The sequence below is a fragment of the Humulus lupulus genome, chromosome 7, assembly GCF_963169125.1.
Source record: "Humulus lupulus chromosome 7, drHumLupu1.1, whole genome shotgun sequence".
Lineage (NCBI taxonomy): Eukaryota > Viridiplantae > Streptophyta > Magnoliopsida > Rosales > Cannabaceae > Humulus > Humulus lupulus.
This window is the reverse complement of record NC_084799.1, coordinates 88,182,199-88,254,287: the sequence shown is the minus strand read 5'-3', so window position 1 is coordinate 88,254,287 and position 72,089 is coordinate 88,182,199. Positions and strand designations below refer to the sequence as shown.

Below are 72,089 nucleotides of genomic sequence, written 5' to 3'. Positions count from 1 at the left end.
CGTACTGGGCCCCGAGGGTCACAGATTCCTCTGTCCTCACGAAGATAGCTGCAGGATTAACCTAAATCAGAAAGGGATACAGGAGGAGCTAAACAATACTTAACTTACGAGCTAAGGTTGAAAAGCACTTACGAGGACGATTGAAGTAGTGGAGCTCGCAGTTTCGGAACCCCGTCGACATAAAGAATTGATCTTTGAAGTCGTTGGGGTGGCTGGGCAGCTCGATGACCGCAGCCGTGTTGGGGAACCGGGTTAAGTAATAAAACCCGTCGCCTCGCCCCCGCTGCTCCGGGCTGGCCTTGAGGCAGAAAAAGTACAAAATATATGCAGGAGTGGGGACCTCCCACTCATGTTTCAAGAATAAATATCTTAACCCCGCCAACAGCCGATAAGAGTTGGGGGGAGCTGGAATGGGGCCAACTTCACGTAATTGAGGAAGTCAGCAAAATACTAATCCAACGGGAGGAAGGCCCCCGCCTTAAAATGCTCGTCGCTCCAGGCCGAGAATGCCTCGTAAAGCGGCGCGTAGCTCCGCTCGCCCTCTGCGAGAGGTCGGGCAATCACGGATGCTCTCCCCAGCCCGATGTTGTGGGAGAGGAATATTTTGTTGACCTTCGCCTGGTCGGTAATCTTTGAGACGATCCTCTCCGCCTCAAAGAACGCATCAGGGGCCACCTCGAGCTCCTGTTCCACCGCTGGCCCGAAGTTGGGGATCAGGGATTCGGCCATCACCTCCTTCCCTTTGTCTTTACGGGAGGACGAGCTTCCTACAGGCTTCTTGGGAGCATTCTTCTTGGGTCCCATCTGATCGCCTAGCGAACAAAAAGAAGAAATTTTAGAAGAAGGCGACTTAAAAATGGAGAACAATCTGTTTCCTTAACACGAGCTAAGGTAAGCCCAGCTCGTGGAGAGTGAGACCACGCAGTTCTAAGAACACGCGCCTGTGCTCCCAACAAATCCCCGATTACTCGGAATTCGTGTGTCAAGAGGGTCAGGATAGAATTTTCCTTGGAAGGAAAGTTTCAGTGGACAAGAAAGGCAAGACCGACTGTGAAGCGTGTCCCCTAAGCTACCCAGTTTTGCACCCAAAAATACTGAATACTCTAAACCAGCATACCAAAAATCCTACCCATAAATTTTCCCCAGAAAATGCATCATGTAAACCATGCTCCTAAATGGTTTTCTACTGCAAAGATACCCTAACCTAAAAGGGTTTCACCCTTCATTCCCACAAAACCCAGCAAACCCTTGCATGTGGCTACAGTAAATATTTACCTAAGCTACAGTAAAAAATAATTTCGAAACATGTACAGTCAGGAGACTTACAGAGTGTTTGGCTGGGAAGTGGATGAGGATATCGCCTAGGTTGGGGCTTCGTCGGAGCAGTTGGTTCCAAGGCTTCGAAGGAGTCTTTGCGCCTGAACTTCTTGAACGTTAGAAATGGCGATCGGGAAGAAGAGGGTTTTTTCTCTTGAAGATGAAGAGAGAAGAAGAGGAAAATTTCTGAAAATTTTCAAATGAACGGGTGGCCCGTGCGTAAGGTGGCCACCCCATTTTATATGCGTGAACGGTCACGTGAAGAGGGTCGCTAGATTGCCCTGATGTGGGATCCAAGGCCCTCCACTCGAAATACGAAACGACGGCTGGGCATAGGCTAGGCCATTAAATGCGGTTCTCGGAAGACGTACCGTCACCAACCACGATGTTCCACTTATTTGGCGCCTGCGTAGAATGTGGAATATGAAGAGTTCATGGGGAAGCCTAAAAGCCCCTACTGTGGCCCTACACGACGTCGTGTACCACGAGCAGAGGCTTGGGGGGCAGATATACGCCCTGATTTTCCCATGGGCTGATTAGCGAGCTAAGATACGGCCTAATCATGACTACCACGTGGACATCCCCAAGACCGGAGCTGCCATCATAAGGTCCTGCCTCCTTAGCTCGGGTTAACCTAAAGGTTTGCCAAGATTGCTTAAGGACTGAGTCTGGGCTCTGAAGACCACAGGTCGAGGGAAGCATCCAGCTCGTGGTACGAGCTGGAGTTGAAGGCTGTGACCTTTTATAAAGTCAATCACGCAAGGTAAACGTGCATATATCAGACATCACGTGTCTGATATACCCCTGACTTCTCGGACACGCAGCAGGAACGTGCGTATTCAGACACCCACGACTGGTTTGGGCCGTGCGGCCCATTATCCCCTTACCTATTGATTTGACCACACTTATGTGTCAGGTTTAGGAATTAATCATGAATGTCACAGAGTTGACATGATAGGTAAAAAGGTCACGGGATGACCTTCTTACCAACTCCCAGGTGCCTTCTCCTATAAATATGGAGACCCTGGGAGTTATAAAGGGTTGGATGATATATTGTAAGAAATAACATGTAATCAAATATCCAGTATATAGCAATAATACTGACTAGTGGAGTAGAAGGATTTTAACCTTTGAACCACTTAAAAAACGTATTCTGAGTCACCATTTCATTTCTAAGATCATTTATCTATTTTGGTTCAACCTAAGCACTAATCTCTTTCTCTTCTTTTCTTAATTACCTGTTGGCGAAGAACCGCGTCAATAAACACTGATTCTCCCCCAATACAAATTATTCCCTCTCCTTTTAATAAATCTCTTGAGTTCTATTTATAGGCCCAAGAATCTACCAATGGGCCGATGGGCCTTGCATACATGTTGATTTAAACATGTTTAAGAAATAACAAAAAAATAATCTTTACATAAAAATAGGGTCAAATATTTTAGAAATATCTGACTTATAACTTTATTTGAAATATAGCTTCGCTATCACAACCAGACCTGGTCGCATATGTCAGCACATCTTCTGCCGTACGGTTAAGTATCTTTATTAAATCCATCGAGTCACTTCTCTTGTGGTCGTTGGTCGACCTAGATGTAATCACTAAATAGTCATGTGCAACCTACTTGCACACTAATCTTGTCACGTCAACAAATAGTATTTTTTTTAGGGTAAATAGATAGCTGCTTGAAACTAAAAATATAATAATAATAATAATAATAATATAGTATTATTCTTTTAATATAATAATACTTTTGTTGTTGGGAAATTTGGTTTAGTTATGGAATTAGTTTGGTTCGATATAGATATTATCTATATCACACACATAATATATATTTGGTTTATTTTAATCTTCCTTTTTAAAACTACCAAAAGTTTTTGGAAAATTCATTACACACATGGCTTACAAACTTTGAAGCATGCATGCATGCTTAACTTGCATGCACATGCATGATATTTTCTGCTTTTCTTTTTTTTATCGGTATATTCTATATTATTCTTCATATTATTATATATGTTTTTGATAGATGCGTGAATTCACATACATTATACATATATGTACATGCATGGTGTGTGTATATTAATATTTAGATATATGCATGAAATTAAAAAGGTTGTAATAATTAATCAAATATAGCTTCTATCAATTCCCAAAAACTATTCTATAAATATATATATATATATATTTATATCATGAGTGGATTAAATCATGAGGAGATGGTGCATAAAATCATGTCCTTCTACTTGCTAATTAGTCCATATCATGCTTATTCTTTGGGTTGCCCATCATCATCTTTGATGGAGATAAGATGCAGCTCCTCTCTCTGAATTTCTTTTCATATCTATTGCTTTTCTTTTTTCTCTCTTTTCTCTTTTAAATGCTTATATATAAATATATATATATATATATTTATGTAATATTGTATCATGATGAAGAAGAAACAACGAGCGTTCTTTGCGGAATACATCAGTCATTTCAATTATTTTGAGGAGAACAAAAAATTATATTTTTTTGTGGAATTAATAAAAGTAGTAATTGAGAAAAAAATATATATTATTGGAAAGTTCTTGAGAAAACGACATCTTCCTAAGACTCGCTTTTGGCCCCCAAATCGCTCTTTACATGCTTTCTCACAACCTTTTTGGTCAGCTTCATGATTATGACCACAAATCCAAATTAAGTATATGGTAACCAATTTTTAACAATCGATCTTATTGGTCACTTAAAAGCAATGAGAGCAATTATATATAAGCTAATCAAATGGAAGAATCTTTAATAGGTGAGTTAACTATTATTTTAAACAACTCAAATAGCATTATCATATACATGATCGCTATATATTAATTATATATTAGCAGCAGGTGTAATTAATACAAAATTACAATAGTGTATTATATTCAACCGTGGCAAAACCCTAGGGTTTAAGATACAGAAACCCACTTTTATGTAATTAATTAATTTATTGAGATTATTACTTTATAATGTATACATTATAATTTTAAAGAATTTTCTTGCACTACAAATATATATATATATATATATATATTAGTGACAGCTTTTAATCATAATATAGATGTTTTGCAACTAAATATTATTTATAGTCGTAACAAAAAATTAGTAAAAGTAATATTGAATTACAAATTATAACTAATGTAGTTTTAGATTTTTTTTAAGAAAAAAAACCTACACATTTTTTAGTGATGTATAATAATATTTTTTTAATTACAAACTTTATTGAGACTAAAATAAGATATTTTTTTGGTAATGTTGTACAATTCACTCAAAGGGCGTAAAATTTAAACTCAATAAATTAATATCTTTTCTCTCAAATTAAAGTATATGTTTAAATATGAATATTATGGTCCCATAAAACTCCTAATGATAAAATATTAACTTTGATCGAGTAAGTTTATAAAGTACTCGAAATAAAATTATCATTCACAATAATGATTAGATGTTTAGCCTTTATACATAAGCAAAGTAAAAATCTAAATTAATAATCAATTTTAGAGATAATGGTGGCAAAAATATCAAATATTTTCAAATACTTTCACTTATATATCAATTTTTTTTTCGGAGACAAAAATATCAAATATGTGTTAATAGTTTCACTTGCAATAATATCAAATATTTACTAATAGTTACAATTAAGTACCAATTCTTTTTTATTTTTGTCGCGACAATAATCCTAAATATTTGCTAATTTTAAAAGATAATTATTTCAAATATTCCTTTAATAATTTGTAAAATGTATCAAATCAATTTTAAATTATTAAAATCTAAAAAATTATATGGAAAAAAATAAAAATAATAAAAAAAATTGAATTTATATAAGGGTAAATATTAGTAGAGATTTAGTATTATTGTTGTACATATACCTTAAATTATTTTGAAAATAGTATATAAAATTAATTTTAATTTATAAAAGCATATAAAACAAACTAATAAAAATATTAAAGAAATATAAAAATTTAGAAAAAATTGAATTTATATTTAAGTGTCACTATTAGTAGAAATTTAGTATTATTACTACATATATATTCCTTAAATAGATTTTATAAGATATATAAAATTAGTTTTATTTACAACAAAAAGTTATTTAAAAAAGATTTAATACTTAAGTACAATTATTAATAAATATTTTGTATTATTATCGTCAGATTAAAAGAATTGATACTTAAGTAAAAGAATTAACAAAGATTTAATATTTTTACAGCAGAAGAAAAATTGTTATATAAACAATTTATATTTTTTCCACAATTATCACTCAATTTTATTATAAATAGTACATGTTTTGACTTCCATTGAAAATATGGCTTTGTATAAAATATTGGTGTAATTATTACTTGAACATGAGCTTTCATCCTCAATGGTATTATAGCATATAATACTTGACATCCACTAAGAAATCTGTACACTCACTGATGTTACATCATTTTAATCACCATGAATATATTGTGATTTTGTTTAATATGACTCGTATTAATATATATATATATATCAAACTTTTATGCGTAAATTTTATAGACAAATTTTGTGTTTCACAGAAATATATAGTCTTAAAAAAAAGGACATATAACTAGAATCATGCTAAGTCAACTAAAACTAACTAAGAATTAATATCAATATTTATATATATAGATAGATGTGATAGATCTGCATGTTTTATGGGATATCAATTTATACTTATTTTAGTACTCATTTATAATAACTAATTAACTAATTTTGCAGGTTACTAATCATAGCTACAAATCGCAGGTTAAGGCCACCACTTTATTGCTTCATCTTTTTACCTTTTTTATATTTCTCTCAATATATATTTCCCCTTTGACCACTTGAATTATATATTTTTTATTATAGTATAATTTTCCTATAAGAATAATGTTTTTTTATTGGGAGATAGTGTTATGTATCATGGAGTAATGGGTCATGTTTATTTCAATTAATTGTTTAGTTCTAAAGTTTCTTCTTTTTAGGTATTTAGGGCTAAAATTACCTTCAATTTATTTCTAATAACTTTTTGGGGCTTGAAACTATGAGCTGGATAAAGACCAATATGAATGGGAATTAATTAAAAATATATATTAGGCAGGGTTTAAAAGGAAAGATATATGAGAGGTTTTAGATAAATCATGAATTTAATCTTATTATATACAGACAAGGTTAAAGATGACAATAGAACATCATGACAAAGATCTCCTGTATTCACTTGGGACCAAACTTGACATATAAACTGTATCACACCCAAAAAAAAATCACAGAAAATATACTTAAAAAAAACCAAGTTTAGTATTCCATACGATATCGTTTGATGAGAACTTGCGATTTTTTTTCTTCTAAAGTATGATGTAGTTATTGTTTTAAATTGTAAAATATTTATTCTATAGTATTTTTTGGAATATTCATGTTTAATGTGGTAAATCAGTAAAATGTATTTCCATATATAATAAATGTGAGTTTAACTTGTTGGTTTTAGTAAGATTTAATATTTTTTTATTGTTTTTCTAATATATTTAGTTTTAAATTCATCTAAATAAAGTAAATATATTAAAAATATAAATAATAAATAATAAATAATAAATGAGCCATAATAATTTATTATCACATATTTTAATATTTCATATTAAAGTATTTAAATTACTCTATCAATTATGTTTTCAAAACTATACTTGAAATATAATTATGTGCTTAAATTTTTTTTATTATTTATTTATTTTGTCATTTAATATATTTGTTTATCCAAATATATATATAGTAGTTACGTAAGACATAAGACATAAATATATATTTCTTATTTTGTTGTGTAAATTTTTAAATGAGAAATTATTCATTTTAATTGTTTTAATCATTAATTAAATAATATATATTTATATATAACTTTTTGTTGCCTTTAAAAACTTGATCAAATAAATCTTTTAAATTTATAGTTTTAATTTAGAATTTTTGAATATTTCATTATGTTGAATATTTTTTCTAAAAGAAAATTAGAAAAAAATATTTAATTTTAAAATTAGAATCACCATATATAGTATATAAATCAAAATATAAAAAAATATTAAACTTTACATTATTATGAACACTAAATTTCAAACTAATAAACAACATCAAATAATCGACTTTAAAACTAGATAGCATCATATCTTTATATGTAAAAAATGTGTATCTAACTGATTCTTGGTTTAACAGTTTTTTTAAATGATGATATTTTTTTTTAAACTGTAGACAATGTTTAGGCTTAATTTTTTTTTAATATGGTTATGCCATTCTTTTGATAATATATGACATTGTTTATTTATTTAAAATTTAAATGAAAATTATTAATGATGATAAAGATAAATTAATACATTTTCTAAATAAAATTAAGCAAGCGTGCATTGCACGTTGGTTTTACCTAGTATATATTATAAATGTGAGTTTATGGAAAGTATTGTTTTTTGTTAAATTTAACGCTTTTTTTTTTTTTTCTAACACCATGTTACACCTAGATTTCGAGCATAAGGTTGTGATCCCGAAATCTAGGCTCGTTAGGTGTAAGCTTGAAATACGCACGATCGTCATATGATCCTTCATTCGAACCTCTTTGTAGTAAATAACAACCTCGAAAGCTCGAGGATATGAAGCCTCGAACATGCTCTGAGCTCGCATATAACCATGGTTTGACGCATGTATTCCCCTGATACATGTCTTACCTTCGGGCGAAATGATTCGAGCTCTGGAAGTGTAGGCTCGAATGAGATGGCTTCGCCAGGGGTTACTTATTCCGAGCATAGGCAAAGCTAGGTGACGAGCTCGTGATCGACTGATAGTCTCGGCGAGTTCATGATCAACTGATAGTCTCGAAGATTTGATGAATCCCGTATCTGAGTTAATTAGTTATAAGTGAACATATTTATAGTTGTATAATCCCGATGTTTAAGGGATATCATTTAATCTGTTATCTGATCCCACATTTTATGGGACGTTTTCGTGTACATAGGGAATAATGCATTAAATAGCATTATGTTAATTGATTCCTATAATATCTTCTCGAAATATGTGGGAAAGAATTCTGTAACCTCCTCTATAAATAGATAAGGATGCTCCATTTGTAAAGGATCGATTTCTGATTTCTGGAGAGAAAATTTTTGGGCAACTATTCTCTTAAAAGTTTCCAGAAAACTCCCAAGTTCTAATAACATAGACTCGTGGACTAGGCAAATTTAACTGCTAAACCACGTAAAAAAACCTCTTGTGTTCATATTTGCTCATTTCCTCCAAAATTCTCTTGTTTAATTGCTCTCCTATTTAAGTTGACGAAAAATGGCGTCAACAGTTTGGTGCTTTCATTGAGAGTCATTAAACAGTACGTGCGTGACTCTGTTTAGTCAGAAAGCCTCTCGGATTAGCAATGGTTGAAAATGATCCCAATATTCCTGAGGAGGAAATGTGAGATGAAGTTGAGTACCCCCGACGCCCTGGAAAACAGCCTATGGTGAATTTTGATCCCGATGAGAGAAGTGGTTCATCCGACTCTCGGGGACCACCTACCTCTAGGGACGACGAGGACATGCACTACAAACCTGAAAGATATGTCCCAATAGTGGAACTCGAAAATCGTCAACTGCGTAAGCAATTGGCAGAAGCTAAGAAACGCAACAAAGAGCTAGCCAGACTACCTGCTGAGGCGCAGGCGGCTCAGGCCCCACCTCTGCCTCCGCAGGACGTTCACGTCCCACCACGTAGGCCTTGGGGACGGCCGCGTAAAAATGCAGCCACCAAGAGAGCGGAGCAACCTTTGCCACCAGCGGGACAGCCTGTCCCACTGAAACCCCAGAGGGGTAACCGGGCTGAAGGTCCTGTCAACCCAACTGCAGAGGCACCAGCCGGAGTAGGGAATAACCGAGCCCCCTCGGAGGCTCGGACCCGAAATCCTAGTACCGCGCAGAATGTTGCGGAGCCTGATCGAGCAAATTTAGGGCCTTCTAGGCCTGTAATGGATGGAAGCCACCATCACCAATAAGGCACCCCTTGCCAATTCGGAGGGCTGCACAACCGACCCATGGTGATAAGGAAAGGCGAGCTAGGCGAAGGCATGGGAATGGGGAAACTGCTAGGGAGCATAGGGGTCCCCATCCCATGAGAAGCCAAATGTCTCGATCTCAATCTATTGAGACAAGGCGACCAGCAAGAAACTCATCTCGTAATAATCGTGCAACGAGCCATGTCAGCGGAGGCTCGGGTGACACCAGGTTTATGAGTATATACGACCAGGAACCTAGGAACACTGAAAATCTAGGAGATCACCCAGATTTACGGGAGCATCTAAACCATAATCGGGGGCGTGATAATCCATTAAATCCAGATCTGAGAGATCATCTCAACGGGCGTAAGTACCCTGCGTCGAGGCATGGAACTGGAGTTGCAATCAACGATAACCAGTTCCTGCTGATTCAAGCCAGACCTCCCATAGATCCAGTCCAAGAAAGGATTGAGCAGTTGGAAAGAGCATTCAGGCTCTTACAGAATGAACGTGGCCGAGAACGGGACGAAGAGTTCGATGAGGAACTCAAGCCCTTTGCCCCGCATATCTCTAGCACCCCGTTTCCTCAAGGATTCAGAATTCCTCATGTCCTGCCATTTGATGGAAATTCGGATCCATACAGTCATTTAAGTACATTCAACACATTCATGCAAGCCAGTAACGTGGGCTATGAGCTCAGATGCATGTTGTTTCCAGCCTCTCTCACGGGACCAGCAAAAAAATGGTTTGAAAAATGCAAAAGACATTCGATTGCTTCTTGGGATCAACTATCAAGAGATTTCAAGAAGTAATTCAAGGCCATGGTTGGCATTAGGCCTGAGGCATCTGCCTTCACCAATGTCCGACAGCAGCCAAATGAGTCACTAAAAGGTTATCTCACGAGGTTTAACTTGGAGGTCGCTCGAGCTCATGACGTCGACGACAGTGGCCATTTAATGGTTGTTCAAGCCAGAGTAATGCCCGGAAGCCCTCTCTGAGAAGATTTACAAAGGAAGCCAATAAGGTCCTTAACTGAGTTCAACCGACGAGCTCAGAGGTTTGTTAATGTAGAATAGGCGAGATCAGCATTGAATATGACCTCTCAGCCCATAACTACAACAACAAACAGAAACTCTGCCTCGACCTCGGCGGATCCTACGATCTCAAAACCCCCTGGGGACAACCCTTCTAAAAGAAAAAAGAGTGAAGGGAATAATCCCGAGGCGGATGGGGGAAAGAAGAAGAAAGAGGAAAGATACTTCTCCGTATACAAAGTGTATATTGAGCTCAATGAGTCTCGGGAGAATATCTACCTGGCTAATGAAAACCAGGTCCCTTTCAGACGACCTGGCCCCATGAAAAAACCAAAAGGCAAAAAGAGACTCCAACAATTACTGCAGATTCCACAGAGATATCGGACATTCAACCAATGAATGCAGGCAATTGAAAGATGAGATCGAAGGCCTGATCTCGAGAGGATATTTTAGGCAATATGTAAGAAATCAGAACCCCCATCAGGCTTCCACTAGCCATTGGGCAGCAGCTGCACCACCTGCCCAACATAGCAACTCTCGAACACGGGAAGATGAACGACCCCCTCCAATTGATGGAGAAGATGTCATAACCATCTCGGGGGGACCCCATATTGCAGGATCGGGCAGGAATGCCAAGAAAAGATATGTGAATAAGCTGAAAACTGGTGACGGGTCTCCCTACGAACCCGAACCCTGAGCTCCGAAACAACAAGGGGTTGAATCTCAACCCATAACTTTTACTGAGGACGGCGCATCTCATGTACAGTTCCCTCATAATGACCAATTGGTTATCACCCTTCAACTCGTGAACAAGAGGGTGCACCGAGTCCCAATTGATAATGGGAGCTCGGTGAATATCCTCTACAAAGCCACCTTAGAAAAGATGGGACTCGCGCTTCGCAACCTAAAGGCCTGTGCAACGACGTTGTACGGGTTTTCAGGAGAAGGGATTGCCTGTATGGGATCCATCGAACTCCCTGTAACCTTGGGAGACTACCCAGTCTCGGTAACCAAGATGATGGAGTTCGTGGTGGTGGATCTCCCATCGGCCTATAACGTACTGCTCGGGAGACCCACCCTAGTAAGGCTGAGGGAAGTTTTGTCCGTTAGGCATCTGGCCATCAAGTTCCCGACTTCTAGAGGCATCGGGACTCTGAAAGGGAACCAGCTTACAGGGAGGGAATGCTATAGCATTTCCATTAGAGGGAAAATGCAAACAAGTGCACAGGCACTTGTTGTAATTCATAATAAGGATGGGACGATCTTCGAAATAGACGAAGAAATCGACCCTAGAGTAGAAAAGAGGGCTGACCTCGAACCGCTAGAAGAGCTCGAAGAGGTCAAGTTCGAAGAATTTGATCCCCCGAAAACTGTGAAGGTGGGGAAAAACCTTTCAGAAGAAACAAAGTAGCAAATATTTGCTTCTTGAGGAAGAACCAAGATGTTTTCACATGGTCACATTCGGACACGGGATAAGTCTGAATGTGATAAGCCATGCACTTAACATTGACAAAAGCTTCCCCCCGAAGCAACAAAAATGAAGACTCTTGGACGGCGATAGGAAGAAAGCCATGAAGGAAGAAGTCGACAGGTTAAAGGCGAACCGATTTATACGAGATGCCTTCTACCCTGATTGGGTCGCCAATCCAGTGCTGGTTTCAAAACCTAACGGAACATGGCGAACTTGCATCAACTACTCCAACCTCAATAAGGCATGTCCTAAGGACTGCTTTCCCCTACCTCGGATCGATCAACTCGTAGATGCCACAGCCGGGCATGGACTTATGTCATTCATGGATGCTTATTCTGGATATAACCAGATTTCCATGCATGCCCCAGACCAAGAGCATACGAGTTTTGTGACAGATAAAGGGTTGTATTGTTACAATGTAATGCCTTTCAGGCTTAAAAATGATGGAGCCACATACCAGAGGCTTGTAAACAGGATGTTCTCCGAGCAGATAGGTAATAACATGGACGTGTGTGTTGATGATATGTTGGTCAAATCTAAACATAACAATAACCATGCGGATGACCTTGAAGAATGCTCCGTCATGTTACGAAAGTACAACATGAAATTCAACCCCCAAAAATGCTCCTTTGGAGTATCGTCGAGGAAGTTTCTGGGCTTCATATTGAACGCGCGAGGCATAGAGGTTAATCCTGACAAGATCCAGGCGTTAATCGACATGCCCTCACCTCAAAAGCATAAAGATTTCCAGAGCTTAACTGGACGGATAGCGTCATTAAGTAGATTTATCTCTAAATCTACAGACCGATGTCTCCCATTTTTCAATCTTTTGAGAGGAGGCAAAAAATTCGAGTGGACAGAGGAATGCGAGCTTGCATTTCAGGAGCTAAAGAAACACCTTGGAGAGGATACTCTAGGCCATTACTCCGATGTGTGACTCCACCCGAGGCCAAGAAAATCCTAGAAGAAATTCATGAAGGATTTTTTGGGGACCACATTGGGGGGCATAGCCTATCTAAGAAAATTATAAGACAAGGATACTTTTGGCCCACTATCAAAGCAGATGCATTTGAGTATGTCAAGAAATGCGATAAATGTCAGCGGTTTGGTACAATCCCGTGAGCTCCACCATCTGAGCTAACTATGATGACCTCCCCATGGCCATTTTCGGTCTGAGGAATTGATCTCATAGGCTCGTTGCCAACTGGCAAAGGTGGAGTTAAGTACGCAGTGGTTGCAGTCGATTATTTTACAAAGTGGACTGAGGCTGAACCTCTGGCAGTGATTACCTTGAAGAAATTCTTGGACTTTGTGGTAAAAAAACATCATCTGCCGATATGGAATGCCAAGGAAAATAGTATCAGATAACGGTACTAAATTTGACAGTGAATTATTCACCATTTATTGTGAAAAAAAATGGGATAATGAAGAGCTTCTCCTCTGTTGCCCATCCCCAAGAAAATGGCCAAGTCGAAGCTGTGAATAAGACTCTCAAGAGTTCTATGAAAAAGAAATTGGAAGAAGCCAAGGGAAAGTGGCCCGAGGAGTTGCCCCAAGTCTGGTGGGCATATCGAACTACAGCTCACACTTCAACAGGACATACCCTTTTTTCTCTGGCATATGGATGCGAGGCCATGTTACCAATTGAGGTCGAAATATCCACTATTCGTAGCCATGCTTATGATCAAGCCTCGAACCAATCCTAACTCGAAGTAAGTCTGGACCTGATTGAAGAAATATGGGATGAAGCTCAACTGAAAAATGCAGCATATCAACAACGAGCTACCCGAAACTTCAATAAAAAGGTTCGAGACAGGAAATTTGGATTGGGAGACTTGGTATTAAGGTGTGTGTTCCTAGCTACAAGGGATCCAGCCGCTGGCATGCTCGAGCCCAATTGGGAAGGACCCTATTAAATCGAGTGAGTTATTCGACCTGGCGTCTACAAATTGGCAAGATTAAACGGAGAGTTGGTACATCGAGCATGGAATGGCGAACATCTATGACCTTACTATCAATAGTGTAGGAATGATTTAACGCCCTGGACAACTAAGACTATTACAATGTGTGTTTAAAATAGTGCGAGACTTGCTAACCAAGTCATTTAAATAAAAATGTGAGTCTAAAGACATATACAGGTTAGGTTTAAAAGATTTTGGTTCTAAGCGAATAATTTTCATTAAAAAAAATGTTAGATACATGGGATCCAAATCAGGGTTTAAATGACACATTTACAGGGTTTCCAAATGTTATAAACAATCAAAGCCACTCTAATGGCAAAATACATATTTTAGGTCTCCATCCCTGTACAAACCCTCGACCGTGGTGGCTGAGTAGCTAACAATGTACACCTCGCCACCAGAGCTCTCCAACCCATGGTCGAACCATCTTACCCTTGCTTTTACCTGCACCATGTAGCACCCGTGAGCAGAGGCCCAGCAAGAAAACATAATATCATAGCACAATCAATATCAATAACCAGGTAGTTCACAGAGCATAACCAAATGTTTTACAAGACATTAATCAATTACCCAGCAAGCCATAACATTCGTTCAATCCAGGACACCAGTCAATAACCAATGATCTAGTTTCCAGATATTCAGCATATCATATACATCAATTTAACAATAGTATACATGTCAAGCAACAACTAGGGTCGACGCCCGTAAGCTGCACCCTCTATTTAATCCACTGTCTTTGGCTCGCTTAGGCCAAGCCCAGTGTTCACCCAACTCACTTCGGCCCGCTTAAACTGAGCTCAGTGATTATTAAGCTGTCCTCAGCTACCAGTGGCTGAGTCGCGCCCTGTGCACAAGTATTGATTCCGGCACTCTTAGGTCGTTTGTCACATGTCCACATGGCATAATACCACCAATGACATTCATACAGTTATAGGGAGCTCTTAGTCCCAACATATTCACATAGTTTATCACAATCATATAACAGTGCATACAAATATAGGGAACACTTAGTCCCATCCTATCCACTTAAACGGGTGTAGTTTTCTTACCTTTAATTCCCAATGCTTTGATTAGGAAAGACGACCCCCGAGCACGATCCTTCTCCTAGCCCAAGCATACACCTAGTCACAACCATGATAAAGGATTCCATTAATAATTGTATAAAGGTTTCCGGATAGAGTTCTAACCTCCAGGACATCGAATTCCACCAAACACGATAGTGGGATCGATCCCGAGCACCCTAGGTTAGGTTCCCGCGCTTAAAAAACTCCAAAAGGCCAAGAATGTCCTTAAGGGTCGCGGCCCAAGCTCCCTATGTCGCGGCTTGCCCCCAACCAGAGGCCCAACCTTGCCCAAAAACAGGCACGGGCCGCGACTCAGCACTCCCCATGCCGCGGCCCGCCCTTCTTTCCCAGCACCAATCAGCTTCGAAGAGCCACGGCACACCAAGAACTGAGTCGCGACCCGACCCCTTCGAACCCAGAAAATCCACCATTTTAACTCTCAAACCTCACTCAAATCCTCCCAAAACCATCATAATGATACAATCCAATTATCACAAACTTTCTAACATGCTTTCAGCAACATAACCCAACAGAAACCTAGTCTAGAAACTCATCAAAATAACATTTTATTCTCTGAAACCCACAAGCTCAAGAACACCAAAACCAGCCAGAAAAACCCAGAATTCAAACACTAAACCATAAATTGAACCTTACCTTTACCGAAGAACCAATCCTCCAAACAATTGCTGAGCTAACTCCCAAGTCTTCTGCCTTAATTCAACCTTTAAATTCATAACCCAAGAACTCTTAGAATCCAGCCCCAAAGCTACATAATCAAATGACCAAAAGTGTAATTCAATGCTTACCTCAGTTCATGGTTAGATTCCTTAGCTACTACTGGGTTAATCTTCCAAAACCTCAACTCAATCCACTGAGTTTCCAGCCAAGTTTCCTTAGTTTTCTGTAGTTTCCCTTGAGAGAGAGAGAGAAAAGAGAAAGAAAGGTCGGCTTGGGTAAGTTCCACTGCTTTCCTTAGTTCTGTTTAGTCTATCCTCAATTAGTTAAGTCAATCCCGAGGCTCGAGGTACCGAAAACGTCCCCGAGGGAAAAATGGTAAAATTCCCCAGTATTCCCACCTAGGCTTCCTAACCTCAAATATATCTCAAATTATTTATTTCCATAACCCAAATAATCGTTTGATACCCAAAATACCCCTTGACTCGGCCCGAGTCAAGTACCGGGTCCCGTTGTGACTTTCCTGCTACTTGCTTCTTAGGATCGCCTCGTGCCGAATGCTGCAAATATAAATATATCCACAAAATAATGTGGTCTCAACAGTTTATCACATTTATGCCCTAACGGGCCAAAATTACAATTATGCCCTTACAAGCTAAACACGGCTTGCATGCTTATCTAATACTCATAAATATGCATTCCACATATCCATATAATCATAGAATCATGCATATTACGTAATCATGCATTTTAACCATTAATTCACATAACTTCCAATTGTGCCCTCCTGGCACACTAATCAAGGCCCTTAAGCCTTATTAGTAATTTTGGGTCGTTACAACTATCCCCTCCTTATAATAATTGTGTCCTCGAAATTTACTCGAACACATCAGACAGTAAACCTTGTACCTCTGACTATAATTTCCAAGGTCCAATGCCTTTACTTTTACTCCTCGATAACACTCTTACGAGAGTAACTATCTTGTTCCACAAGATCTTGTCTAGTAGCTATACTTTCATTAACCTCCGCTTGCACCACAAACCTGCTAAAACTCCATGGTCTATTTAGTTCACAACGATCGCTTCATTGTCTCATCATCGATACCAGAAATACCTATGAGTCATCACCCCTACCAGGGTGAGATCATCTTATAGGTCCCCGGCCTAACCCTTGGTACAACTTCAGAATTCCTGCTGAATCGGGAGTCAGAACTCCCCTTTCTTTCCCTGAATATCATACTTTTCCTTGTCTGCACTTACTTGGAGAGATACAAATCTCTCATCCTGAACTTTGTATTCCAAAGTTAACAATTTACAAGCTCTTATGTCTTTTCAGATAGGCAGACACTCTTGCTTCAGAATTCCAACAACATTTTTGGTTTTCCCCCTGAACCAATACTAAACCGTAGTGTCTACTACCTTTCATTTCTTACTTAGCATAGTACTTCTTGCTTTTTATCTTACCATGTCTTATGCCGTGTCACCTTAGCTGTACTCCAGCATTCATCACTGTGACAATTCCATCAAAGGATTATACTTTCCTGGATATCTCAAATATATGCACATTCAATGCATAATCCCTTAAAATAACTAATAAGTCTTCAGGTTGCCATTCCATCTGCCATCAACCACTATCTTTAGATTCCCACTCTATTCTCTTTGTTCTCTAGTTTCTTTCCGCAGCTTGGAAGACTATAGGGTTTCAACTCAGCATTACCAATGCTCTGCCCCATTACTAGTTCACCTGAACCAAGTTACATTAACTCATTTAGCTGAGTTATAACTTTCCCTGTCCAATCACCTTACTTATAATCTATTGTGGTTCACTCCTATGATCCACCACTATATCACTTTACCTTTCAATATTCGAGCATACTAAATTCTATCACCCGCTCAAACCTCCTGGTACAACACACCCTAGGAGGTGGAACGATATCCATTTAGAATTCTCATCTCCACGTCAAATTCCCATCGGACCACTCATCCGATCCTTGTACCCTAACTCGTATTACCTTGACAGGGTTCTTTCCTGTCTCCACCAAAACCATCACTTTGGATTCCATTGCCCAAAGGAATACATATATGTTCATCACCACACACTAATATTATACTAATCTCAATCGTTACCTTGTCCGTTCCACTGTAGCCCGTGGCGTTCTGTTCAAGTGACATACACCTCTCAAGTAAGACATCTGCCTCCAATTAAATTTCCCTCCTCGTACAGTCGAGAATTTCTAACGTCAACCATCCATCTATTACGTTCACTAAGTCTTGGTCTCAAGGTTATCTTTCTTACAAATGACCAAACACTCAAATACCTTACGCTATGCATACATTACAACCTCAACGTTCCATGTATATCGACCATGTTCCCGTTCTTTTACCTCCCGCGAGGCTTGATCCATCCTCACGTCAGTCTATGTGTGGGCACGTCTCAACCTGTGATGTACCACTCATGGTTCACATCTTTATCAAAAGTTAGGTCCTTCATGATACCCTTCTGTATTCAACCATAACATGTGTATTCCTACATAACCAAGCGCTAATAAATTCTCACTCTGTCTTCTGAATTTTTAATCTGACACTATCCATTCAGTCTAACTTCAAGTTTTACTGTCCTTCTAATCTCTGGTGTAGCTGCATGCGAAGATACTTACATAGTAGATGACGCGTTTACCGGTCTCGTTGTGCTCCCTATCCTTCAGAAATTTTTCAGTAGCTTCTCTGTGGCTTCAGGTCAAATCTCTTCATACCTATCCCCTCTTCTACCTGTAGTATTATTCTGAATACCCCTGGCGAGACCAAACTGACACTTCATGGAGCTTTACCTGTGACCCTGCTTCCTTAGTACTAACATCATCATCATAGTAGTCATTCGCATTCCACTTCTAACTAGAGAGTAGCCCAACATACCGCCAATAAACCTGCTTGTAGAGCTTACCTGTGTTGCTGAAGCTTTAATCAATTAAGAACCTTTGTTACCAATTCATCACTCCCTGCTTGGTACAAGTAATAATTCCTAAAATGTCTCTTTCCTTGATCCTTAGCTGGTAATAACCAGATCGTAGATCAATTCTTGAAGACATTGTCCTATCTTGTAACTGGGCATTTAAACTCTTCATTCTTAACAGACGATGCCAACAATTCCCACAATATGATGCTCTGTTTGATCCATCCCGAGATCAAACTTATTGACTGCTTCAGTAATTCTTTCTGTCAAACCATTACCATCTTCCATGATGTCCCTGATACCAAACCTATCCATAGCCCAGTCTTGAAGCGTACCCAATCCTTCCTTGTACACCCATCTGAATCCCTACTGGTCAACTTAGTTTCCATTCAGTCCAATTAATATTCTCCAAGTGATATCCCCTACAATCCATGGTTGTCTCTTAACAATTTAACTCTCACTACGAACCCCTTTATTACTTGTATCCCAATTCCTCTTCCAAAAGTTTCTAATTCCTCCTCAACAATTACTAATATCTTCAGTCCCTCATATATTACCCTAGAGGCATATTCTCTATGTCTGAATCCTTCCTGGGACATTCTCAACACCGAACTCTTCTAGCTCGTTATATAACCAAAACGTGGACTATTCAGTCAACTGATCATCTCTGAGGAGCTAGCCTTGGGCTTCGAATGCAACAAGGCATTCCAGTCTTCCATTCCCTAATCATGGGAAATCCATCCTAACATATCAAATCATTTCATGTAGAAGTCGTGCCCTCACCTGACATCCTTCTAGGTGGCGTCTCCTGCCTCAGGTGCATACTAAATAACCTCACTGGTTCCCATCACTGTCCTGACGGCTATACTATACATCAGACCCCTTCTTGTCAAAACCAGGTGCCATAGCACTGTCTGGGGTTCCTCTGCTTTGATTACCGAGAATCTGTCCTTACTGAACTCCACCAATGGATTTACTGTCGTTTGCATCTCTTGCCCTACGACATTCATGCTCCATACCTCATTCCACAGATCTCAAATAGCATGGCCCTCCCTGATGTCAAAATACAGACGAAGATCTCATACATTGGAGCGGCCCTGACGCCCTGGACCATTCCAGAGTTTAATCCTTACATGGGTCATCATTCCCAGCTACACCCGCCTGTATCAATTTCCCAAAATGAATTACCCAACTCACAAAACTCATTGACATACACTATCATTACCTTATCATTCCAAATCAAGCTTATAAGCATATTAGTCTCCGTAGCTCAAACTATGTCTTTATAACCTCTTTCATCAAATCACCATCTGAGTTATTTCCAACCCATCATGCCAATATCTCAGTCTGAGTTCCATTTCCAGGCATCCTTCTGCCACAAATACTTAGCACAACTCCTTAGTCATGACCTCTCATCTTCATATAACCAAGGATGGAATTAGCTTTGCCTATCCACTGACCAATCCTTAGGCAACCCAAACTTTCCTCAAAACCAGAGGATAACGCCTTCTAAGCCTTCCATTTAGGGCTCTTATTTTTCTGTATCCTTATATTAAACCAACACTGTCAAAGTATAAAAAGCAGCTCCTTCTCCAGAAAAGTCTGTTGTTATGCCATCTAGTCTCAGCTATTAAACCCCACAGCTTACTCACATATTAGCGAACATCTGCTGCGACTTTCAGGGGCAGATGGAGGTTTCCAACCTCGACTATCATCTGCAAATCCCTGTAATACAATGCCAAGCCCACTTAACCATTCTGGGCGCAAACAATTTGAATTCATCCGCCACTGCTGACTAAACTCCTCAGCCTTGAGGTTCACACTCCGAACCAATCCACAACCAGATCCAAATAACCACAATAATCATGCACACATAAAGCATAATAAACACTAATCCACAATTCTACACATTTAGCTACCAAATTTTATTGCTACCATGTATATTCACACTTTACCATGCTTCCTACATACCAATAAATAGATACAACATATAAATTCAATCCAGGTAGTTAACCACATACAATCAATATGCAAACCATTATCCAAATCTTCATTCACATGAAATAGCAATGTTAATCAACACGTCTCAATCTCATCACACAATAGTCAAGGGCCAGGCCCTATCAGTTTCTCATGCTCCCTACAGTCATACCACATAATACATTCATATTTCAATCAAGAACTTAAGCATACAATCTCATATATTCAATTACAGAACCCTGAGTCAAGCTTGTCTTTAGCGGGGAGTGTACATGTCCAGCCAATCTTCAGAAACCCTTAAACCTAGACCGCTCTGATACCAAGTTGTAACATCCTGGATAACCAAGACCGTTACACTATGTGTTTAAAATAGTGCGAGAATTGTTAACTAAGTCATTTAAATAAAAATGTGAGTCTAAAGACATAAACAGGTTAGGTTTAAAATATTTTGGTTATCATCGAATAATTTTCATTAAAACAAATGTTTGATACATGGGATCCCAAATCAGGGTATAAATGACACATTTACAGGGTTTCCAAATGTTATAAACAATCAAAGCCACTCTAATGGCAAAATACATATTTTAGGTCTCCGTCCCTGTACAAACCCTCGACCGTGGCGGCCGAGTAGCTAACAATGTACACCTCGCCACCAGAGCTCTCCAACCCATGGTCGAACCATCTTACCCTTGCTTTTACCTGCACCACGTAGCACCCGTGAGCAGAGGCCCAGCAAGAAAACATAATATCATAACACAATCAATATCAATAACCAGGTAGTTCACAGAGCATAACCAAATGTTTTACAAGACATTAATCAATTACCCAGCAAGCCATAACATTCGTTCAATCCAGGACACCAGTCAATAACCAATGATCTAGTTTCCAGATATTCAGCATATCATATACATCAATTTAACAATAGTATACATGTCAAGCAACAACTAGGATCGACGCCCGTAAGACGCACCCTCTATTTAATCCACTGTCTTTGGCTCGCTTAGGCCAAGCCCAATGTTCACCCAACTCACTTCGGCCCGCTTAAACTGAGCTCAGTGATTATTAAGCTGTCCTCAACTACCAGTGGCTGAGTCGCGCCCTGTGCGCAAGTATTGATTCCGGCACTCTTAGGTCGTTTGTCACATGTCCCCATGTCATAATACTACCAATGACATTCATACAGTTATTGGGAGCTCTTAGTCCCAACATATTCACATAGTTTATCACAATCATATAACAGTGCATACAAATATAGGGAACACTTAGTCCCATCCTATCCACATAAACGGGTGCAGTTTTCTTACCTTTAATTCCAAGTGCTTTGATTAGGAAAGACAACCCCCGAGCACGATCCTGCCCCGAGCCCAAGCGTACACCTAGTCACAACCATGATGAAGGATTCCATCAATAATTGTATAAAGGTTTCCGGATAGAGTTCTAACCTTCGGGACATCGAATTCCACCAAACACGATAGTGGGATCGATCCCGAGCACCCTAGGTTAGGTTCTCGCGCTTAAAAAACTCCAAAAGGCCAAGAATGCCCTTAAGGACAGTGACCCAAGCTCCTTATGCTGTGGCTTGCCCCCAACCAAAGTCCCATCCTCGCCCAAAAATAGACATGGGCCGCAGCTCAGCATTCCCCATGTCGCGGCCCGCCCTTCTTTCCCAGCACCAATCAGCTTCGAAGGGCCGCAGCACACCAAGAACTGAGCCGCGGCCCGACCCCTTCGAACCCAAAAATTCCACCATTTTTAACTCTCAAACCTCACTCAAATCCTCCCAAAACCATCCTAATGATACAATCCAATTATCACAAACTTTCTAACATGCTTTCAGCAACATAACCCAACAGAAACCTAGTCTAGAAACTCATCAAAATAACATTTTAATCTCTGAAACCCACAAGCTCAAGAACACCAAAACCAATCAGAAAAACCCAGAATTCAAACACTAAACCATAAATTGAACCTTACTGTTATACCCAAAAATTGGAGAATGCATCCTAGGAGGCTAAGGATAATGCATTCTAGGAGAGTTAAGGGGAGTGGTCCTAGGAGACCCCAAGGGAGTGGTCTTAGGAGACCCCAAGGAGAAAGTGGTCTTAGGAGACCCCAAGGAGGATGTGGTCCTAAGAGACCCCAAGGGTATGTAGGAGGCAAGCCTCCCAAGATTTCCTAAGTGTTGGCTCGAACGTGTCCAAGGTAAGTAGCTAAGGAGGAGGAGTCTCATGCAAGAGGAATGAGACTTAGATTTTGATAAGGAGAGCCTATACAATGTTCGATCGGACATGTTTGGGGGATGCTAAAGGAAGTTGCCTCAATCTTGTCCAAGGTGAGATGTTATGGAGGAGGTTGCCTCAATCTTGTCCAAGGTGAGGTAAGGAGGTTGACTCAATGTTTTCCAAGGTGAGGTGCCAAGGAGGTTGCCTCGGACCACCTTGGTCCGAGGAGAAGCCAAGGAGATTGGTTCAGGGAGGAACATGGCATGCTAGAGGAGAGTGCCATGTTAGAGGAGAGAAGTGTATGTTCTAGCACCATGCACGTTCATCCCACCAAAAACATGTCCTACCACCATGCATGTCCTACCACCATGCATGTTCAACCAGCACTTGCATGGGTAGTGAGTAGGAGGTGGATCAACTAGCTAGAGGAGACTAAGTCAGACACAACTCCAACAACATATGCGGGAATCTCTCATTCTTCCCGCAAATGGGGGGTTTGTTACATTTCGAATTTTGAATGTTTAAATGTAATAAATATAATAAATATAATAAAATATCCCTATCATAAGGGGATATCAGTTGAGGATCCCAGGCCTATAAATAGAGAGCTTATGGGATGAGAGAGGGGCTTCTTCTGCTTCTTCTTTCTAGAGAGAGAAAGTTGGGACTGTCTATTCTAGAGAGAGAAAGTGCTGAAATTAGAGAGAATTCTTGTATTTTCACAATCTGTACTGAAGAAACTCAGTTGGCACATTCCATCTGATCTTGAGTATAGATTTATAAATCACAACTCTAAGTGGATTAGGCTATTACCGACAATCGGGGCTGAACCACTATAAAAATCTCCTGTGTTCTTTACTTTTCTTGTTTATACCGTCTGTGTCGTTTACATTCTCTTGAAGGCTTGTCGTTATTGACGTTCTCACGTCCTTGGCTAAAAACGCAGTCAACACTTACCTTTACTGAAGAACCAATCCTCCAAACAATTGCTGAGCTAACTCCCAAGTCTTCTGCCTTAATTCAACCTTTAAATTCAGAACCCAAGAACTCTTAGAATCTAGCCCCAAAGCTACATAATCAAATGACCAAAAGTGTAATTCAATGCTTACCTCAGTTCCTGGTTAGATTCCTTAGCTACTACTGGGTTAATCTTCCAAAACCTCAACTCAATCCACTGAGTTTCCAGCCAAGTTTCCTTAGTTTTTTGTAGTTTCCCTTGAGAGAGAGAGAAAAGAGAAAGAAAGGTCGGTTTGGGTAAGTTCCACTGATTTCCTTAGTTCTGTTTAGTCTATCCTCAATTAGTTAAGTCAATCCCGAGGCTCGGGGTACCGAAAACATCCTTGAGGGAAAAATGGTAAAATTCCCCAGTATTCCCACCTAGGCTTCCTAACCTCAAATATATCTCCAAATATTTATTTCCATTACCCAATAACCCAAATAATCGTCTGATACCCAAAATACCCCTTGACTCGGCCCGAGTCAAGTATCGGGTCCCGTTGTGACTTTCCCGCTACTTGCTCCCTAGGATCGCCTCGTGCCGAATGCTGCAAATATAAATGTATCCACATAATAATGTGGTCTCAACATTTTATCACATGTATACCCTAACGGGCCAAAATTACAATTAGGCCTCTACAAGCAAAACAGGGCCCGCATGCTTATCTAATATTCATAAACATGTATTCCACATATCCATATAATCATAGGATCATGCATATCACGTAATCATGCATTTTCACCATTAATTCACATAACTTTCAATTGTGTCCTCCCGGCACACTAATCAAGGCCCTTAAGCCTTATTAGTAATTTTGGGTCGTTACAAATGATGTCTCCTGTAACCATGCTTGTTTATCTTTACAAAGTTTCTGTTAATAAATGGTTCAATTTTGAATAAAGATCATTTTCGTTTCAATATGTTGTATTTTTTGCAAACTCTCTTAATTTAATAATCTATGGTCACACTCATAGGATATTAAGGGGGCATCAGTGGTATATATACCATAAGTTTGAAAAAATGAATAACTCAAATATAGCATACACGAAAACAAACAAATGTTTGGACCGTTAACCCGACATAAAAGTTAAAGGTGTATTTTAAAAATAAAGTGTTTGGATATAACTAAATGCGCGAGCTAAGATAATTTGGACATAACTAGATTATTAAAAATAAAGTGTTTGGATATAACCAAATGCGCGAGCTAAAATAGTTTGGACAAAACCATATTATTAAAATTAAAAGTGTATGGATTACAAACCAGATACGAGCTAAAAAAGTTTGGAACAAACCAGCTAAAACTAATCGACAGAAAGATGAAATATAAATAAACCCATTTCAAATTAAGTTGAGATTGAGGCTGGAATATTTGCAAAAAGATAGTTTCGACCTCACAACTTTGGGGAGCTACCCAAGGACAAGGAAAAGTAACTAGAAAAGCAGGATATAACTAAACTACTTATCTTGCACGCCATATAAGTACTTTCGAGTGCATGGTAAAAGTAAGTTCTGACCTTGACTAATAACAAGATCGGATATGGATATATCGAGCAAACTATTTGAGAATGCATGGAAACTCGAGCCTAAATCCAACACGTGTTTCTATGAATAAACAAACATAAACGCAAACTTTTAATATAAATTGCTTAAAAATATTTCGACCAGAGAGATGTAAGGAAAAAATATTAAAGTGAAGACGAACATGGTATTAAAAATATCGAAAGTAAATAGCTCTTTTACAAGATGTAAATTGTTTTTGCCCCAAGGGCATGAAAAACAAAAGCTAAAAACTATTACAAAAATTTCAGAGGGACGCAGCCCATGATCGAGATTTAGAAGGCAGGAGCACCCTCCTTAGCCTTCTCAGCATCCTCCTTAGCCTTCTCAGCATCCTCCCAAGCAGCTTCCTCTGCCTCTAGCCGAGGTTGCCATTTGGCCAGAAACTCATCCTCAAAAGAGCCTAAGAAACTTGTGTCGAGATCGGCGTTGCTGGCCCAAATACTGTACATGGCCAAGTCAATTGCCCGATCCTTCCTCTGCTTAAACTCTTCGAGAAGACGAACCTTTTCACCCTCTATTATCTCGAAGGTGGCCTTTTTCTCCTCCTCGAGCTTGTGATTCAACTTCTCAAGCTCCTCAACCCTGGAGTCTTCTCTTTGAGCTCGGCCTTCAGCTTCTTGATCTCAGCCTCCAGCTTTGACCTTGCGGCCTTAAACTCGTCAGCAAACTTGAGCTGGAGATCCTTCGACTCCTGAGCAGAGGACATGCTCGCATGAACCTTATTGTTCAGCTTATAATTCAACTGAGCAACTGCAGTAAGAGCCTAACACATAAACAAATCAAGTTAGAGCATGCTCCGAATAAAATCACAATAAATAGCGAGGTAAAAGAAATTACCGAGGAGATGAGCTCGGTACTCTTGTCATAAAGGACATTAGAGTCCCGAGCATTGACCGGGAACTGCCATTGAGGAGCCCCGAGATTGTTGATGCTTTGGCCTACTCGGGAAAGGATGTCCGATCCGAGGGTGGCCCCATGAGTCCCGACAGCATTGTCGACAACATACTCATCAACATGAGTAGAAATTGACAACAGGCACCCCTTAGTGATCGCTGGTTTCTTCGGAACTGAGCCGAGCGTTGGAAGGATCTTGATAGCTGGAGGCAAATGAGGAGCATCTGCTGTAGGGATGTCGACCTGGGGAGTGGGGTCCGCTACCGGGCTCGGAACAATAGGAGCTGGGGGAGGAACAGTCTTCTCGATCCTTTTAGGGACCTTAGCAGGCTGACCAGACTTATGTGAGGCTCTCGGGCACTTGCTTTGCTTGGCCCCCTCACCACTGGCGAGCATATTCTCGAGGTTGGAGTCCATAGTACCTGGATGATCAAATCACATTAGAAAATGATCTCAAAATACTAAAATTAGTGTAAAGCAGACAGTTAAAGGAATTAAAGACAAGTGACAAGGAACCTAACTGGAACTCTCCCCCGAGCTTGTGCTCGGCAACCACGTAATTCCCCTATCTTCGGAGGAGGCTGGGGGAGTCCCTTCCCTATACATGGAATTCAACCTCGAAAGGTCCCTATAGTCGTTTGTCCCATATTGGAGGGCTATTCCATCCCAGGCCTCATTCAGACTATACATTGTGTCATATTTCCTTAGCTAGCTATCAAACCTATGGACCCTATCATCTACCCAAGATTATACGTAAAAGTTGTCCCTATCATCTTCGCATAAGATCAGGGTGTCAGGTTCATGCTTAAGGAGGGAAGGAGACCACAAGGCCGAACTGAGAATGACCTTACCTCTGTCACTCGAGCTCGAGGCCTCATCATTGGCGTCGTTCCCTAAGCATGGACTTCTGCGACGGTGAGCTGGGGATCGTGCCTTTGAGCTTCGCCTCGAAGGAAGCCTATCGGTTGGGAGAGGCACAAACTCCAACTTGGTATACTTCTTGTAGGCAGTATCATCTGTTGATTGGTAATTCTCCAGGAGACCACAGGCTCAAAGCTTATCTTCATGAAGAAGATAAGATAGGGAGCACCTTCCATATGGAAGTTGGAGCAAAATTTCTTTGTGCTCCTTCATTGCGCCCGTAGGGATAGGACGATGATAGTTGGCTGAAGATGGAATACATTATGAGATAATTCGAGCTTAAGAAAAAGCCGAGCACGAAAAGATAAAGGATCATAAACTTACAGATTCGTCTGAATGAATAATATTTAGAGGGAGCCAGGTCGTCTGTCCAAAAGAATGCCTGGTTGAAGTTAGGAGGATGGTTGGGAATGTCCTCGAAGATCTTCTTCTCCCTGGGATAGCTCGAAATGTAGTAGAAGCCATCTCCTCCCCAAGCTCGGGAGGGGTTGCTTTTCAAGCAAAAGAGATACAGAATCTCTCTTAGCTAAGGTCATTCCCACTTTAGCTCGTGGTATAATGACCTAAGGGCTGACAAGACCCTGTACGAGTTGGTCTAGAGTTGGAAGGGTGCGAGCCTGACAAATTCCAGAAAGTCCTTAAAAAAGGAATTCAAGGGCAATAGAGCCCCTGCCTTCATATGCTCCCGACTCCAGGCCGCAAGCTTCAATTTACTGTCAGGGCGGCCGTCTCCCGAGGCGTAACAACTTCGTTCATTGGAGGTCGGAGCTCGACACCTCAGCGAGCCGGATAATCCTAGGCCATGGTGAGCTAGGATGTAGGAGATTTTTCCCAATGAAGAAACTGAGCTCCAATAATACTCGGACTCGAAAAACTCTCCCAGCGAGGTGGATGGACGATTTGTTGATTCTTCCATTAGTGAGAATTTGAGTTTGCCTGGCTTGAAAGTGACCGTTTGTAACGACCCAAAATTACTAATAAGGCTTAAGGGCCTTGATTAGTGTGTCGGGAGGGCATAATTGGAGGTTATGTGAAATATTGGTGAGAGAATGCATGTTTATGAGTTTTGGATACGCATGCGGGCCCTGCTTGGCTGGTAAGGGCATAAACGTGATTATTTGTGATAAATTGTTGAGACTACATTATTATGTGGATATATATATGTGTGTTTGCAGCTTCCGGCACGAGGCGATCCTAGGGAGCAGGTAGCGGGAAAGCCACGATGGGACCCGATACTTGACTCGGGGTGAGTCAAGGGGTAGTTAGGATATTAGATGGTTAATTGGGTTATCAGGTTATGGAAATAAATAATTTGAGACATATTTGAGGTTAGGAAGCTCAGGTGGGAATACCAGGGAATTTTACCATTTTTCCCTTGGGGACGTTTTTGGTACCCCGAGCTTTGGGATTAACTTAAGTGAAGTAAATAAGGTAAAACAAAACAAAGGAAGGCAGCAGAAACATCAAGAACCGACCTTCCCCTCTCCCTTTTCTTCTCTCTCAAGGAAAGTACTGAAAATTAAGGGGATTAGTTTAAAACAAAGGGATTTGAATGGAAGATTTGGAGGATTAATTCAGTGGAGGCTAAGGAATCTAACTAGAAACTAAGGTAAGCATTGAATTTCAGTTCTTGACCAATTGATTATGTGGTTTAAGGCTGAGTTATAAGAGTTCTTAGGTTCTTAATTTCAAGGTTGAGTTAAGACTGAAGGCTTGGGTGCTAGCTTAATAATTGCTTAGAGGATTGGATCTTCAGTGAAGGTAAGCTTGAATTTATGATCTAATGTTTGAATTCTAGTGTTTCCTTAAATGGTTTTGGAGTTCTTGGGTGTGTGGGTTTCAGAAATTGAAATGATGTTTTGATGGGTTTCTAGATTAGGTTTCTGTTGGCTTAAGCTTCTGAGATCATGTAGTAATGTTTGTGATAGTTGGAGTGTGTTATTGGGATGATTATGAGGGGTTTTGAGTGAGGTTTGAGAGTTGAAAATGGTGGTATTTCTGGGTTCAAAGAGGTCGGGCCGCGGCATAGTTCTTGGTGAGCCGCGACCCTTTGAAGCTGAGGGGTGCTGGAGAAGGAGGGCGGGCCGCGACATGGGGCATGTAGGGCCGCGGCCCGTGTCTATTTCTGGGTGAGGTTGGCCTCTGTTTGGGGCCATGCCGCGGCATGGGAAGGATTGAGTCGCGGCCCTTAAGGAAATTTGTGTCCTTGGGATTTTAAGCATGAAAATTTAACCTAGGGTGCTCGGGATCGATTCCACTACCGTGTTTGGTGGAATTCGATGTTCTGGAGATTAGAACCTTATCTGGAAGCCTTTTACAACTATTCATGGAATCTTTTATTATGGTTGTGACTAGGTGTACGCTTGGGCTCGAGGCAGGATCGTGCTCGGGGGTCGTCTTTCCTAATTAAAGCACTTGGAATTAAAGGTAAGAAAACTGCACCTGTATATGTGGATAGGATGGGGCTAAGTGTTCCCTATATTTGTATGCATTGTTATATGACTGTGATAAACCATGTGAATATGTTGGGACTAGGGGCTCCCTATAATTATATGAATGTCACGAGGTGGTATTATGCCATGGGGACATGTGATGATCGTCCTAAGGGTGCCAAAATCAATACTTGCGCACAGGGCGCGACTCGGCCACTGGTAGCTAAGGATAGCTTAATAATCACTGAGCTCGGTTAAGCTAGCCAGAGTCAGTGGGTATAACACTAGGCTTGGCCTAAGCGAGCCAAAGACAGTGTATTAAATAGAGGGTGCGGCCTACGGGCGTTAACCCTAGTTGATGCTTGACTTGTATTTCATTGTTGAATGTTGTGTATGATATGTTGAATATCTGGAATTAGACCACTGATTATTGACTGAAGTCCTGGATTGAATGAATGCTATGTCTTGCTGGGTAATTGATTTATGTCTTGTAAATCATTTGATTATGCTCTGTAAACATTTAGTTGTTGATATTGATTATGCCATAGTACTATGTTTTCTTGCTGGGCCTCGGCTCACGGGTGCTACGTGGTGCAGGTAAAGGCAAGGGTAAAACGAGTTGACCATGGGTTGGAGAGCTCTGGGGGCGAGGTGTACATTGTCAGCTACTTGACCGCCACGGTCGAGGGATTGTACAAGAACGAGAACCTAAAGCGTGTATTTTGCCATTAGAGTGGCTCGATTGTTTACAAAGTTTGGAAATTCTATAGTTACATTATTTAAACCCTAATTTGGGATCCCATGTACCAAACACTTATTTTAATGAAAATTATTTGTTTACAACCAAAATCTTTTAAACCTAACCTGTTTGTGTCGTTAGATTCACGTTTTTATCCAAATGACTTGATTAGCAAGTCTCGCACTATTTCAAACACACTGTGTAATGGTCTTGGTTATCTAGGGCGTTACACTATTACTTTAAGCATAGGGTCGAGAGGAATTGGTCTAGGCTCAGGTTTCGGGTCTGGATAGATCGCGACTCGAAGTTTTTTCCTCTTTCTCTCTTCGACCTCATCGATTTGGCGTCAAAAGTGAGCTCAAGTATCCTCTTGCTCACATCTCACTTCGTGCTCACGAATCATCCGCTGATTCCGAGTAAAGGGCGACTCTGGGCTCGGAATTTTTGGTGAATAAGGAATTGCGAGCACTGACCCCCATCGTTTTTCCAAATTCGGCGACATCTAGCAAGAAAGAAAAGGGTGAGGGCCAGGCACAAGAAATAAGAACAAAATTTTAAGTGATTCGAGCTCGAAGGCCTGAGATCACAGAGTAAGTTCGATCGAGATCGAAGATCTCGAAGGAACGGGTAAACTCGAGAGAACCCCCGAGCCATTGCAAGACTCGGGCTTCGAGTGTGTACTTAAAGCGGAAAAGGGAAGTGGATTTATTTTAAAGAATCCTGGATTTTTAGGGAAAAAATTGGCGGTTACTCAAAAAGGTTATAATTTTGGGAAACATGCAATTTAAAAACCCTAATTCCACACCCCATTTCTTGATCTACACGATATGATATCCGAAACTTAAATAACACAGTAAAAGAGCCATATTTGTATCTTTTACGCAAAAACTGGGTTTGGAACCCGTAATATCAGATGAACCTCAGAGCTACGTAGTATCGGCTTAAACATTCTTGTACTAAACTAGTAATTGTGCCTACAATGCAACAACAATACAAACGTGCACGCAGAAATGTAAAAATAAAATGTATATAAACATACAAGGTAAAGGACAGAAACTTACACAATGAAGCTGGAGGATGCAGAGAGATTGATGACCGGAGGAGTGGTTGCAAGAATAATCTCACAGAGTCGAACAAGCCAACGTTGTTATGTTTTCTTGGTTTGGAAAACATGCAAGAATAGAACAAATTTTGGGTTCTGGTTTTTTCTTCTCTTTTCTCTGAAAGTTCTAAATGCAAAATTAAGGGGAAGAAGATGACACATGCATATTTATAGGCCCTAAAGAATGTCAAACGTCGAATTGATCTGGACCGTTGGCCGAATTCAGTATCTGATCAAACGAACGGGTACAGACGTAGCGATGGCGGCATAAAGGTGGCAAACGAATAGACGTGGGCATGGTGCAAAAGTATTTGAGTACTCTGATTAAGCAGCCCATGATTGACGCGTGTCCACACTTAAGTATATTAAGTGGCTCAGTTTCTGAGGGAGGCAGTTCAAAAGTTTCCTTCTCATGGGATTCGAACTGATACTTTTGAGGGGGCAAAATGTTTCACCCAGATTTTGAGCATGAGGTTGTGATCCCGAAATCTAGGCTCGTTAGGTGTAAGCTTGAAATACGCACGGTCATCATATAATCCTTCAGTCAGACCTCTTTGTAGTAAATAACGAAATTGAAAGCTCGAGGATATGAAGCCTCGAATATGCTCTGAGCTCGCATATAACCATGGTTTGATGCATGTATTCCCCTGATACATGTCTTACCTTCGGGCGAAATGATTCGAGCTCGGGAAGTGTAGGCTCGAATGAGATGGCTTTGTCAGGGGTTACTGTTCCGAGCTCGTGATCGACTGATAGTCTCAGCGAGTTCATGATCAACTGCTAGTGTCGAAGATTTGATGAATCCCGTATCTGAGTTAATCAATTATATGTGAACATATTTATAGTTGTATAATCCCGATGTTTAAGAGATATCATTTAATCTGTTATCCGATCCCACATTTTATGGGACGTTTCCGTGTACATAGGGAATAATGCATTAAATAGCATTATGTTAACTGATTCCTGGAATATCTTCCCGAAATATGTGGGAACAAATTCTGTAACATCCTCTATAAATAGAGAAGGATGCTCCACTTGTAAAGGATGGATTTCTGATTTATGGAGAGAAAAATTCTAGGCAACTATTCTCTGAAAAGTTTCCAGAAAACTCCCAAGTTCTAATAACATAGACTCGTGGACTAGGCAGATTTAACTGCTGAACCACGTAAAAATCCTCTTGTGTTCATATTTGTTCATTTCCTTCAAAATTTTCTTGTTTAATTGCTCTCCTATTTAAGTTGACGAAAAACGGCGTCAACACACCGCTAATTTTAAAATCATTTAAAAAAAGGTAAATAAATTAAAAAAAAGTAATAAAGTCTTCTAAATCAGATAAATAAATTAAAAATTAAAAATTAATAAATAAATTATAATAATTTCTTATCACATATTTTAAAATTTCATATTAAATTATTTAAATTACTCTATCAATTATGTTTTCAAAACTATAACCGAAAAATATATATGTACTTAAAAATATATTTTTTTTCATTTATTAATTATTTATTTTGTCATTTAACAAATTTTGTTTATCTAAACATATATGTAATAGTAAAATAAGACATAAATGTATATATTTTTTTTTATTTTGCCATCCAGATTTATTTTAATGAGAAATTATTATTTTAATTGTTCTAGCTATTAATTAAATAATATATATTTATATATAATTTTTGTTGGCTTTAAAATTTTTTAAATTAAATAATTAATATTAATCAAATAATTTTTTTTAATTTATAATTTTAATTTAGAATATATCTTCTATATAAAAAGTGTGTAAATAACGAAAATTATTGGTTTTAACGGTTATTTTGTTAACTTTAACATAATATTCTAAATATTTAACGAAATATACCTATAAAACTAACTAAAAATAGATATTTATTAACTATATTAATATAAGTTTAAATATTAGAAAATATCATTATTATAATAATATTTAATATAAGACTACATATATAATAATTATATTAATATTAATATAAATTCAAATTAAAATGTTATAAAACTTCATTATTATAATAATATATAATACAAGATTAGATATTTAATAATTATATTAATATAAATTTAATTGTTAAAATATTATTATGATACTATTAAATAATCCTAATTTTTTACTAATTATATTAATATAAATTCAAATATTATAAAATATTATTATAATAATATTTAATACAAAATTAGACATTTAATATTTTTATTCATAAAAATTTAAATATTATAAAATATCATTATAATAATATATAATACTTAATCTTAATTTTTATTAAAAAAATTGTCATTTATGTTTAAAAAGGTTATCATATTATATATATATATTTAAAAAATTATAAATAATGTTTTGGTTTAATTTTTCATTTAATATGTTTATGCCATTCTTTTATATATAATATTATTTATTTATTTGAAATTTATACGACAATGATACAAATTTAATAAAAATAATTAATATGTATGTTATACCCAGATTTCGAGCCATAGTAAATATGACCTCGAAAGCTGAGTTCGCATTAAATGGTCTCGTGAGGGTTAGGGTATGCTCTACGATTGTAAATCGAGCCTGCAAAGTATGATACATGACCTCGAATGTAGTGACCTCGAAATGATCTCAATCTCGAAAGGTAGCTCTGAGAGCCCCTCATCTTCAGGAACAACTCTGGAGCAGGGATCTCGAGCTCGATATACTATCTCGAAAGCAATGCTAGCTCGGGAGATGTCAGTGGCTCGCACAATGACGTGAAACCTGAGATGCTGAAGCCTTGGAGATACGCTATGACCACCTTGAATATCTACAAGTATTGTAAACATGAGATGTAATCCTCATTTATTGATGTAAATCCCCAAGAATCGTGGGATATTATTTAGTCAGTTATGCGTTTCCTGGTCTTCAGGGACGTTTCCTTTTTTATCTGATTAAAGGCATTTAAAGCCATTTATTTTATTCACAAAAGAGTAACTACCCAAAATATGTGGGATAGTATTCTGCATCCTTCTCTACAAATAGAGAAGGCATGCACCATTGTAAAGGACTGAAATTCTGATCCTTGAGAGAAAACTCTGGAGAATTCATGCTAAAGAATTGTTCAGAGATAATCTTGAGGTTAATAACAGAGACTCGTGGACTAGGCAGATTTAACTGCTGAACCACGTAAAAAACCGTGTGTTTGATTCGTTTGATTCTTTTGGCCATTTTCTTTAATTGTTTACGTGCTCTCTTCTTTTATCTGTTGACGAAAAACGGCGTCAACAGTTTGGTGCTTTCATTGAGAGCCTTAAGCATCCATCCCAGAGAGATTCATGGCTGCAAACAATCAGAACACTCCTGAAGAAAATTACCCAAGGCGTCCTGGAAAACAACCAATGGAGAACCCGGACGCTGAAGAAAGGAGTGGGTCCTCTGATTCCCGGGGACCACCTCCACAACCAAGGGATGAGGACATGTACTATAACCCTGAGCGTTATGTCCCTATTATAGAATTGGAGAATCGGCAGCTGAAACAGCTACTGGCATATGCCAACAAACGTAACGAGGAGTTGACTAGGATAGCCGCGGAGGCGCAGGTGGCTCAGCCCCCGCTTCCGCGCGAAGACCAAGTCCCTCCTCCAAGGGACGTGCACGTTCCTCCCCAGAGGCCCCGTGGACGTCCACGAAAAAATGCTGCCACAAGGAGGCCAGCACAACCTCCAGCACCAACAGAGCCATCTGCTCCTTCTAGGCCTCAGAGGAGTACCCGAGCTCGGGTCCCGCCTAATCCACCTGTGGAAGTGCCTACAGGAACTGAGAACAACCGAGCTCCTGTCGAGGCTCGGACTCAGGTTCTTGGTAGTGCACCGAACGCAACCGGCCCATCTCGGGCAAATTCTGGACCCTCCAGGCCGAGGCAAGGAAGACAACCACCGTCACCTATACGGTTTCCTCCGTCTCCCATAAGATATCCTTCACCTCCCCACAGGAACGCTCAACCTGGTCGAGATCAGGATCAAGGGCGTACAGGGGAAAGACAAGGAAACAGGGAGACGTTCCAGGGGCGGAAAGGCGCACCATCCGAGAGAAGTCAGACGTCCCGGTCTCGCACTGCAGAGACAAGGCGACGTAGAAAGGATCCACCACGAAATGACCGATCGATGAGTTTCACCAGTGATGAGTCCGGAGAAACTAGGTCTGTCAGTAAACACGACCGGGGTCGTAAAAATACTGGAAATCACAAGAGCCATCCCGACCTGCGCAATCATCTGAATCAGAGCAGGGGAAAGGGAGATCAGACAAATCCGGATCTTAGGAATCATCTGAATGGGCGTAGAGATCCCTCACGGAGACGCGAGCCTGGGATCGCGATTAATGACTATCAATTCCAAACACCGCCTAAGGACCCAGTACAAGAAAGGATCGATCAGCTCGAAAAAGCCTTTAGGCTTTTGAAGAATGAACGAGGGAACGGTCGATATGAGGACTCTGATGAGGAGCTCAAGCCGTTTGCTCCCAATATTTCTAACACTCAGTTCCCCCAAGGGTTCCGGATTCCTCACGTCCCAGGGTTTGAAGGAAAAACCGACCCATGCAGCCACCTGAGTACATTCAACACTATCATGAGAGCTAGTAACATGGGTTACGAGCTCAGATGTATGCTGTTTCCGACATCATTGGCCGGACCTGCCAAGAGTTGGTTCGAGAAGTACAAGAGACATTCTATAACTTCGTGGGATCAGTTGTCTAGAGACTTCAAGAAGCAGTTCCGGGCTATGATGGGAGTCAGACCCGAAGCATCCACTTTGACTAACGTCCGACAACAACCGGGCGAAACACTGAAGAGCTACCTGACAAGATTTAATCTAGAGGTCGCCCGAGCTCGTGACGTGGATGACAGTGGGCACTTGATGGCCATCCGAGCTGGTGTCTTACCCGGGAGTGCCCTTTGGGATGACATGCAAGGGAAACCGGTGAGGTCGATAACCGAGTTTAACAGACGAGCGCAGAAATTTGTCAATGTAGAGGAGGCGAGGTCAACACTCAAGGCGACCTCGCAGACCGAAACTACAACGATAAACATTAACTCCGCCTCAACCTCGGTTGACCCAGCAGCTACACAGCCTACCTCGGAGAATCCCTCCAAGAGGAAAAGGAGCGAGGGAAATAATCCCGAGGCTGATGGAGGAAAGAAGAAAAAAGGAGAAAGGTATTTCTCCGTATATAAAGTGCACACCGAGCTCAATGAGTCTCGGGAAAACATATACCTGGCTAATGAAAACCAGGTCCCCTTCAGGCGTCCAGACCCTATGAGGAATCAAAATTCCAAGAGGGATTCCAGCAAGTACTATCGATTTCATAGGGACACCGGCCACACAACTGATGAGTGCCGACAGCTGAAGGACGAGATCGAAGGGTTGATCTCGAGAGGTTATTTCCGGCAGTACGTCAAAAAACAGAGTACTGGACAGACTACTGCCAGCCAGAGAGTAGCCGCGCTTCCAGCAGCACAGAATAATAACTCCCGATCTCGGGAAGAAGACAGGCCTCCGCCGATAGATGGAGAGGACGTTATAACCATCTCGGGCGGTCCTCATCTCGCAGGAGGAGGTAGAAATGCTCAAAAGCGATATGTGAATGAACTGAAGACAGGGGACGGGTCTCCTTATGAACCCGAACCAAGGGCACCAAAAAGCCAAAGGGTTGAAACTCAGCCTATAACCTTCACCGAGGAAGATGCCTCCCATGTCCAGTTCCCTCATCATGACCCACTTGTCATCACCCTGCAGCTTGCCAACAAAAGAGTGCGCCGAGTTCTCATAGACAATGGGAGCTCAGTTAACATTCTTTATAAAGCGACACTAGAGAAAATGGGACTCTCCCTTCGCGACCTGAAGGCTTGTGCAACCACTTTGTACAGCTTTTCTGGAGAAGGAACCGCCTGTATGGGGTCCATTGAACTCCCTGTGACCTTGGGAGACTATCCAGTCTCGGTGACCAAGATGATGGAGTTCGTGGTGGTAGAGTTACCATCTGCCTACAATGTACTGCTCGGGAGACCCGCCCTGGTCGGGCTGGGGGCAGTTTCATCTGTAAGGCATCTAGCCCTTAAGTTCCCAACTCCAAGCGGGGTCGGAACATTGAAAGGAGATCAATTGGCAGGAAGGGAGTGCTACAGCATTTCCTTGAGGGGAAAGAAACAAACGAGCGCTCAAGCACTCGTCATACAGAATAAAGATGGGAAAGTTTTATAAATTGATGAGGAGATCGATCCGAGGATTGAGGAAAAGGTTGACCTCCAACCTTTGGAGGAGCTCGAAGAGGTTCAGCTCGATGAATCTGATCCCTCAAAGAAGGTGAAGGTCGGGAAACACCTCCAAGACGAATCAAAATAGCAATTAATTTTCTTCCTGAAGAAAAACCAGGATGTCTTCGCGTGGTCACACTCTGACATGGTGGGAATAAGCCCTAATGTAGCGAGCCACGCATTGAATATAGACAAAAGCTTTCCCCCGAAGCAGCAAAAGCGAAGGCAGCTGGATGAAGACAGAAAGAAAGCACTAAAGGAGGAGGTGGACAGGCTGAAAGCAAATAATTTTATAAGGGACGCTTTTTACCCTGATTGGGTGGCCAATCCAGTGTTGGTCCCGAAGCCCAATGGGACGTGGAGGACGTGCATTGACTACTCGGACCTCAACAAAGCCTGCCCGAAAGACTGTTTTCCCCTGCCGAGAATTGATCAGCTCGTAGACGCCACGGCGGGGCATGGTCTGATGTCGTTCATGGATGCCTATTCTGGATATAACCAGATTCCCATGCATGCCCCCGACCAAGAGCATACGAGCTTCATTACAGATAAAGGGCTCTACTGCTACAATGTCATGCCATTTGGACTCAAGAATGCCGGAGCCACGTACCAGCGGCTCGTAAACATGATGTTCTCAGAGCAAATAGGGAACAACATGGAAGTTTATGTTGACGACATGCTTGTAAAGTCTCAACTTAACAAGAACCATGTTGATGACCTCGAAGAGTGCTTTGGCGTGCTCAGAAAGTACAACATGAAGTTGAATCCTCAGAAGTGCACTTTTGGGGTGTCTTCAGGGAAATTTCTGGGTTTCATTGTCAACTCTCGTGGAATCGAGGCTAATCCCGATAAAATAAAGGCCCTGATCGATATGCCTTCACCTCGGAAGCATAAAGATGTTCAAAGCTTGACTGGCAGGATGGCAGCTCTGGGCAGGTTCAAAGCTTGACCGCGATCTCCCATTCTTCAACTTATTGAAAGGAAGTAAAAAGTTCGAATGGACAGATGAGTGCGAGCTAGCCTTTCAAGAGCTCAAAAGGCACTTAGCCAAACCACCCATCCTATCGAAGCCTGAGACGGGAGAAGTACTGTTCTTATACCTCTCAACAACTGAACACGCGATAAGCGCGGTGCTAGTTCGAGAAGAAGAGGGAATACAGAAACCCGTCTACTACATCAGTAAAAGATTACTGGGGGCAGAGTCAAGATATCCACTAATGGAGAAGCTCGCCCTCAGCCTAATCCACTCATCTCGCAAGCTCCGCCCTTACTTTCAAGCGCATCCTATCCATGTACTAACAGATCAACCACTAAGGCAAGTCTTGTCCAAACCAGAGGCATCTGGTCGACTCCTTAAATGGGCTGTTGAGCTCGGACAGTTCGAGATCACCTACCATCCGAGAACAACCATTAAGGCACAAGCGTTGGCAGATTTTATAGTGGAGTGCACCGGTACAGCCGACGACGAGGTAACAACCACGGCCCACGAGCTGTGGAAACTTTACGTCGACGGGTCGTCAAATGAAAATGGAGCAAGGGCAGGAGTTATTCTGATCACTCCTGCAGGGAGCAGATTTCACTCTGCTTTAAAGTACGGCTTTAAAGCATCTAATAATGAAGCTGAGTATGAAGCTTTACTTGCGGGACTACGAATAGCAAAGGAGCTCAAGGCCAAAGCTATACATTGTTACAGCAACTCCCAGCTCGTGGTAAATCAAATCTTGGGAGAATACCAGGCTCGTGGCACAAAAATGGCAGCTTATCTGGAGAAGGCAAAATCCGCATTGGAGTTTTTCGAGTTTTATGCGATCGAACAGGTTCCCCGAGAACAAAACTCAAATGCAGATGCCTTAGCTCGGCTCGCCACTTCCACTGAAAATGAGGAGCTGAATGTTGTACCCGTAGAACACTTGTCAGCACCCAGCATTACTGAGCCAGACAAGGAAGATGTGTGCATGATCGAGACAGAACCGACCTGGATGAGCCCGATCGTTGAATACCTCGAAAATGGAATTTTTCCAAAAGATCGAAGTCAGGCTCGGAAACTAATGTATCAACTTCCTCGTTACACCATCCTAGATGGAAGGCTATACAGAAGAGGGTATTCCATGCCATTGCTCAGATGTGTGACTCCCCCCGAGGCAAAGAAGATTATTGAAGAAATTCATGAAGGGTTCTGCGGAGATCATACCGGGGGGCATAGCCTATCCAAGAAGATTATACGCCAAGGATATTTCTGGCCAACCATTAAAACGGACTCTTTCGAGTACGTGAAAAAGTGTGACAAATGCCAGAGATTCGCCATGATACCCCGAGCTCCACCTTCCGAACTGACCATGTTGACATCCCCATGGCCTTTTGCAGTGTGGGGGATCGACCTCATAGGCTCGCTCCCAACTGGCAAAGGAGGAGTAAAGTATGCTGTGGTCGCGGTTGATTACTTCACAAAATGGACGGAGGCTGAACCATTGGCGACCATAACTTCGAAGAAGATCCTAGATTTCGTGGTAAAGAACATCGTATGCCGATATGGAGTGCCAAGAAAGATTGTGTCTGACAACGGAACCCAGTTTGATTGCGACTTATTTACCAACTTTTGTAACAAGAACGGTATAATAAAGAGCTTTTCGTCAGTGGCTCATCCTCAGGCGAACGGTCAGGTCGAAGCCGTTAATAAAACTCTCAAGAGTTCCTTGAAGAAAAAGTTGGAAGAAGCAAAGGGCCGATGGCCTGAGGAATTACCCCAAGTCCTTTGGGGATATAGGACTACAGCTCGGACATCAACTGGGCATACCCCGTTTTCTCTAGCATACGGCTGCAAGGCAATGTTGCCCATTGAGGTCGAAATTCCAACGATTCGAACTCAGATTTACGACCAAAGTTCCAATCATACTCAGCTCGAAGAAACCCTAGACTTGATCGAAGAAAAAAGGGAAGAGGCTCAGCTGAAAAATGCTGCTTACCAGCAACGGACCACGAGATATTTCAATAAGAGGGTTCGAGACCGAAAGTTCGGAGTGGGAGACCTGATTTTGAGACGAGTATTCTTAGCAACCCGAGATCCAGCAGCTGGGGTGCTCGGGCCGAACTGGGAAGGACCATACCAGATAGAGTCAATCATCCGACCGGGCGTATACAAACTTGTGAGATTAGATGGGAGCCTAATACCTCGAGCATGGAATGGCGAACACCTTAGACCATATTATCAATAGTGTAGAAAGTGTCGCCTGTAACCATGATTTTCTGTATTTAGTTTGTTTTTTAATTTCAAATAAGGGTCTACTTTGTTTCACATGTATTTTATTTTTATTTTTGCAATCTCTCTTAATTTAATAACCTATGATCACACTCATAGGATATTAAGGGGGCATCATTGGTATACATACCACCAGCTTAAAAAATAAAAAATATACATAAAGTATTTGGATATAACCAAGTACGCGATATTAGATAGTTCGAACATAACCGAATTATCAAACACAAAGTATTTGGACATGACCAAATGCGCGAGCTTAGATAGTTCGGATATAACCGAACCATCAAAACCTAAATATCTGGAGTTAACCAGATGTGTAGACACAACAGGTTTGGAACAAACCAGCCAAATTATCGATCGATGATAAATGGGAGCCTAAACCTATTGCGAGATAAGTCAAAGTCGAGGTTGGAATATCTTAGAAATATAGTTTCGAACTCTTAACCTCGGAGCTAAAATACTGAGGATGAGGAAAAGTAACTAAAAAAAAAAAAGATATAACCAAATCATTCATATTACATACCATATAAGTACTTTCGAGTTCATGGTTGGAGTAATATCCGACCTTGATAAATAACGAGGTCGGAAACGGATAATCCGAATAAACTATGCATGAATGCATCGAATTTCGAGCCTAAAATCCAAACTATGTTTGTATGCATAAATAAACATAAACGAGTTCATCAATTATAAGAATGTGCAAAATATTTCGAGCCAAGAAATGTAAAGCATGTAAAAAATTAAATTAGTTAAAGAAATTGTATCAGCCCCATGGGCGTAATTCACAATAATTACATAAGAGGACGCAGCCCCAATGACTGATCTCCCCGAGGTCAGACTCAATGAAGAGGAGTCTCCTTGGCCTTCTCAGCGGCACCGGACCCCTCAGGACGAATAGCATGACTATCCTCCTGAGCTCCCTCTGAAACGGTACCCGGAGCAGCCTTTTCCTTCTCGAGCTGCTTAGCCTTCTCTTTCTCGAGCAGTTCAGCCTCTTCCTTCTCGAGCCGAGCATTCCATCGTTCGAGGAAGGACGCCTCGTGGGGACCCAAAAAACTGGTGTCCAGTTCTTCGTTATAGGCCCACATCCGGTACATGGCTGAATCGACCGTCGTTTCCTTCTTTTCTTTGAACTCGGCAGTAAGGCGGGTTTTGATATCCTCCATAAGGTCGAGGGTGACAGCCTTATCTTCCTCGAGCTTCTTATTGGTCTCCCGAAGCTGGATGTTATCTTTCTTTTGCTCCTCGAGTTCGTTTTTCAGCTTTCCGAGCTCCTTGGCCATTTCCTCACGCTCCTTAACCACTTCCTCGAGCTTAGTATTCGCCGCCTTCAGGTCATCATTCGCTCTAAGGTGGAGGTCCCTCTCCTCTTGGGTGAGGGTCCTGCTCGAATGGATCTCGTTGTTCAGCTCGTAATTGAGCTGGGCAGTGAAAGCAAGAGCCTGAAAAAAGGAAGAAACCATCATTAGCCTCGAGACAGTATGAATGTAAGCAAAGGGAATATAGAAGGATACTTACCGCGGCAGTGTGCTCGATACTCTTCTCGTACAGGACAGTGCGGTCTCGAGTGCCAGTTAGACACTGCCACTGAGGAGCCTCGAAACTGCCGTAGCTCTGGCCGATCCGGGACATTACATCCGAGATCAGCGTAGACCCGTGAGGACCGGCAGCATTATCCACCACATACGAATCCATATGGGTGGAAATGGTTAGCTTCTGAGCTCGGGAAGCAGAAGGTCTTTTGGCGAGCTGAGGAGAAGACATTTGACCCACCACAGGAGGTTGGGATTCGACCACGGCACCGATACCAGTCTGCGAGGCCGGCGCCACCACAGAGACGACGGCCTGCGAGGGTGGTATCGTTGTGGGGGCGTTAGTCTGGCCAGTCAACGCAGCAGCAGAGCTCGAAGCCGGCGGGGGAGGAGGAGGAGTTTTCCTAGATTTCTTGGAGCCTTTCCCAGGCTGGCTGGTTTTCAGTCCCCCTGCCCTGGGGCGTTTGCTCCTCTTGGCACCCGCATTGTCGATAAGGGCGTCGAGGTCGGAGTCCATATCGCCTGCACAAGTCATCACAGTGAGTCAGTAAAAGAGATACAAGTTACTTCAACACCATATATAGAGTGGTGGAAGGAAAAACCTAACTGGAACTTTCCCCCGAGCTTGAGCTTGGGGACCATGAAATTCCCCCGTCTTCAGAAGAGGCGGGGGGAGTGCCTTCCCTATAAGTTGGTGATAACCTCGAAAGGTCCCTATAATCATTGGTCCCATACTGCACAGCTATCCCATTCCACGCCTCGTCCGTGATATACATAGTGTCGTATTTCCCGAGCCCACTATCAAACCTATGGACACAGTCATCTACCCAACTCCATATGTAGAAGTGGTATCTATCCTGTGGGCACGAGACTAGTCTATTGGGCCTGTGTTTTAATAAAGTGGGGGACCACATTCGCGAAGTAGGAAGGGTTTTACCTCCACCAGAATCCGAACTCGAGGCTTCGTCATTGGCCTCATTTCCCGACCGCGGACTTCTCGAGCGAATTGGGAGAGACGCTTTCCTTTCTCTCCTCGGAGGAAAGATGCCTGAGGGCAGTGGCACTTCCTCCCAGCGTTCGTATTTTTTACTGGACCAGTCAGAGGTTGACTGGCCCTGTCCCAACAACCCACAAGCTCGTAGCTTGTCCTCATGTAGCAGAAATGAGAGAGACCTCCTGCCATAAGGGAGTCGGAGCAGACTCTCTCTGTGCTCCTTCATTGTCTCCTCAGGGGTGGGACGCTGAAAGTTAGCTGAAAGGCGAGATACACTTCAACTAAACATGGATTCAAGGGCTAAAAATTTGAGCTCAAAAATAGAAAGTAACGAGAATACTTACGAATCCGCCTAAACGAACGATGTCGAGATGGGAACAGACCGTCTGTCCAGAAAAAAGCCTTCTTGAAGTCAGGGGGATGGTTCGGAAGGTCTTCAAAGATCTTTGTCTCTTTGGGGTAGCTCGAAAGATAGTAGAAACCATCTCCTCCCCGAGCTCGGGAGGGATTACTCTTCAAACAAAAGAGATATAAAATCTCTTGGGGTGAAGGTCCTACCCACCCCAGCTCGTGGAATAAGGACCTCAGGGCAGACAGCACCCTGTATGAGTTGGTGTTGAGTTGGAATGGAGCCAACCCAACGAAATCGATGAAGTCTCTGAAAAAGGACTTCAGGGGCAGCAAAGCTCCTGCCCTTATGTGTTCCTGGCTCTAGGCCGCATATTTCACACTGGAATCGCGGCCCCCAGGAGCGAAACAGCTCTGTTCATGCCTTGTCGGAGCTCGACACTTCAGTGTGTCCAACGAGCTAAGGCCATGAATGGCCAGGATGTCAGTTATCTGGTCGGAGGTGGTAACCGAACTCTGGTAGAATTCGGCTTCAAACATCTCCCTCCTAGGCTGCGAAGACGAAGGCTCCGCCATTAAGGAAAACTGAAGTTCCCCCGGGTGGTATGCTACCGTGACTTTTAACGCGGGGTCGAGGGGAACTGGCCTGGGTCCGGGGTTAGGCTCCGGATAGATGGCCTCCCGAAGGACTTTTCTCTTCTTTTCAATGACCTCGTCTATCTGACGACGATAGTGGGCTCAAATGTCCTCCTGCTCGCGCGCAAGCTCGTATTCTTTTATCCGACGTTGGTTCCGGGCAAAGACCGATTCCGGGCTCGGAGATTTGGGCTCGTAAGGGATTGCTCGTAATGACCCCCACCGTCTTTCCAGATTCTGTGACATCTAACGAGAAAGAAAAAATGGTGAGGGCCATGCATGCAAGGATCACGAACTCGATAGGATGAGCTCGGATATCTAACGACAAGAAACTAAGTATTAAGACCCTCACTAAAGAGTCAGAGCGCGTGTTCCACAGGGAAGAAAAAGAACGTGGATGATTTTTTGAAAATCCCGAAATTCAAGGGAAAGAAAGGTGGCGGTTAGCCAGGAAAGGGCATTTTCGGGTTTCGTGTAATTGTCAAGAACAAGGGTTTTTACCCGAAAACTTGGTGTACAAGAAACATAGCCTAAAATTTTCAAAACCCAGAAAGTTGAAACGCCGTTCAAAGGACAAAACTGGGCATAAACCAGAGGTGAACATCCAGAAAGAAAATCCAGAAAACATAAAGCCTATTGATCCAAAACCTCCTATCGTATCATTCTATTATACGCAGCAAGAACGACATAACAAAAAAAAAAAAAAAAAAGAGCTAAGAACAAAAATGGCATACTTACACAGTGATGGTGATTGTAGCGAAATCATCGTTCGGAGAAGAGGTTGCAAGAAAGAACTCACTGACTCGAACAGACCAGGGTTCCTTTGTTTTTTGGGTCGAGAAAACATGCACGGGATGGAAGCTTCTTAAGAAAGTTTCTGGCTTTCTTGTTTTTTCTTTTCTTTCTGGTTTACAATGAACAAACGTAAAGAAGAAGACGAAGAGGAGATCTTATATATATAGGTGGGAAAACTAAATTGATCAGGAGCGTTGGTTAAAATCCTCAACAGATCGAATGGAGGGGAATCGGTGATAAGATGGCGCCGAAAAGTTGTCAGACGAACGATCGTGGGCGTGTTCCCAAGGTACTCAAGTACCTAAAGTGAGCAATACCCATCTGGCAGGTGTCCGTTTTTAAGAGTGTGACGGTATGGTTCCCAGAAAGAGTAGTTCAAAAGTTTCCTTCTCTTAGGACTCAAAAAAATACTTTTGAGGGGGCAAAATGTTATACCCAGATTTCGAGCCATAGTAAATATGACCTCGAAAGCTGAGTTCGCATTAAATGGTCTCGTGAGGGTTAGGGTATGCTCTACGATTGTAAATCGAGCCTGCAAAGTATGATACATGACCTCGAATGTAGTGACCTCGAAATGATCTCGATCTCGAAAGGTAGCTCTGAGAGCCCCTCATCTTCAGGAACAACTCCGGAGCAGGGATCTCGAGCTCGATATACTATCTCGAAAGCAATGCTAGCTCGGGAGATGTCAGTGGCTCGCACAATGACGTGAAACCTGAGATGCTGAAGCCTTGGAGATACGCTATGACCACCTTGAATATCTACAAGTATTGTAAACATGAGATGTAATCCTCATTTATTGATGTAAATCCCCAAGAATCGTGGGATATTATTTAGTCAGTTATGCGTTTCCTGGTCTTCAGGGACGTTTCATTTTTTATCTGATTAAAGGCATTTAAAGCCACTTATTTTATTCACAAAAGAGTAACTACCCAAAATATGTGGGATAGTATTCTGCATCCTTCTCTATAAATAGAGAAGGCATGCACCATTGTAAAGGACTGAAATTCTGATCCTTGAGAGAAAACTCTGGAGAATTCATGCTAAAGAATTGTTCAGAGATAATCTTGAGGTTAATAACAGAGACTCGTGGACTAGGCAGATTTAACTGCTGAACCACGTAAAAAACCGTGTGTTTGATTCGTTTGATTCTTTTGGCCATTGTCTTTAATTGTTTACGTGCTCTCTTCTTTTATCTGTTGACGAAAAACGGCGTCAACAATGTAAATTCTATTAATAAAATTAAGAAAGCGTACATTGCACGTTGCTTGTATCTAGTTTTAACATAAAAAGTGTGTATCTAAATGATTCTTGGTTTAACAGTTTTTTATTTTTTATTTATTAAAAATTATAAACAATGTTTTGGTTAATTTTTTGTTTTAATATGTTTATGTCATTTTTTTTATAACATATGACATTGTTTATTTATTTAAAATTTATATAACAATTACAATAAAAATAAATTAATATATTTCCTAAATAAATTAAGTAAATGTATATTGCACATTGTTTTTACCTGGTATATAATTAAATAGATGATTTTTCAACTCTTGTTGGCTATATTTTTTTTTTCTTTATTACTGAAATTGGAAATGTGAAATATTGTTACACCCAAATGTTGAGGATGAATAAATGAGTCTTGAAATGTAGGCTCGTAAAGCGTAAGCTCAAAAATGACAAGCATTGCCTGAACACTTGTATGAATAAGCATGATTCGAGCACAAGTTTAAAAGGTTCGAGCTTAAGCTTCAAGCTAAAAATAAACAATCTTTTCTGATGCATATGGATGGTATTTGAACCTTAGTTGCAAGCTCGAAGATATTGGTCTCCGAAGATTGAGTTCGATGAAACCACCGGCTGAGGAGGGGAATAACGAGCTCGAAGTATAGATCGATCTCGAAAGCGCGTCAACCTTGCATTCGAGGTCAGCAACGCGTTTTGCACACAACAACTGTTAGGAGATCCCTATTCCTTAGGGATTTGTTGTTATCTGATAATTAAATCTCAATTATTATGGGATATTATGTATTTAATGTTTAATTACATTTATTTCATATTTGAATAATTGATTGTAACTTTCTTAAATTAGTGGAAGATATTATCTTAATAAGACCTAAAAATAGCGTGATATTTTTTATTTGTAGACAATATAAGCACTGAGAATACATGGTTGAATTGTCTTGAGAAAGCTTTGAGAAAGTATTACGAATCAATAATATTGACTCGTATACTAGACAGATTTTAACTGCTGAACCACATAAAAAACATACTATTTTTTCTTATTTTCTGAATCTTTGTTTAGTGTTATTCAGATTTAAGTTGACGAAAAACAGCGTGAACAAATATATCTTAATAAATCTGTATATATATATTATCTATAAATTTATTGCTTATGATGTTATGCAAAGTTGATGTGTGGTTATCCTATGTAACTCCCCACCATGAGTTTTGAGTACGAAAAAGAGAGTATACAAAGTTGAACTTGATGATACAAGACCATCTATATAGAAAAGGCTTTCCTATCCTTATTGATTATACAACTCCCAATCCAAGCACTATTCACCTTTCCATTCAATATTCAATCATTTCTACAATTTAATATATATCTTCGGATAAGTCTCTGTATATAAATAATAATAATAATAATAATAATAATAATAATAAAAAGCAAACCATAATTTACATAACATTTTTATATATATTTTTTAAGATACTACATATTCTGATTCTAAAAAAGAGGGAGAACAAACATATATAACCCATCCAGAAGAAGAAATTTAATTAAAGAAAAGGATAATCTGTCTGCGTGGAAATAGAAAATGATTTGAGCAAAAGTCTTCTTCTTCTTTTTTTTTTTTTTTGTCATTTAAATTATTATTAGGTTAATTTCATGCTCGATTGGCTTCATTCCTCAATTGTAAATCTGTAACAAAATTTAGTAAATGGTGAAAATAAAATCTCTTCTAGATAATTTTCATCAAAACAAGTAATTACTTGTACTGCCCCCTCCACAAAAACAAAAACAAAAAAAATTAAAACAAGACTCTTTTAACTAATACTCCACATTTTTCAATTACAAAAGATAATTTATCACCATTTATAAAATAAATAAAAAATCTATAATTTCTCAAGTTTTTTTACCAACAAGAAATCAATTCAAAGATTAAAACAAAAACAAAACAAGGGATAAAAAAGTAACTGGGAAAACTATCCTGTCTTTTTTTTGTTTTATTTTTTTTTCAGCTAAGAAAAACAGCAAATAGTAATTGTTTTTTATTTTATTTTTTTACTATTTTATTAATTAATTAATTAAATAAATTTTGTCACCCGCGAAATATAAACCGTTAAAAGCCAAAAGACCCGGGAGGGTCGGAACCAGGTTCGGCCATCTTCTTTTTCTTCTTCTTCTTCTTCTTCTTCTTATTTACAAACAAAATTTTCCAACAAAATCTATTTTCTCTTTCTCATCTCCTCCTATATTTAAAACCCTAGAATCGTTATCTTCTATCTCATTCATCTTCCTCTGTTACAATTCAAACTATTTTTTTTTAATATATATATAATCAAAACAGAGTTTTCTTAATTCGGAGCAAAAAAAATTTATATATTGCTTCTTCTTTTTCTGATTCATTCACCTGTTGCTTGAGTTTTCGTTTTGATTATTTTTTAGAATCTTGAAAGAGTCGGTTTGGGTTTTTGGGGTGATTGAATATAAATGGCAACAGAGCAAGTATTGCCCTTCTCTGTAGCTTCCATAGTCGAGGATGTTCTTCACCAGCATGGCGCCCGTACAACCCCCATTGACTTCGCTTCCAGGAAGGCTGAGGAAGCTTGTACGTCTTTTTTCTTTTTTAATCTCTTATGGCGTTTTATATTGGAACTTTTCTTATTGAAATGTGAGATGGGATGTTCTCTATATGATCGAAAGTTTGATTTAAGTAGTTTCTAATCGGCAAAGAAATGTAATTTATAAAAGATCTGAAGCTAATATGGATTACAAGAAATCTATTTTTTGATAATTTTTGTATTGGTTTATCGGATTGGGTATTAAATTTGAATCTTACAATACTATTTGGTAATGAAACTAAACGTGGATCGTATAGAGAATCAGAAGAAAAAAAATGAATTTATGGTTTTTTTCATGTCAGAGAATGGTTTCCTGTTATCAAAATAATAAGAGCAGTAATAGAAGTTGATTTAGTATCATTACTTTGTTTGCAGCATTGAGAAGGAATGAAGCAGCTGGATGGTTGAGAAGAACAATTGGGGTTGTTGGGGGTAAAGATTTGCCAGCTGAGCCTTCCGAAGAAGATTTCAGACTTGGTTTGCGAAGTGGAATCATTCTTTGCAATGTTCTTAACAAGGTCAATCCTGGTTCTGTAACCAAGGTATTCTGGCTTTGTTTCGTTTTGCATATGTGACTTATCAATAGTTTTTCCTCTCTTTCCTTTATGGTAATTGTAAGTGTCCTTGTATTTAGGTAGTAGAAGGACCTTCTGATTCCGTAATTATTCCTGATGGGGCAGCACTTTCAGCATATCAGTATTTTGAAAACGTTAGAAACTTCCTTGTAGCTGTTGAGGAAATGGGGCTTCCAACCTTCGAAGCCTCTGATCTCGAGCAGGTTGATATTCATTGCTGCCTGTACTTTTGCCAATTATGAACATATTTTCATATATTCTGATAAATCATCCATGAGTTGTGGTTCCAGAAATGCTTTACTTTGTTGTCTTCTATTACATTTTCCATATCCTAAAATTTACAGGGAGGAATGTCTGCAAGAGTTGTAAACTGTGTTCTAGCACTTAAATCTTTTAGCGAGTGGAAACAAGCAGGTGGAATTGGTTCATGGAAATTTGGCGGAAACATGAAACCACCTGCCTTTGGAAAACCGTTTATGCGGAAAAATTCAGAACCATATGTGAACTCCTTTTTGAGAACCTTGTCATGCGGCGAGAAGTCTGTAGATAGTCTTTCCAGTAATCAATCTTCTAATGGAGATATTGGTCATGACCTCAACGAAACAGTTAGTTAAACTTTGCTGTTTCAAAATTTTATGCGGCCTTCATCATTTGATAAAATCTTAATTATTTGCATTATGATTGTCAGGGTATCTCTCGTTCCTTGAATGTGTTAGTCCGTGAAGTTCTTTCAGATAAGAGGCACGAAGAGATTCCACTAGTAAGAATTCTTGTGCCTGTTAGATTTTTTTACAAGCCTGCAAAGTAGGCAGGCAGGAATTCATTATAAGATACATTTAAGAATCATCATAACTTCTTTTGATTCTCATAATAGAAGTTTCCTGGGAAATTTTTTTACCACCACCAAGTGACTTAGCTACTATAATTGCAACAATAAAGTTCACCCAGAAAATTATTTTTAAGTCTTCTGTCGCAAAAGCTCTGGACTTGTTCATTTTGGTCTGAGGTTCTTTGTTCCCTATAAATAAATACTTATTATTTTGCTTGTAACAGATTATTGAATCTATGCTTGGTAAAGTCGTGGAGGAATTTGAGCGTCGCTTAGCAAGTCAAAGTGAATTTGTAAGTTGCTTTCTCACACTAAGGAAATTCTTCTTGATTAAAATTTGAAACTTCTGTTCTTGTGACCTTTGAGCCTCACTTGTCATGAAGGTTAACATCTGAAACCTTGCATCCTTTATGCATTTACCATCTTAGAATATTTGTCTAATGCCAAAAATCATCAATTTGTTGGGTCTCCCAAGTTGTTTTGATAAATTATTTCCTTTTCTCAATACCAGACAAAATCAATTCAGAAAGATATAGCGTTATCTGGCACTGACAAGTCTCTCCCAGACCCTGCTTCAGATGATATAGAGGTATAAGCATAGGTTCATTACAAAAAATGGTGTTTGTGTTTTTATCTAAATATATAACTATACGTGTATACATTGTCATGCAAAATTAATTATGATTATAAATTGCTTTCTGCATAATAGGTCTGACATTTTCTTTTTCTTATGAATGAAGATGGAAGCAAAAGATGCCAGCCCTACCAAAGAGGAAGCGCATACTCAAATGTATAACCATGAAGAAGCTCCTGACAGCCTGTTTTTGAAGCAGCATATGCTACTGGAGAAACAACAGAGAGATATTCAGGTAATACGCTATTATATAGTTACTAGTGCTATGAAATTTCTGTTTGACAATAAATTTTAAATTGCCGGTGGTGTGCATTTGCTGTAGGATTTGAAACTTACTCTTCATCATACAAAAGCTGGCATGCAATTTCTACAAATGAAGCACAAAGAGGAGTTCGAAAATTTAGGTACTAATTACAGGGAAAAAATAAAGAAAATATTTTGAGTCTATATGAGTTACGTAGAGGGGAATAGTCCATCTTAAAACTGTTTTTCCCTTGATAGGTAAGCACCTGCGTAGTCTTGCTTATGCTGCTTCAGGTTATCAGAGAGTCCTAGAAGAAAATCGCAAGTTATACAATCAAGTGCAGGATTTGAGAGGTGAAATCAGTGACTTTTCTTGTTCTTTAAGTTACTATGTTAGCATTCATCAGCTTTTACAGAAGGACTAATGGTTTTTAATTATGTTCTTCCTCAGGAAATATTAGAGTGTACTGCCGAGTCAGACCCTTCTTTCCTGGAGAATCAAGTCGCCTGAGTACCGTTGATCACATAGATGATGGCAATATTACCGTTCTCACTCCTGCAAAGTATTGCAAAGAGGGACGCAAATCATTCACTTTTAACAAAGTTTTTGGTCCTTGTGCAACCCAAGGTAGGTTGGTTAGTCTTTATATGTTTCCATTCATTATTCTCATATTGGTAATCACCTATTCAATTGCTGCTTCTCTTTTCCCACAGAGGAGGTATTTTCAGACACTCGACCTCTTATACGATCAGTTCTTGATGGTTACAACGTATGCATATTTGCTTATGGCCAAACTGGGTCTGGAAAAACTTTTACTATGGTAAGAAGGAAATTGGACATGCTACTACTGCAATCATACAATGTTATTTGCTTGGTTCACTTAAAATTACATTCAATTGTAGACTCTGATCAATTACTCTAAATTTGTGGACTCTGACTCATTTTCCAATTTAGACTGGACCAAAAGAGCTCACAGAGGAAAGCCAAGGTGTAAACTACAGGGCACTACATGACCTATTTCTTCTCTCAGAACAGAGAAAAGATACTTTTTTCTATGAAATATCTGTACAGATGCTTGAAATCTACAACGAGCAAGTTCGAGATCTCCTTATTACAGATGGTGTTAACAAAAGATATCCTTTGCATACTATTTTATTGTCTTTGAATCCTTTATGCATTCACATATAATTCATATACATACCTTCATATCTGTTCTTTCTTTAACTACTACATACATTAGAAATTCGAAACAGTTCACAAAACGGAATTAATGTACCAGATGCAAATCTTGTACCTGTATCAACAACACCCGATGTCTTATATTTGATGAATCTTGGACACAAGAATAGGGCAGTGAGTGCTACAGCCATGAATGATCGTAGTAGCCGATCTCATAGGTATAAGCATGAGACTTACTTTGGTTTTAAATTGGGTTATTGTCCTTCTGCAATTCCCATCACATTTATTTGTGACCATACCAAAAAACTACTGTTATTCTCTTTGCAGTTGCTTGACCGTTCATGTTCAAGGAAGGGACCTCACATCTGGGGCTGTTCTACGTGGTTGCATGCATTTGGTTGATCTCGCAGGAAGTGAAAGGGTTGACAAATCTGAGGTCACGGGAGACAGATTAAAGGAGGCCCAACATATCAACAAATCTCTTTCTGCCTTGGGAGATGTGATCTCTTCTCTTGCTCAAAAGAATTCCCATGTTCCTTATAGAAACAGTAAACTCACACAACTGCTCCAAGACTCACTTGGTAAGAATGTGCATCCTCTATATTTGAGAATACCTTTGATTTTTTAATGTTTATTTCTCAATTTATTCTCCTCTACAACCCATGTTGATGATCCTTGAAATTTTCAGGAGGACAGGCAAAGACGCTCATGTTTGTTCATATTAGCCCAGAGGCCGAAGCTGTTGGGGAAACAATCAGTACCCTGAAATTTGCTGAACGGGTTTCAACTGTCGAGCTTGGTGCTGCTAAAGCTAACAAAGATAGTACAGACGTAAAAGAGCTTAAAGACCAGGTTAATCGTTATTTTTAATGTTTATGTCAAACAATCCATTTCATAAATGCTTTCTGATGATATTTTTTTTTGTTCGTTTTTGGTTTACAGATTGCTAATCTTAAGGCAGCTCTAGTGAGGAAGGAGGGAGAACGAGAGCGTCGTCCACACTCTCGCTCCTCCAGCCCAGATAGATTTAGATTGAAATCTGCCGGGTCTTCTCCTTCACACCCTAGTTGGAAAAGTCTCAAAGAGTTTTCCGGGGGGCGTAGGCAACCAGTAGAGGATGTTGGTAACGTTGAGGTATGTGCCAAATACAGTTATTGGTAATCCATGTTTAAGCCAAGCTAATCTGCACTAGAGTTTCATCTTCTCTACGTTACATAATTTATCAAGACTTTGGGTTTTTAGACTCTTTTATTTGTTCAGTTACTTGAACAATGTTATAAATGATGGTTTTCTATGAAAAAAAAAACTTCTCATATATGTTCTACATGTATATTTAGAACTCTGCATCAAAACTGAAACGGCGAAGTCTGGATCTTCAAGATGTGTTAATGCATTCATCTTCTTGGCCATCTGTTGAAAGTTCTCCTGACGCAAATGGAAAAGAAGACGATAAGGAATCAGTTTCTAGTGATTGGGTTGATAAGATTATGGTGAACAAGCAAGACATCATGAATAGAGAGGAAAATCTGGTGGAATGTTGGGATGTAGATAGCTCACAGTTGACAGAGATGTTCGGTCATAATTACCTTCCAGACCCTTCAAAGATATATCCAGAACAACAGTTGAATAGTAAGATTAACGGGAGCAAAAAGGAGAGCCAAAATTATGACTTACAGAGGAGTAATCGGTATGAGATGGCCACCACTGATGATTCTGATGATCAGTTAGAGGCTGCAATCAGTGATTCTTCAGAGCCAGACATGCTTTGGCAATTAAATCCATCCAAGGCCACCAGCATTCCCAATGGCCTGGGAGGACCAGAAACGAGGAAAACCAATCCCAAGCCAGTGAGGAGCACAGAAACCAGGTAAATTTTTTAATACATTCCCATAAAATAGATGCTATTACCTCTTTTATTTGAGATAAAGCACTTGTATGGCATCGTTTATTATGGCTCACTTATCACATTTAGTTACCACTTAAGCACTAGTCAAAACGTTTTCACTAGTAAACTATTCATCTTTGCTTCTATTGAATGGATTTTGTGTTTGCTTTTTAAATAGGAGTATGATTCCATCCCTGATTCCTTCACCTTCACTGTCACGGAAGGCACCCAATGGGCCTAGTCAACTCATTCAACCTTCCTACAGGCCTGTGAAGCAGGCAGTTCATGGTCAAGGAAAGCGAAGAACTACAAAGTGAATATATATAAATACAAGCATACATATAGATATATGTATATATATACACACACACACAATTATATATTGTGATGGGGTTTGCGGGACGTTCCACTGTGTTCCTTCTTTCACACATGTCATATTTTTTTTTCGTGTACTTATTATTTGATTAAAGAGAGAAAAGATTGCCTGAGTTTCTAAGGTGTGACTGGCCAGTTCCTGTTTTGTTCATACGTGTGTTAGTTTGTGAGTTTTTTTTTTTTTTTTTATTTCCTCTTTTTCTTTTGTATGTGTCCCACAAAAAAGAAGAAAAGCTCCATGTATAGAGAGAAGAAAATGCTTTTACAGTTCTATTTCTATAACATTTCTCATTGTATAACTCTTGATGAAATCATTACACAATTAGCTATAATGAAATATCATTGTGTGATATCATCGCTTCTTGTGCTGATAATGTAGAGTATGTTTCTATGTTTTCTTTTAGATTTCTCAGTGTCGATTTTATCAATTACTTCTGTTCTGGGTAGATAGATAGGTGCAAGTCTAACTATGGTTATGATTCATAAAACAAAACAATGACCAAACAAAATTTGATCGTTCCAAATTTATATCTAACAAGTTTTTTTAAAGCTAAAATTAATACTTACTTTTTGTGGAATATATTCTAAAACTAATCATATTTATTAATTATATTAATATAAATTTAAATACTATATTAATATTTAATATAAAACTACATATTTAATAATTATATTATTATAAATTTTAATTCAAATGTTAATAATATATAATACAAAATTAAATATTTAATAATTATATTAATATAAATTCAAATGTTATAAATCATTATTAATAATATAAAATCTTAATTTATTTTACTAATTATATCAATATAAATTTAAATATTATAAAATAACATTAGAACAATAGTATATAATATATAATCTTAATTTTATTTTAAATATCATTTATATTTAAAAAATTTATCATATTATTAAAAAACCATAAACAAAAGTTATGCCATTTTTTATATATAATATTGTTTATTTATTAGGTAAATATTATTTTAGACTTTGTGTTTTGCAAAAGTTACTAATCGGACCTTCTATTTTATTAAATAATAATTTGAATCCTGTATTTTGCAAAATGGAATAAAATGATATCCTGAGCTCGATTTTGGTCAAACTATTTTTCAATATGACCAAAATACCCTCATATTTTATTAATTAGTTAATTTAATAATATAAAAAATAAATAAAATGAATTAAAAATTTAAAAACAATACTTTTAATTATTAAATACATTTTAATGAATTAAAATGTAAAAATAATTTTAATGAATAAAAATCAAAATTTAATACTAAAGTTAAAAACTTAAAAACGTGAATGTAAATAAAAAAAAACATAAATCTAAATAAAAAATTAAAAACTAATTTAACATAATAAAAATATTTGAATTTCTTATTTTCATTTCCGCCTGTTCTTCTTCTTCTTCAACCTCATTCTTCTTCTTCTTCTTCAACCTCATTCTTCTTCTTCCCTTGTCTTGCAGGTCGATCGGTAGAGCTCAGAGCACTTCAAGCTGAGACGACGATAAAGCCTCTTCCCTACAGTGTAGTCTCCGACGGGATCTGGGTTTCTACAGCGACGGGGGCTTCCTCCTTCATCCCTCTCGGATCTAGACTTCAAATGGCGATGGGGCTGGGTTTCTACAACTACGAGATATGGGTTTCTGCAGGTCCTCCTTGGATCTGGTCTTCAAACGGAGGTGGGTATGGTCGTGGTGGGGCTTACGAATGTGAGACTTTCTCCTTCTCAGATCTGGGCATCGAATGGAGGTGAAGCCATTCTCCAGTTGCCCAATGGCTAGATAGCAGGGGGTTTCGATCCTAACCCAGTTGTGGCTTCAAATCTGATATAATTTTATTCTTTTGTTCTTCGGCAAATCTGAGTTTTATTGTAAGGGATTCTTTTGTTGGATTGATAATTGTGGGTTTGTTTGATGTGATTTGTGATGATGAAGTATAAATAAAGAAGATAGATAAATTATTTCATTTTTTATTTATGATTTTTCAGTTTTCATGGTGACGAAGAACGTGAGATTAAGATGTTTAATTTATATTTTATTTATATTTAGCAGAGAGATTGATTGAAAATTTTATTAGATTAAGTTTTAATATTTTAATTTTAATTTTTTGTTCGATTTTTTTAATTTAAATATTATATTTTGTAAATTTAGTTTTATTATTTGAAAATAATTTAAATTCAATATTTAATCAATTTCATTCCATTTTGCAAAGCGCATGGTCTAAATATCGGTAGTTTTTGCAAAACACAGGGTCTAAGAGAGTATTTACTCATATTTATTTAAAATTTATATGACAATTATACAAATTTAATAAATATAATTAATAAATTATATAAATAAAACTAAGCAAATGTGCATTGCACGTTGTTTGGATTTAGTATTTATATAAATGAGAGTCTCAAGAAGATGATGTGATACTCTAAAATTGCTAAAAAATATTTTTTTCTATTTTCTCTTTTTCACATTTTTTAATTCATCTTTTTCAAATTTATAATTATTAATTAATAATTAAACAAAAAAACTAAAATATCTAATTATAAAATTCATAATAGAAGTAAATTTATTTTAATATCTATGCATTTATACAAATGAGAGTCCCAAGAAGATGATGTGACACTCTAAAATTGTTCCAAAATACTTTTTCTATTTTTTCTATTTTTTTCACATTTTTAATTCATATTATTCAAATTTATGATTATTAATTAATAATTAAAGAAAAAAACCAAAATATCTAATTATAAAATTCATAATAGAAGTAAATTAATTTTAATATATATATATATATATAGAAGAGTTTCAAGAAGGTGATGTGACACTTTGAAATCTCTCCAAACCACTCTGTCTATTTTTTTTAAAAATTTCATATTTTTATTCTATTTTTTTAATTTATAATTATTAATTAATTAAAAAAACAAAATATATAAAATATCTAATTTTCCATAAAAAAAAAATCTATTTTTTTTAATTTATGGTTATTAACTAATTAAATAAACAAAATATTCTCACATTTCATTGACCATGAGGCTACAGGAATCCTTTATGGAGCTTCTCACATTCAAATGCAATATATATTTATATATATGTTTTTTGTAACACCATTGATAGCCAAGACATTTACATTGCGCATTTTAAATAGTGTTGGACTTGCTAATCAAGTCATTTGAATATAAACATGTAACTAAGGGTAATTAACAGATTAGGGTTTAAATTTTTTTATCATAGGAATAATTATTTTCATTTAAAAGTTTGAGTCTATACATAGGATCCCAAAATAAACATTTACAAGGCATTTACAACTCCAAAAAATAATTACAACATGAATTGGCCTAAGCGACAAAATTTAGGTTTGACTCTAATCCATCTTGAATCATCGGTCGTGGCAATCGAGCAGCTGCAAATGTACATGCTACCCCTAAAGCTCTCCAGCTCATGACTGGTCCAACTTCCCATTTCCCCTACCTGCATCACATAGCACCCCTGGGCCAAGGCTTATGAAGAAAACTTAAATCAACAAATTCAATAAGTAACCGAATATAAACAACAAGCTTAGCAGCAACAGTCTGCTCAAACAACACATAATCCAATTTAATAGCCAATGAGTTAGACAAGAGCAGTCGGCACTTTTGATTATTTAAGTGGCGTTTGGGTGAACCAAGTGCATATTGCACTCACAGGTTGCCCAAGCTAAATGGCCTGCATTCCGCACGCTTATTGTCGTCCCTGGCGCCCTTAGGCCAAGCTTTCAGATTAGATATAATCAAACATATAGATTTCATAACGCACAATCAGATGCAACACATACAAGCATGCCTAACCAGATAATCACAAATACAGTCATAGTCACATTTATTAACAGGGCCTAAGCCCTAACCACAACTATGGTGTAGTTTTCTTACCTCGAGTTCCGTGCAATAGACGTTACGGCCTCAAGTACAATCCTGATCCAAAGCCTTGCGATAATCTAGTCACAACATAAACATAATCTTATTAGGGATTAACTTCAAATCCCGAGCCTCACCCCATACCCTATTCTTAAAATTACTATTCCCAGTTGCCGGGACGTTGGAAATGTCCCTCGAGCCCCCAAGTGGGCCACCAAAAGGATTCTCGAACTCCCCGAGCCCTAATCCTAAAAATCAGCAAAACCATATTTCGGGGCACCTGGCGTGGTCGCGCCCCAAGACTCGGTGCCCCAATCCCAACCAAAATTCTATGGTTTCTGGGACACTAGCGCGGTCGCGCCACAACCTAGCGCAGTCGCGCTAGGTTGCTAGAAACACTAAACAAGCTCAGAAAGTTCTTATTCTACCCCAATTCAAGAGTTACGATTTCCCCAATACAACTAGACCCAAAATCGACCCCAACCGTGCACTCCTAGCAAGTTTTTTTTTAGCACAAATCACCTCAACACAACTTAGGCTAACAACAATAAAAAAAAACCTCAAAACGCACTAAAACACCAAGATTCAAAGATTTACCTTTTTGAGCTTTGAGCTTTGAGCTTAGGAACTTACCCAAATTCGAGAATTTCATGTCTGAAATGCAAATTGAAATTGAATTCCAAGCTTGATAGAGCCTCCCAATGAGTTTCTTTCAACAAAATCTATACTAAGACCTCCTAGAAACATCAAATCCATCAGAATCTATCTCAACCTCAAATTAATCAAGAACACTATAATTGAAATGAAAAACAGAGCAAATGGGTCCTTACCTTCTCTGAATTTCGAAACCCCTAGAGTGATGATGATTATGCAACTCCTAATCCTTCATAATACCCTAAATTTCCAAGAAAATTCCTCAAATTCAAGCCTTTGTGTTCTTGGGAGAGTTCTTGAGAGTAGCCAAAGAGGAGAGAAAGAGAGCTTACATCGTGAATGGGAAGGAGGGAAAGACTTAGATCATATTTCACTATCCTTAAGGTCAAAAGACCAAATTACCCTTCCTTCAAATACCCATTCTTAATAAATCCCAAGGTCAAAATGGTCATTTAGCCTAAAAATTCCCACTAACCTCAAATTATACCTCAAGGTCTCAATTTAATTCACTAATATTTGTTGGTTTTTATAGATCAAATCAGAGATTATACAGAGCGGAACAAAAATCAAAATTGTTAATTTAATCCCACAAGATTTCTAGATCTACTTCTTCACATACATATATATATATATTGAATCAAAGACATGAATAGAAAATTACCTCAGGTCCTTCATTGCTGCTATCTTTTTGTATGGCAAAATCCTTGAGATCTCACACCAAGATCTTCAAAAATGTTCTCAACACACAAAGAACGAGTGTGGGCTCGCTATAGAAAATAATAGGCAAAATCTATTTATCAGATGTTCTCAACACATGAGATCTGATAAAGTTTGGACCTAAGTTTATGAAGAATAGTGACATATGCTTGTATCACTGTTCTCTTTCTCTCAGAGAGATTTCACGATATCTTTTCTATCCCTGAAAAGTATCGTTCTGAAAAACCGATATCCTATATTTAATATATCCAATATATTAAAAATAAAATATTAGTTATTTTAAACAATTTAAAAATAACTAATCAGTTATCATATTTTGATTAAATAATAATATTTTAATCATATTACAATATCTCATTATTTATTTAATATTTAAATAACTAAAATTGTGGAACCAATAAACTACCAATTAGCTTCTTATGCGTGTAGCACAGTGACTGTGCACTGTGCTACACGTGTACACATGTCAGGGAAGGCATGTGATTTTTCTCAATTTTTTCTTATTATTTAAATACCAAAAATCCCAAAAAATAATTTAATTCAAAATTAATTATATTTTTGTTAAATCAAATAATTAATTAATTAATTACACATAATTATACAATAATTATGTTTGATGCATAGAAAAATATTTTACTTATCAAATAAGTCATTTTGCCCATTTTTGTATTTACCTTTGTCAGTGTTTGTTTGAGCTATTCGGGGACTATGAACCTATAACATTAAGCTCCAATAAATTGAAACTAAATAATTAAACTCTTTAATTATAATAGTTAATTTATTAATTCTGATATTTCTCCACTATAAATTCAGAATTGCACTCTTTATGTTATAGATATACTTTTACAGAAATCTTAACTTAAGTCGTCCATTGATATAATCATCTTACAATAGTTCAACCCTCTAATTAATTAGTTCATAAATTAGAATGGAAGAATTACCATTTTGCCTTTCTAACTTACTTTTTATTCCTTAAGTACCATTAATTCACTAGTGAATAATTAATCTATAATCCAATTATAGATTTGAGCTCAAAATCATTCAGTTCCAGAATTAATCCTTAAGGGAACTAATATACGATCTGTTAGGAAAGATTAGATTTCGTATTGTTGATACATGTTCCCAGCCATCCATGATATTAAATCTCCAAAACAAAAGTCTTTAGCCTCATTCTATGAAGAGACCTTAACAAACGATTCAAAAAATTAATAAACATGAACAGGAGTTCGTGAACACTCAGGATTTAGGTTGAACTATAAATGATCATCAGTTATGATATGAATTACAAGTCTTTATTGTTAAATTATTTTTGGATAAAGACTTTTATTCATATCGGTCCATGTCATATATAATCATATTATATAAAGCACATTTACCGAGATGTCTTACCGCATCAATAATCCGAATCTAGATTATTTATATCAACATGATACTCAGCAAACGGTACTTACAACCCCAATTAAAGAATTCCTTAACTTTAATTTGTTGTTGTTGACTATTTTTATTCATTCATGTGATCTTAATTCTCTCGTACTAATACAAGATCACATCCTCAATAATGAATATGAAATTTTTTTGATATTTACAAAATTATTCAAACAATATTTTAATAATCAAAATATAGCAATAATAATAAACCATTGTATTTATTTATTCACAGAAATAAAAAATGTCTTTTACACGCTTTTAGGACATACTCCTAACAATCTCCCACTTGTACTTAAAGCAAGTATGGCATTTCTCTCAATCCCATATTACGTACATGACCCTCGAATTGCTTTGCAGGAAACTTCTTCGTAAATGGGTCTGCCAGGATGTGTTTAGATACGACTTAAGAATGGACACATCTCCTCTATGTACGATTTCTCTGACTATGTGGTATTTGCGCTCTATATGCTTTCCCCTCTTGTGGCTTCTTGGTTCTTTAGAATTGGCCACTGCTCCACTGTTGTCACAGTAAAGAACAAGTGGTTTCTCCACTTCTGGTACAACTTCCAGATGGGAGTAGAACTTTTTAAGCCAAACTGCAACCTTAGCTGCTTCACAAGCCGCTATATACTTGGCTTCCATGGTGGAGTCTGCAATGCTGGTTTGTTTAATACTTTGCCAGACTAATGCTCCTCCTCCAAGAATAAACACTAATCTAGAAGTCGATTTCTGACTATCTCTGTCTGATTGAAAATCAGAATCAGTGTAATCAGTGGGGTTCAGGTCTCCACCTGAATGTACAAGCATATAATCTCTAGTATTTCTAAGATACTTGAGAATATTCTTCACTGCAATCCAATGACTCAATCCAAGATTGGATTGATAACGGCTGACTATCCCTACTGCATAACAAATGTCAGGTCTTGTACACAACATAGCGTACATCAGACTGCCTACTGCTGAGGCATAGGGATACTGTCTCCTCTTCCTCTTCTTGAGGTGTTTTGGGACACTACTCCTTGGAAAGGAATACTCCAGAATGGGTTGGCATATCACCCTTTTTGGAGTTTTGCTTATTAAAGTGTTCTAGCACCTTATCAATATAAGTTGCTTGAGACAGTGCCTAAGTTTTGTTCTGTCTATCTCTAAGAATCTTAATGCCCTGAACATACTTGGCTTCTCCCAAATCTTACATTTGGAATTGTTCAGCTAACCAGTTCTTTACCCTTGATAATGATGTTACTTCATTTCCAATCAGTAATATATCATCAATGTAAAGAATGAGGAATACTACTATACCATCTTTGATTTGTTATAGACACAAGGTTCGTCAACATTTTGTTCAACAACCAAATGTTTTACTTGTGTCATCAAATCTAAGATTCCAAGATCTAGAAGCTTGTTTGAGTCCATGAATGGACCTAAGAAGCTTGCAAACCTTTTGCTCTTGATCTTTTAATTTGAACCCTTCTGCTTGAGACATGTAAATGGTTTCGTCAAGGTAGCCATTCAGAAAAGCTGTTTTGACATCCATTTGCCAGATCTCGTAATCCATGCACGCAGCTATGGGCAAGAGTATACGAATGGATTTTAGCATGGCTAATGGAGAAAAGGTTTCTTCATAGTCAACCCCTTCTTACAGGAGAAAAGGTTTCTTCATAGTCAACTCATTCTTTCTGTGTGTAACCTTTGGCTACAGGCCTTGCTTTGAAAGTCTCTACTTTCCCATCCGCTCCTCATTTCTTCTTGAATATCCACTTGCAACCAATGGGTTTGATATTCTCAGGTGGATCTTCAAGAACCTAGACAGAATTGGAATACATTGATTCCATTTCTTGGTTCATGGCTTCTTGCCATTTTTCCTTGTCAGAATCATTCATTGCATCTTTAAATGTCAATGGATCGTCTTTGTTTGTGTCAGACACAAGCATTTGAACTTCGTGTTCATAGTGCGTGGGTTGCTTACTAATCCTCCCACTACGACGAAGTTCTCTATTATTCTGACTAGAACTAGCAGTTTCCTCTTGTCGTTTTTCATTTGTTATTGCTGGTGACTTTGCAACTTCATTCGAGACCATCTCCTCCAGTACAACCTTACTGCGAGGTTCGTGGTTATTAACATAGTCATATTCAAGAAAAAGTTGCATTTGTCAATACAAATATTTTATTTTCTTTTGGACTATTGAAAATTCCACCTCTAGTCTCTTTGGAATATCCCACAAACATGCACACTTCAGAGCATGATTCTAACTTCCCAGTCTTTCCTTTAAGCACGCATGTAGGACACCCCCAAATTCGAAAATAGTGTAAACTAGGTTTACAACCATTTTATAATTCTGTGGGTGTCTTTTTGGATAGACTTAGATGGAACATCATTCAATATGTATAGAACACACTGAATCGCATAGCCCCAGAATGGCAGTGGTAATGATGAGAAACTCGTCATTGATCTAACCATATCTAATAATGTTCTATTCCGTCTTTCTGAAACACCATTTTGCTGTAGCATTCCAGGTGCTGTGAGTTGGGATTGAATGCCATGCTCACGCAAATGGTCCTCGAATTCAAAATCCAAGTACTCTCCTGCTCAATCAGATCTAAGAGCTTTTAGTGATTTACCTAATTGCTTTTCAGCCACTGCTTGAAATTCTTTGAACTTTCATCTTGAATAATCGTCAATGAAAGTGACGAAATATTCATAACCTCCTCTTGCTTGTACATTAAGTGGACCGCAAACATCCGTATGTACTAGCTGAAGTGGTTCGTGGCTCTTGAGCCTTTAGCAGAGAAAGGTCTCTTGGTCATTTTGTCTTCTAGACAGGAAATAGGGAGAGATCCAATAGATAGTTCTCTTAAAGGACTATCCTTTACAAGCCTATTTATTCCGTCTAGACCAATATAGCCCAATCTCAAGTGCTACAGATATGTTTCACTATCGGAATCAGTTTAATAGATTTAGGATTAGCTGTTTTAAATAATTTAGAATTATAAAAAATTTGTCATTCATTATAAGTATGTAAACTTTGTTTATCCCAAAGAATTTGCATAATAAGTAAATGGATAATTTCTGTAAATAATAACTACTCTATTAATAAAGAAATAAGTGTTATGCCAAAATAGAAATAAGTTTCCAAACATTAATAATCAAAATTACTAATAATAAACTAAATTTCTAGACCGTAGTTTTCTTTTGTTTAAAGAAATATAAAATTTCTAAAACAAAATAAAGAAATTTAAATTGTTCAACTAACAATAAAATTTATAAATAAAACTACTCTACAACTTCTCCATCTCTTTACTTGCTATTTTAATCCTCATCAGTCTCTTCCTCCTTTTCAGGGTTATGATTCTATAAAAAGGAAAAACAAAAGAAAAATAGATCAGTGGCATATATTTTTGAATCTACTATCCAAAATTTTTGAATCTGATATTCATAGTATTTGAATCTATTATTCAAAGTTGAAAAATATATGTAAATCTTATTTACTTTTTTCAATTGATATAAACGATGACACTCAGCAAAGACTTCCTCTGTCATTGCTCGCCACATCTCATGTGCTGAGTCATAGTGTATATATTTTTCCTTTGTTTCGTCAGGCATGGTTGAAAGCATACAATAACGTGCCAACCGATCGGATTTCATCCAATTTTCATATTTTTCTTCTGCTTCATAGCTAGTAGCCAAAGGTGGTTCTGTTGGAGGTTTTTCACAGACGGTTGACATCATCTTTTTATAAGAAAAAATGGTCAACATGCCTCGAAACCAGTGTTGCATATTTTCACGTTCAAAAACCAAGGATTTGAGAAAAGCATCGGTGTGTAATTCACCAATAGACATTTTTGCTGGGAATAAATAAATACAAATATTATTATATTTAGAGAAATAAATATCAAAATTTCGGAAATTAAACGTGATGCATGAGCACAATTAAAACACATAAAATAAAGTTTAATTTCCACGATAAAACTTTCTAACAATCAAAGTGCCGCCTTAGGGTCGGTCAAATTAATCTTAGAGAATTTATAAGACATTCTTATCTTTATTGTTTAAAACTTAAAATAACTCTTTATTTTCTCTTTTAAACATTAAAGTACCGCTTAGTTTGGTCAAGTTATAATTATCCACTGCAAAAGCTTAATCATAACTTTGTGAGTGTAATCCATTATTTCAGAGTTCATGACTTAACTTAGGACATGCCGCCTTAGGGTCGGTCAAACCTAAAATACATCATTAGTTCCTATCTAAGTAAGAAATATAACCTTGCTATTGACATGTCTAGACACCTTCCTTAGGGGGAAGAAAACAAAGCCGCCGCGAGGCGCTATTCATATCTCACGGTGTTATATTAATAATGGAGACTACGTGTTATGTTTGAGATATCAACTCTCTCCCACTCACTATTTTGAAATAAGTGTTTTTAACCTAATTAATTCTAAATTAATTATAGATTCTTTAAACTGTATGAACATAATTAAAATTGGAAAGAAAGCGAGTTTCTAGGTCCATATCCAATTTTAAATTACCAATTATGTTCATCTAAACTTTACTAAAAAAACAATTTTAAAATAAAGTTGGTTTAAAGAAATAAAGTCATAAAGACTTAAAAAAAATGGTGTGATATTTTACCAAGTTTTCAAAGAGTAAAAATAATTAATTTATATGCAATTGGTTTCACAAAACAATTCATATAAACATATAGGACAATCCTAATAATCATGTTTCTACTAATGAGATGCATGATTATGACTGTGTGGGTTTTTATGTATGGCACAAAATGAATGAACATGTTATCAATCACATCAATCACATGAAGATAATTATTTAAATAAATAAACAATAAATGTTGAACCGGGTGCTTTTGGGTATTTCTAATTTTACAACCTTTTATAAAATTAAAATAAAATAAAACCGCATTGATCTCCATCGGGCTTCTTTACTCTACTTTCGGTAGGATATGTGTCGCTGGTCCAGAATAATAATAAGAAAACAATTTTCTAATTATTTTGATTAATTAAAACAAAACTTTTAAATAATCATTATTTTATTTTCCTTTTAATTAAAACAACTTTTAATTAAAACAAAAAACTGAAATATTTAATTAAAATCTGTTATTTTTTAAAATTAAATTTTGAAATAGGATATTCAAAAAAGTTTGTTAAGATAACAAAATTATCACATTATTTAAATATCAAATTTATAATAAATAGGATATTTAACATTTAAATTTTTTAAAAAATAACAGAATAATTTCATAAAAATAAAAAAAATTTTGGACCAGCAAGACGGGGACACGTGACATCACACGGTGCTGCCGAGGCCATTTTGTACAGTCCATATGGTCCGTACAGACGTTCGTACGATGTCCCCGGCAGCAGCTCAGAGGGCGGCCTCGGAGGAATGACAGCTGAATTTTGAATCCCGGGCTCCGTTCTAACTTTTGTGTGATCGGAATTACAATTTTATGGTGTCAAAAATCAAATAAAATTATATAAATCCTATGCCCCATAATGTCTTACAGAATGATCTAATCATAAACAAATCCTAACCCAAGACACCATACAATTAACGATTCAACATTCTCATGCATTCAATCATATTAAGCCATCCATCCATTCATCAAAAATAAATAAATGCATAAAACTAAACCCACACAGATTCAATATATATATATATATATATGTGAAGATGTCTCTAGTACCATTTGTTGGATTTTATAGATCAAATTATAGATTATACGCAGCGGAACAACAATCAAAATTGTTAATTTAATCCCACAAGATTTCTAGATATACTTCTTCACACACATATATATATTGAATTAAGTACATAAATAGAAAATTACCTCAGGTCCTTCCTTGCTGCTATCTTTTTGTATGGCAAAATCATTGAGATCTCACACCAAGATCTTCAAAAATGTTCTCAACACACAAAGAACGAGTGTGGGCTCGCTATAGAAAATAATAGGCAAAATCTATTTATCAGATGTTCTCAACACATGAGATCTGATAAAGTTTGGACCTAAGTTTATGAAGAATAGTGACATATGCTTGTATCACTGTTCTCTTTCTCTCAGAGAGATTTCACGATATCTTTTCTATCCCTGAAAAGTATCGTTCTGAAAAACCGATATCCTATATTTAATATATCCAATATATTAAAAATAAAATATTAATTATTTTAAACAATTTAAAAATAACTAATCAGTTATCAGATTTTGATTAAATAATAATATTTTAATCATATTACAATATCTCATTATTTATTTAATATTTAAATAACTAAAATTGTAGAACCAAGAAACTACCAATTAGCTTCTTATGCGTGTAGCACAGTGACTGTGCACTGTGCTACACGTGTACCACATGCCAAGGAAGACATGTGATTTTTCCCAATTTTTTCCTTATTATTTAAATACAAAAAATCCCAAAAAATAAATTAATTCAAAATTTATTATATTTTTGTTAAATCAAATAATTAATTAATTAATTACACATAATTATACAATAATTATGTTTGATGCATAGAAAAATATTTTACTTATCAAATAAGTCATTTTGCCCATTTTTGTATTTACCTTTGCCAGTGTTTGTTTGAGCTATTCGGGGACTATGGACCTATAACATTAAGCTCCATTAAATTGAAACTAAATAATTAAACTCTTTAATTATAATAGTTAATTTATTAATTCTGATATTTCTCCACTATAAATTCAGAATTGCACTCTTTATGTTATAGATATACTTTTACAGAAATCTTATCTTAAGTCGTCCATTGATATAATCATCTTACAATAGTTCAACCCTCTAATTAATTAGAATGGAAGAATTACTATTTTACCTTTCTAATTTACTTCTTATTCCTTAAGTACCAATAATTCACTAGTGAATAATTAATCTATAATTCAATTATAGATTTGAGCTCAAAATCATTCAGTTCCAGAATTAACCCTTAAGGGAACTAATATACGATCCATTAGGAAAGATTAGATTCCGTATTGTTGATACATGTTCCCAGCCATCCATGATATTAAATCTCCAAAATAAAATTCATTAGCCTCATTCTATGAAGAGACCTTAACGAACGATTCAAAAGATTTAATAAACATGAACATGAGTTCATGAACACTCATGATTTAGGTTGATCTATAAATGATCATCAGTTATGATATGAATTACAAGTCTTTATTGTTAAATGATTTTTGGATAAAGACTTTTATTCATATCGGTCCATGTCATATATAATCATATTATATAAATCACCTTTACCGAGATGTCTTACCACATCAATAATCCGAATCTAGATTATTTGTATCAACATGATACTCAGCAAACCATACTTACAACCCCAATTAAAGAATTCCTTGACTTTAATTTGTTGTTGTTGACTATTTTTATTTATTCATGTGATCTTAATTCTCTCGTACTAATACAAGATAACATCCTTAATAATGAATATGAAAATTTTCTGATATTTACAAAATTATTCAAACAATAATTTCATAATCCAAATATATGCTTTTAGGACATACTCCTAACAATATTCCACTCATAATTACTTTCCCCAAATATATCTCATATTCCATTAATTCCCAAAATACCTCCCTTGGCTCACTCCGAGCCGGGTATAAATCCCTGTTGTGACTTTTCTGCCAAATCTCTCTAAAGGATCGACCTAAGAAAGTTATCACAAATATTTCTACATAATAATGTGGTCTCAATCACATAACACATATATTTACAATTACATCCTTAACATGTCAAAATTATGAAAATACTATTTTTCGAAAAAACAGGCCCACAATCGCATTTAATACACATAAGCATTCATAAATAGTTATATCTTAATATAACTCATATATTTCACATAATCACACATATATTCAATTAAATCCATATATAAATTCAGGCACTAAGCCTTATTAGCAAATTTGAGACGTTACAATATATATATATATATATAATATATTGTGGTTGTTTAGTTTAGTATTATATTCAAAATAGATTTTGCACTTTTGGTTTCTCTCCACTAATCTTGCTCTATGTTGGCAACAAGGCATAAGACTGAGAGAAGTTGATATAGTGAGTTTCTGATAGTGGGGATAGTGATATATATAGCCTAAATGTAGATTTTTGTTGTTGTTGCTAAAGATGGTATATAAAGCACCTTTGTGATGATTTATGAGAATGTTGCTTGAAGTATAATTCTCTTTTCAGAATAATTGAATGAGGGTAGCCTCCTTAAATTTTTGTTACTTTTGTATTTTTAGTAAAAAAAATATAATAATAATAATATTACAACCTCCCTAAATTCTTTTATACACAATTAGCTTCAGTAAATTTTTTTTTGACAATATTTAAAAGGATCTAACAATTTTTATGAAGCAGCAATTCATAAAAAAAAAAAAAAAATGATTTTATCATGTGTCTAGACTTTTGAGAATATTAATATAGTTGGTAGCTATAGCTACAAATATTTGTTTAGTAATATGTAAGAAAAGGTGCAAATAATGCCTACAATTTTATTAAGGTCACTCATAACAGTTAATAGTTACATCCTAATTAATTTTGAAATTTTTTTCTACAATTTATAATAATGATAGTTACAAATCACCAATATTAGTGATTAATTAACAGTAATAATATTAATATTAATATTAATTACTAATTGTTAAAATCAATTACATTGTAAAGACTTGTTTTTTATATATATTAAATATTTTTTTTAAAAAAGGTGGGACTGTTGGAAATGTGCCCTGAAAGCATATGTAGTAGACATTGTTTTATGAAATAAATAAATAAATTGAATTTGTTATGCATATATTTTATGGACTATATTATTCTGTGATAATATTATGTAAATATCAGGAAAATTCCTAAGTTCATATATGTGATCTGAAACACGTATTGGTACGGGAGGAATGTGTTTGAGATAAATGAACTTGAATAGTTCGCAGTAAAATAAAGTTATGGAATCTTTAGATTAATTACTGCAAGTACGGTCCACTAATATTATGAATACATGTGATCTAGATCCGGATCACTAGTGTGGTAAGACACTTTAGTGGATGTGCTTTATATATTAGAGAATATATAGAACTGGACCAGATATGTTTATTAATACTTAGTTAAATACTGTTTCGAAGTATTAATTAAATATATCAATTGATGATCATATACAAATAGATCTTAATCCAGAAGTTACTATGAACTCCTGTTTATGTTATATGAGTTCTTTGATTCACTTGTTAGGGTCTGTCAGAACGATCAGGCTAGAAACTTTTATTTTGGGAACTCATTAATGTAGATGGCTGGGGACATAGTATACAGATATGGAATCTATGCCTTCTCGCAAGAGATTGAATGATGGTTCTCTTAAGGGTTGACTTTTGAGACTGAAAGGTTATTGATTTAGTTATGAATTAACCTTCACTAGTAAAGTCAATGGTACTTAAGAAAACAAGAGATAATTAAAAGGGTAAAACGGTAATTTTATTCCCGATTAATTATGAACCATTATTAGAGGGTCAAGTTGTATGCAATGATTATATCAATGGACGCTTTATGATTATAAAGTACTCAGTAAAAGAAATGTCTATAATTACAAGAGTGTAGTCTCATATTTATAGTGGAATAATCATGAGATTAATAAATTAAGATTATATAATTAAAGAGTTTAATTAATAATCTCAAATTTATTAGAGCTTAGAATTATAGGTCCATAGGTCCCCATAGCGGCTCTATCAACACTGTTCAAGGTAAGAATTGATATGTAGGGAAAAATAGTTTAAAGACACATATAAGATGAAATTTGTTCTTCAGGCCAAATATGCAATTATATGATTATAACGATTAATTAATTAATTACAAATTAGTTGTAGTTAACAAAATTAATTAATATTTAATTATTATATAATTTTTGGAATTATATTAAATAATTAAATTAATTTCGAAATTTAATTAAATAATGATAGTTTTCGAAATTATAATAAATTAAATATTTATTTTTGAAAATATTGGATTTAATTAATTGGTAGAATTAATTAAATATCTTTATTTGAGTGGGAGATAATAATCTGATAAGTTTAAATTGGATTTGAATTTAAAAGATTAATATTTATTCAAATAATTAATTATATTTTATAATTAATTAAAAAGGTAATTAATTTAAATTTGAATTCAAATTTGAAAGCAGTTTGAATAAATAATTAAATAAAAAATTAAAAAATCAACATCCCTAAAATTAGGGAGGCTACACGTGCACATATAGTCCATGGACTGTGTGTGGCGTGTAGGGCAAATTTCAGGGATAAGATTTTTATTTAATTAATTAATTAATTAATTAATGGATAATTCAAAAATTGGTTTTTGGATTTTTTCATTAATAGAATAATTAATTAATTAAAAAGTAAATTGTAAAATGATTACAGATTTATTTTTAAATTTGAATATTTTCTTCTAAGTATGACTAATTAGAAAAATATTCAGATATGTGAGATAACTCAGAACATTCGCTCTGTGAAAAATAGAACGATAGTTTTCTCTCCCTGAAAAATAAAGAACCAATTCTCAGGCCTATTCTCTTGATCTCATGTGTTGAGTACATCAAGTAGAATCACAAATAAACTATCCTTTATTCTCTAAGTGCCCACACACTTCTTCAGGTGTAGAGAACACTTTGGAAG

The 72,089-nt window shown here is 37.6% G+C and overlaps 1 protein-coding gene and 1 long non-coding RNA gene across 2 annotated transcripts; one reads left to right on the top strand and one right to left on the bottom strand.

Moving 5' to 3' along the window:
- The first annotated feature begins 48,528 nt into the window (after positions 1 to 48,528).
- LOC133788432 (kinesin-like protein KIN-14I) lies at positions 48,529 to 55,075 on the top strand. The gene is made up of 19 exons (XM_062225911.1): positions 48,529 to 48,986; positions 49,375 to 49,541; positions 49,634 to 49,777; positions 49,919 to 50,179; positions 50,263 to 50,334; positions 50,628 to 50,696; positions 50,915 to 50,992; positions 51,144 to 51,272; positions 51,360 to 51,441; positions 51,539 to 51,634; positions 51,732 to 51,908; positions 51,995 to 52,101; positions 52,236 to 52,416; positions 52,519 to 52,678; positions 52,788 to 53,041; positions 53,149 to 53,312; positions 53,403 to 53,594; positions 53,798 to 54,327; positions 54,524 to 55,075. Exons 1-19 carry the CDS (start codon positions 48,869 to 48,871, stop codon positions 54,660 to 54,662), a joined length of 3,120 nt encoding a protein of 1,039 aa, XP_062081895.1. The 5' UTR covers positions 48,529 to 48,868; the 3' UTR covers positions 54,663 to 55,075.
- On the bottom strand, positions 53,690 to 54,263 carry LOC133788433 (uncharacterized). Its single transcript, XR_009873217.1, has 2 exons — positions 54,135 to 54,263; positions 53,690 to 53,885 (listed from the first exon to the last, which is right to left on the bottom strand). It is a non-coding gene; the product is annotated as an uncharacterized LOC133788433 (long non-coding RNA).
- Positions 55,076 to 72,089: the final 17,014 nt, after the last annotated feature.

Bases quoted from the DNA above. Each gene is read 5' to 3' on its own strand.
- LOC133788432 (XM_062225911.1), top strand. From the start codon at position 48,869: ATGGCAACAGAGCAAGTATTGCCCTTCTCTGTAGCTTCCATAGTCGAG. The intron at 48,987-49,374 runs GTACGTCTTTTT...CTTTGTTTGCAG, and splicing joins CAGGAAGGCTGAGGAAGCTT to CATTGAGAAGGAATGAAGCA. The intron at 51,442-51,538 runs GTACTAATTACA...TTCCCTTGATAG, and splicing joins AGAGGAGTTCGAAAATTTAG to GTAAGCACCTGCGTAGTCTT.